At 46.1% G+C, this 72,089-nt stretch overlaps 1 protein-coding gene across 1 annotated transcript; it reads left to right on the forward strand.

The window, feature by feature from the left end:
• Positions 1-4,279: 4,279 nt before the first annotated feature.
• Positions 4,280-35,482, forward strand: LOC115119692 (magnesium transporter protein 1). Its single transcript, XM_065018261.1, is given in 10 exon segments — positions 4,280-4,350; positions 4,353-4,446; positions 5,813-5,930; positions 9,567-9,707; positions 11,497-11,637; positions 11,722-11,811; positions 16,926-16,989; positions 17,094-17,168; positions 35,108-35,198; positions 35,279-35,482. Coding segments are annotated over 10 exon segments (873 nt in total). The 5' UTR covers positions 4,280-4,307; the 3' UTR covers positions 35,295-35,482.
• Positions 35,483-72,089: the final 36,607 nt, after the last annotated feature.

Here is a 72,089-nt window from a genome sequence, read left to right on the forward strand (position 1 = left end):
ATATGAGTCTGGAAGGAGAGTTTACAGTCTAGCCAGACACCTAGGTACTTATAGATGTCCACATATTCTAGGTCGGAACCATCCAGGGTGGTGATGCTAGTCGGGCATGCGGGTGCAGGCAGCAAATGGTTGAAAAGCATGCATTTGGTTTTACTAGCGTTTAAGAGCAGTTGGAGAACATGGAAGGAATTGAAGCTTGTTTGAAGGTTAGATGGCACAGTGTCCAAGGATGGTGTCGTCTGCGTAGAGGTGGATCAGGGAATCGCCCGCAGCAAGAGCAACATCATTGATATATACAGAGAAAAGAGTCGGCCCGAGAATTGAACTCTGTGGCACCCCCATAGAGACTGCCAGAGGACCAGACAACATGCCCTCCGATTTGACACACTGAACTCTATCAGAGAAGTAGTTGGTGAACCAGGCGAGGCAATCATTTGAGAAACCAAGGCTGTCGAGTCTGCCGATGAGGATGTGGTGGTTGACAGAGTCGAAAGCCTTGGCCAGATCAATGAATACGGCTGCACAGTAATGTTTCTTATCGATGGCGGTTAAGATATCGTTGAGGTGGTAAGGGAAATATGAGGGATTTTATAACTTCAGGCTTTTTTGTTTCTTGAGTAGATTTGTGTGATAAAAAAAATGTATTACTATTTTACATATTTTAAGTAGACACTAAAATAATGTAACTTTGTTTTCAGCTTTCACATTTTTATATATATATATATTTATTTAATGTCCAGATTTCACTGAGCTTTTGTCTTGTCTCACACCCAGACTTTTGATATTCTGTTACGGATTACACAATGTTGAGAATTTGAAAATATTTAATGAAAACAATTAGCTATCTAAATGTTATGTACTCTGGCAGACCAGGGGGTTTGGTCAAGACGTTTACACAGATCAGACAAGGACAGAGTAGGATTAGCTCAGTTTCAAGGGTGTTTATTTAAATAATAAATCAAAAAGAAAAGGATAGGTCTCCCCATGAGACCCTCTCCGGGATACCGTCTTCTGGGCTTCGCTGTATCCTGTCGGGCACAAAAACTGAACTCCCTCCTCATACCTCTGCAACCGTCCCCAACTATATGGGAGTCCTTCCTTCCCCCACTCTCCCTGTGTGTTGCCATTCTGGCAGCTTTATGGGCCTTGCACAGCTGGTGAGCAATCAGCCCTAATTAGTTCTGACCGGTGAGGTGAGCCCGTCGAGACCTGGCACGTCCAGCAGATGGAGCCATCGCCTCGATGTATACACCGTCTGTCACCAGGCCACTACGAGTCTCCCCCTGGTGGCTGACCTGCTGTACACCACAGAACATAGCGGGTCAGATTAATAAAGATATATAAACATTATTTACATAGCGGGTCAGATTAATAAAGATATATAAACATTATTTACATAGCGGGTCAGATTAATAAAGATATATAAACATTATTTACATAGCGGGTCAGATTAATAAAGATATATAAACATTATTTACATAGCGGGTCAGATTAATAAAGATATATAAACATTATTTACATAGCAGGTCAGATTAATAAAGATATATAAACATTATTTACATAGCGGGTCAGATTAATAAAGATATATAAACATTATTTACATAGAACGGGTCAGATTAATAAAGATATATAAACATTATTTACATAGCGGGTCAGATTAATAAAGATATATAAACATTATTTACATAGCGGGTCAGATTAATAAAGATATATAAACATTATTTACATAGCAATCAGATTAATAAAGATATATAAACATTATTTACATAGCGGGTCAGATTAATAAAGATATATAAACATTATTTACATAGCGGGTCAGATTAATAAAGATATATAAACATTATTTACATAGCGGGTCAGATTAATAAAGATATATAAACATTATTCACATAGCGGGTCAGATTAATAAAGATATATAAACATTATTTACATAGCGGGTCAGATTAATAAAGATATATAAACATTATTTACATAGCGGGTCAGATTAATAAAGATATATAAACATTATTTACATAGCGGGTCAGATTAATAAAGATATATAAACATTATTTACATAGCGGGTCAGATTAATAAAGATATATAAACATTATTTACATAGCAGGTCAGATTAATAAAGCTATATAAATGTATATAGGACTAAGTACTCTATGGTTGTACACAACAGCTGTCTCACAGTATCGCCTCATTAACATCACACTGAACAACATGACCAATTTTGGAGTTTTACAACATTTTTAGACATCGAGTCACCCAAGAACTGTGAAGTCAGTGTAGAACAAGGGTGTCAAACTCATTCCTCGGAGGGCTTGGTGTCTGCAGGTTTCAAATCTTTCAATTAAGCACTAGACAACCATTTGTGGGGAGTTCCTTACTAATTAGTGACCTTATTTCATCAATCAAATACAAGGAAGGAGCGAAAACCCGCAGACACTCGGCCTTCCCTGTTATGAGTTTGACGCATGCTGTAGAACAGGAAGTGACAATGTAAAAAAGGAAGTGACAGTGGAACAGAATATGACATGAAAGAGGATTTGGTAGGTTCCAAGAGGGTTCCACCTTCAAGAAAAGTCTGTGAATGTGTCAAAATAGGAAAGTGTTTTGTATTCTGGTCATTACCGCAACGGCGATAACTCATTTAGATTGTCCACTAATTGAATAAAGATGGATTGATTTATTACACAATGACACACCAATGCCAATACCACATTCTGATGTTAATTAATTGAATATTTTCAAAGTGACACGGATGTAGAAGAACTGAACATGTGATGTTATAAAACCTGTGTCTTCTCCTTAAACCCTTGTTGGTTTGCTGTTCATTTAACTTGTCTCAAATCTTTTTTAACGTTTCAGAGTGAACTATTTGAAACGTTTAAAAACAGTACTCATTTTGAATGCACCCCAAATCTTACTTCATACACCCAAGACTCATTTTCAAAGATGGTGGATAAATAAGATAGTTTACTCCGGCCGTTTACCATTGAAAATAATTGTGCGCATTTATTTATGTCCTGTGAGCATGTTTTCCCTCATGAGCTCACGGTTCCTTCATTACAGCAGAGGAAGAGAGGCCCAATTTAGCATGAAATCTGTGTGAAATCTCTCCCCTCACCAAGCAAGAAGTTTATGTTTGGAGGTCAATAAAAGTGTTTAATTTGGCCAACAAAAAAATGAATGGCTTATTTGCTACGTGAGTTTTTTTTGATCGAATAGAAGTTTTGTAAGGCTTAAGTTTTTATGATTGTACTAATATAAGTAGGACACGTGACATCCTGGCAACTTTGAGAAAAAAAAACACTTTATATCGGAATTGTCTCGAGATGGCTATGCATATTCATGGTATATGAGGCTAGTAGCATAGCATTTAATACAGGTGGTTGACGTAAACAACCCTCATCAAATACTGAAAACAAGCATTACAATAAGGAGATGCCCCACCCCAATCAGAAAAAATCTGAAGTAGGGTGTCTCGCGTTCTTTACAATCTCTGCCCCTATCACGCCATTGGCTCTTGAGGCGGAAAATCGACCAATCGGAATGTTACAGAGAATCCTTCAATCCGTGGTCAGTCGATTGACGGAAGCGCCTCTGTGAAAGATGATTAAAATGTATCTAAAAGTTTTGTATTCGTTGTTGTTGATGTTGAGTTTCTATGGAATCCCTTCAACCGGACAGAAGAAAAAGGAGGTATTTTATTCTCAGCGCACGGTGTCATTACACTAGCTAGCAGGCTAACGTTAGCTCATGGGTCTAGGAGAGATAGGTTTAGCTAGCTAGCCATGAACTTTTAGGAAGGAACCGGTTACCTAGCTAGTTTGCATCGTCAGTATGCTTCATATATAAGTATCTAGCTCATTGAAATAACTAACACGTCACATATTGCCGTGTCTATGTTCTACTTGGTCTAGAACTTTGACCCTTCCTGCAGCTATAATCCGCATCATTCCTAAACGTTGTTAGCACTTCCGGGTGAGGAAGGTGCCCTCTTTCGTCTCGAGCTAGGTAGATACACTAGAGACTTGTTCTCTGAGAGGGTGGGCCAGTTGATGGACTGGGCTGGTATTAAGACCCTGATCTCTAACCCCTCCTCTCTCCCTCCAGACCCTGCTGTCTGAGTGGGTGGGCCGGTATAACACCCTGACCTGTAACCCCTAACCTCTTTGCCCTCTTCTCTCTCCCTCCAGACCCTGCAGTCTGGAGTAGGTGGGCCAGCTGATGGACCAGGTCGCTATACGACTCTGACCTCTAACCCCTCTTCCCCTTTTCTCCCTCCAGACCCTGCTCTCTGAGTCAAGGTGAGTCAGCTTATGGACTGGACAGGGAAGAGAGCTGTGATCCGTATGAACGGGGAGAGTTTCGTCGCTTTGTGAAGGCTCCTCCAAGGAACTACTCTGTGGTCATCATGTTCACCGCTCTGCAGCCACAGAGACAGTGTGGCGTCTGCAAGTAACTTATCTACAAATTGTTACACCAGATAATGTGATTTAATCAAAGGTGTTTGGTATCCATTACTGGGAGTTACAGGGTGGGTACAGTTTGGTGTAGTGGAGGGAATTTTCTACCAACCTTGGCGATACTGTATTTGTCCACGATTCGTGCAAACTTGAGTCTCATAAAATGTCTGTCTCCAGTGCAGGGGTTTCATTTGAATTGGGGTGACAGGTGGGTGTCACATGTCATGATACTCACCTGTCTCGATCAATGAGAGAAGACTTGAAATAGACAAGATGACAGCGTACACATTGTTGGATTACTTTATGGAGCCAAAAAATAATTGATTCAAACAAACCGTCTGCCAGTCAGTAACAGAGACTGTGTGTAGTCTGCCAGTCAGTAACAGAGACTGTGTGTAGTCTGCCAGTCAGTAACAGAGACTGTGTGTAGTCTGCCAGTCAGTAACAGAGACTGTGTCTAGTCTGCCAGTCAGTAACAGAGACTGTGTGTAGTCTGCCAGTCAGTAACAGAGACTGTGTCTAGTCTGCCAGTCAGTAACAGAGACTGTGTCTGCCAGTCAGTAACAGAGACTGTGTCTAGTCTGCCAGTCAGTAACAGAGACTGTGTCTAGTCTGCCAGTCAGTAACAGAGACTGTGTGTAGTCTGCCAGTCAGTAACAGAGACTGTGTCTAGTCTGCCAGTCAGTAACAGAGACTGTGTCTAGTCTGCCAGTCAGTAACAGAGACTGTGTCTGGTCTGCCAGTCAGTAACAGAGACTGTGTCTGGTCTGCCAGTCAGTAACAGAGACTGTGTCTGGTCTGCCAGTCAGTAACAGAGACTGTGTCTGGTCTGCCAGTCAGTAACAGAGACTGTGTCTGGTCTGCCAGTCAGTAACAGAGACTGTGTCTAGTCTGCCAGTCAGTAACAGAGACTGTGTGTAGTCTGCCAGTCAGTAACAGAGACTGTGTGTAGTCTGCCAGTCAGTAACAGAGACTGTGTGTAGTCTGCCAGTCAGTAACAGAGACTGTGTGTAGTCTGCCAGTCAGTAACAGAGACTGTGTGTAGTCTGCCAGTCAGTAACAGAGACTGTGTGTAGTCTGCCAGTCAGTAACAGAGACTGTGTCTAGTCTGCCAGTCAGTAACAGAGAATGTGTCTAGTCTGCCAGTCAGTAACAGAGACTGTGTGTAGTCTGCCAGTAAGGGGTCACATGTTAGTTTTACACATGGATGGGGCAAATGCATGTCCTAATATGCCTTTGTGGTACGCCAGACTTTTGTGACTAGTCTATTAGTTCCATTGTTCTGGACACACTAAATCAATCGTATCTCAAATATTGAAAGGTATTTGACATACTGTGTGTGTCCACCCCCTCTACAGACAGGCTGACGAGGAGTACCAGATCCTAGCTAATTCCTGGCGTTACTCCAGTGCCTTCACCAACAAGGTCTTCTTCGCTACCGTCGACTTTGATGAAGGATCTGACGTCTTTCAGATGGTATAACTATTCTATCTCTTCTAGTTGATTTCACCCTTCATGTGTTATTTAGAGCCAGGCTTTAAGCTGTCCATTAGAGCCTAACGGTTGGCATCGGTAAACCAGCCTGATCTCGACGGCTCACATTCTTTAAGTGAAACGACACTTGACAGCAGCCAGTCTGGTGACTCTACCTGATCTACTGGATCATTACAACATGAACCTTCTGGAACACTGCTTTAACTGGTGCATATCAACTCAGTAGTGTGTATGAATATAGTAGTAGTTATATAATAATATAGTCGTAGTATATATGAATATAGTAGTAGTTATATAATAATATAGTAGTAGTTATATAATAATATAGTAGTAGTTATATATGAATATAGTAGTAGTTATATAATAATATAGTAGTAGTTATATAATAATATAGTCGTAGTATATATGAATATAGTAGTAGTTATATATGAATATAGTAGTAGTTATATATGAATATAGTAGTAGTTATATAATAATATAGTAGTAGTTATATAATAATATAGTAGTAGTATATATGAATATAGTAGTAGTTATACAGTGGGGCAAAACAGTATTTAGTCAGCCACCAATTGTGCAAGTTCTCCCACTTAAAAAGATGAGGCCTGTAATTTTCATCATAGGTACACTTCAACTATGACAGACAAAATGAGAAAAAAAATCCATAAAATCACATTGTAGGATTTTTTTATTTTTAATTTGCAAATAATGGTGGAAAAATTATGATGATGAAAATTACAGGCCTCTCTCATCTTTTTAAGTGGGAGAACTTGCACAATTGGTGGCTGACTAAGTACTTTTTAGCCGCACTGTATAACTACTACTATATTCATATATACTACGACTATATTATTATATAACTACTACTATATTCATATATACTACGACTATATTATTATATAACTACTACTATATTCATATATACTACGACTATATTATTATATAACTACTACTATATTCATATATACTACTACTATATTATTATATAACTACTACTATATTCATATATACTACTACTATATTATTATATAACTACTACTATATTCATATATACTACGACTATATTATTATATAACTACTACTATATTATTATATAACTACTACTATATTCATATATACTACAAATATACACTACTACTATATTCATATATACTACAAATATACACTACCACTATATTCATATATACTACAAATATACACTACCACTATATTCATATATACTACAAATATACACTACTACTATATTCTTATATAACTACTACTATATTCATATACACTATATATACTCACTACTACTACATTTCATTTACTACTACTATTATTATAACTACTACTATATTCATATACACTATATATATAACTACTACTATATTCATATATACTACAGATTTAACTACTACTATATTCATATACACTACATATATAACTACTACTATATTCATATATACTACAGATTTAAATACTACTATATTCATATATACTACATATTTAACTACTACTATATTCACATATACTACATTAATATACACTACTAGTATATTCATATGTAGTATGTATTCAAATACACTACAGATAGTAACTAGTTATATTCATACACTGCTCAAAAAAATAAAGGGAACACTGAAACAGACTCCATAAGGGTGGTATGAGGGCCCGACGTCCACAGGTGGGGGTTGTGCTTACAGCCCAACACCGTACTATACATTACACTTTTGCCAGAGAACACCAAGATTGGCAAATTCGCCACTGGTGCCCTGTGCTCTTCACAGATGAACTACAGAAGCAGGTTCACACTGAGCACATGTGACAGATTCGTGACAGAGTCTGGAGACGCTACTATGGAGAACGTTCTGCTGCCTGCAACATCCTCCAGCATGACCGGTTTGGTGGTGGGTCAGTCACGGTGTGGGGTGGCATTTTTTGGGGTGGCCGCACAGCCCTCCATTTGCTCGCCAGAGGTAGCCTGACTGCCATTAGGTACCGAGATGAGATCCTCAGACCCCTTGTGAGACCATATGCTGGTGCGGTTGGCCCTGGGTTCCTCCTAATGCAAGACAATGCTAAACCTCATGTGGCTGGAGTGTGTCAGCAGTTCCTGCAAGAGGAAGGCATTGATGCTATGGACTGGCCCGCCCGTTTTCCAGACCTGAATCTAATTGAGCACATCTGGGACATCATGTCTCGCTCCATCCACCAACGCCACGTTGCACCACAGACTGTCCAGGAGTTGGCGGATGCTCTAGTCCAGGTCTGGGAGGAGATCCCTCAGGAGACCATCCGCCACCTCATCAGGAGCATGCCCAGGCGTTGTAGGGAGGTCATACAGGCACGTGGAGGCCACACACACTACTGAGACTCATTTTGACTTGTTTTAAGGACATTACATCAAAGTTGGATCAGCCTGTAGTGTGGTTTTCCACTTTAATTTTGAATGTGACTCCAAATCCAGACCTCCATGGGTTGATAAATTTGATTTCCATTGATAATTTTTGTGTGATTTTGTTGTCAGCACGTTCAACTATGTAAAGAAAAAGTATTTAATAAGAATATTTCATTCATTCAGATCTAGGATGTTATTTTAGTGTTCCCTTTATTTTTTTGAGCAGTGTATGTCGTGTATATGAATATAGTAGTAGTTATATATGTAGTGTATATGAATATAGTAGTAGTGTGTATATATAGTGTATATGAATATAGTAGTAGTTATATATGTAGTGTATATGAATATAGTAGTAGTTAAATATGTAGTGTATATAAATATAGTAGTAGTTACATCAAAGTTGTATAATATAGTAGTAGTATATATAATTTTTGTATATGAATATAGTAGTAGTTATATATATAGTGTATATGAATATAGTAGTAGTGTGTATATATAGTAGTATATGAATATAGTAGTAGTGTGTATATATAGTGTATATGAATATAGTAGTAGTGTGTATATATAGTGTATATGAATATAGTAGTAGTGTGTATATATAGTGTATATGAATATAGTAGTAGTTATATATGTAGTGTATATGAATATAGTAGTAGTGTGTATATATAGTGTATATGAATATAGTAGTAGTTATATATGTAGTGTATATGAATATAGTAGTAGTTAAATATGTAGTGTATATGAATATAGTAGTAGTTATATATGTAGTATATATGATTATAGTAGTAGTTATATATCTGTTATTTGTGTATATAGTTGTAGTTACATATCTTATTTGTGTATATAGTAGTATTTGTGTATATGGTAGTATTTATATATTTGTTATTTGTCTATATAGTAGTATTTGTGTATATGGTAGTATTTATATATTTGTTATTTGTGTATATAGTAGTAGTTAAGTAGTATTTGTGTATATAGTAGTATTTATATATCTGTGTTATTTGTCTATATAGTAGTATTTGTGTATATGGTAGTTTGTTATTTGTATATTTTTATAGTATATAGTAGTAGTTAAGTAGTATTTGTGTATATAGTAGTATTTATATATCTGTGTTATTTGTCTATATAGTAGTATTTGTGTATATGGTAGTATTTATATATTTGTTATTTGTGTATATAGTAGTAGTTAAGTAGTATTTGTGTATATAGTAGTATTTATATATCTGTCTTTGTCTCCCCAGTTGAATATGAACTCGGCTCCCTCCTTCATCCATTTTCCTGCTAAAGGGAAGCCTAAGAAGTCTGACTCCTATGAGCTGCAGGTCAGAGGCTTCGCTGCAGAACAGCTGGCCCGCTGGGTCGGGGACCGCACTGACGTACAGGTAGCCCCTCCTGACCTCTCACCTCTTCACCTTTCACCTCTCACGCTAGGTATTTGCGTAATGTATTAGTCTGTGTTTATCTGAGTAGATGTGGGTGATCAGGTGTGTATTTTTTAAATTTAATTAACCAGGTTGGCCAGTTGAGAACAAGTTCTCATTTACAACTGCGATCTGGCCAAGGTAAAGCAAAGCAGTGCGACAAAAACAACAACGCAGAGTTACACATTGGATAAACAAAGTCAATAACACAATAGAAAATAAATCTATATACAGTGTGTGCAAATGTAGTGTCGTGTCTTTGGCTATGATTAAGTGATTTGACATGCTATACTATAAAATAATTTCTCCGTAATTAATATTACCTGATTGAGCTAATTATGTAAATGTAATTAACTAGAGAGTCGGGGCACCACAAAATAATATTTATAGAGCTGTTATCTTCCGAATAAACTCTTAAAGACCTAGTAATATTTTACATCAATAGCAGTCAATATTAATCGTCATCTTAATTCAGTCTCATCTGAAAGTTGTAAATTCTTAGTTATCTGCACGAACCCTGGCTAACAAGTTGAATCAGCAATGCAAAATTGGGTTTAATTATTTATTTACTAAATACCTAACTAATCACACAGAATTACACATACACATAATTAATCATAACTTGATTACAAATTACGTCATAAAGGAAAAAGTCCCTAGCGGGCGGAACAGATATGACAGCTTGTTCCACAAAAGAAAAGGAGCTGGGTGAAAGTAAAAGAGCGGAAAGACTGAGAAACAAAGGGTGAAGCTGTGCTAACGTAAATACAGTATCTTATGCATTCTAAATTACCGCCAATTTGGAAAAGGAAAATGCGATAAGTATTTACTCAGTAGGTTGGTGGTAGGTGGAAGGCCGTGTTGCCAAACCGAGTCCTTTGTCCTTTGAAGAATGTCTCTGGTGGTCAATTGGATACGTTGTAGTAACGTCGTTGTGTGATAGACGGGATACTCTGTCTGTTCCTTCCTCGTTTGCAGCGGCTGTTGCTAACTCAACGGCTAGGAGGTATCACTTCTGTAGTGAATAAGAGTTCAAAGTTCATACCATCCGCAACCAAAGCTCACGCTGATGTTGGCTTCGTTCTGTAGTTATTATCTGAACCATTCTGACATCGGACCGTCGTCCTCACGTCCTCGGAACAGGAGGTTATATTGTTGTCAAGGGCTTATATAGGAAGGGAGAGGAGTGCGTGTTTGAAAAGTTTTATAGCCCTTGTCCCTTCCCAGGGGAGGGCCACTGATTGAGCAGAGCCCTATTTTATGAAAACCCAAATCTCACATTTTAGAAGCTTAAATCACATTTCATCCCATCACGAATAATTTCATATTCAAACATTTTAAATTGAACAACAATTCCATGTGAATCCGATAACTCTGATGTGTAGACTTTCCACTGTAGAGTTGATGTCATCTTATCATTGATGAGAATGTCTCAGATGACAACCGAACTGACATCATATTCATTAAGTACCACTGCATATGTTCCATTGGTCGGATTACCAGAATATAGTTCATTTCCTACCCCCAGGCCAACGTCATGACAGTAGTAAGATTAGGAAGGTAAGGCAATACAATATGTATGTGTGTGTGTCAATCTGTTTGTGTGTGTGTCTCTCTCTGTGTAGATGTGGGTGATCAGGCTGACTCTGTGTCTCTCTCTGTGTAGATGTGGGTGATCAGGCTGACTGTGTGTCTCTCTCTCTGTGTAGATGTGGGTGATCAGGCTGACTGTGTGTCTCTCTCTGTGTAGATCCGTGTGATCCGTCCTCCTAACTATGCGGGGCCGTTGATGCTGGGATTCCTGCTGGCAGTGATAGGAGGACTGGCTTACCTCCGCAGAAACAACCTGGAATTCCTCTACAACAAGAACGTCTGGGCCTTCTCTGCTCTGGTAGGAACACACTGGTTCATTATGTAACTGACTATCAAGTTATGGATGAATAAGTGTTGAGTCAATGGTTTGCGTTCTCTCTAGTGTTTCTGCCTGATCATGACTTCAGGTCAGATGTGGAACCACATTAGAGGACCTCCCTACGCCCACAAGAACCCCACCACTGGACAAGTGGTACGTCCCTCTCTCTCTATAGATATCTCTTAACCCCACCACTGGACAAGTGGTACGTCCCTCTCTCTTTCTATAGATATCTCTCAACTTCTTATGGCTGGGGGGCAGTATTGAGTAGCTTGGATGAATAAGTTGCTCAAAGTAAACGGCCTGCTCCTCAGTCTCAGTTGCTAATTCGTATTGGATAGAAAACTCTAAAGTTTCTAAACCTGTTTGAATGATGTCTGTGAGTATAACAGAACTCATATGGCAGGCAAAATCCTGAGGAGAAATCAAAACAGGAAGTGAGAAATCTGAGCTTGGTATGTATTCATCACAGTTCCCATTGAAATCCCCTTGAGATATTAATGATGTTGCACTTCCTAGGGCTTCCACTAGATGTCAAATATCTATAGAAATTTGAATGAGACTTCTACTGTGTTGTGGAACTGAATGAGAGCAGAATGTATCAGGTGTCTGGCTGTCAGCCAATTTCTGATCATGCGCATTCCTCATGGTATCCTCTTGTGTTCCATTGCTCATCAAGACGCAAAGGAATACTCCGGTTGGAACTTTATTGAAGCTATATGTTATAAACATCCTAATGATTGATTCTGTACTTAGTTTGAAATGTTTCTTCGACCTGTAATATAACTTTTTTGAAATTTTTGTCCGGCGTAACGCGCTAACAAAAGGAGGTATTTGGACATAAATAACGGACATTATCGAACAAAACAAACATTTATTGTGGGATTCCTGGGAGTGCATTCTGATGAAGATCATCAAAGGTAAGGGAATATTTATCATGTAATTTCTTGTTTATGTTGACGCCAACATGGCGGCTATTTTTACTATTTTTCTGAGTCTCAGATTATTGTATTGTTTGCTTATTCCGTAAGGTTTTTTTGAAATCAGACACAGCGGTTGCATTTAAAAAATATATATATTATTATTTTTTACCTTTTTATTTTACTAGGCAAGTCAGTTAAGAACAAATTATATTATTTTCAATGAGGGCCTAGGAACAGTGGGTTAACTGCCTGTTCAGGGGCAGAACGACAGATTTGTACCTTGTCAACTCGGGGATTCGAACTTGCAACCTTTCGGTTACTAGTCCAACGCTCTAACCACTAGGTTATCCTGCCGCGCTTTAAGGAGAGGTATATCTATAATTCCATGTGTATAACTTGTATTATCATCTACATTTATGATGAGTATTTCTGTTGAAAGATGTGGCTATGCAAAATCACTGGATGTTTTTGGAACTAGTGAATGTAACACGCCAATGTAAACTCATGTTTTGATATAAATATGAACTTTATCAAACAAAACATACATGTATTGTTTGATAAAAAGCGCCCTGCACTTTCACTGGCTGTTGTAATATCATCCCGGTAATGGGATGTCAGCCCAAAGCATAACCCCACCGCTGGACTAGTGGTACGTCCCTCTCTCTCTATAGATATCTCTTAACATAACCCCACTGTTGGACTAGTGGTACCTCCCTCTCTCTCTATAGATATCTCTTAACATAACCCCACTGTTGGACTAGTGGTACCTCCCTCTCTCTCTATAGATATCTCTTAACATAACCCCACTGTTTGACTAGTGGTATGTCCCTCTCTCTCTCTAGATATCTCTTAACATAACCCCACTGTTTGACTAGTGGTACCTCCCTCTCTCTCTAGATATCTCTTAACATAACCCCACTGTTGGACTAGTGGTATGTCCCTCTTTCTCTATTGATATCTCTTAACATAACCCCACTGCTGGACTAGTGGTACCTCTCTCTCTATAGATATCTCTTAACATAACCCCACTGCTGGACTAGTGGTACCTCTCTCTCTATAGATATCTCTTAACATAACCCCACCACTGGACTAGTGGTACGTCCCTCTCTCTATAGATATCTCTTAACATAACCCCACTGTTGGACTAGTGGTACCTCCCTCTCTCTCTATAGATATCTCTTAACATAACCCCACTGTTGGACTAGTGGTACGTCCCTCTCTCTCTCTATAGATATCTCTTAACATAACCCCACTGTTGGACTAGTGGTACCTCCCTCTCTCTCTCTATAGATATCTCTTAACATAACCCCACTGTTGGACTAGTGGTATACTCTATAGTCCTTCTCTCTGTTATAGATATCTTTCTTAACATAACCCCACTGTTGGACTAGTGGTATGTCCCTCTCTCTCTATAGATATCTCTTAACATAACCCCACTGTTGGACTAGTGGTACCTCCCTCTCTCTCTCTATAGATATCTCTTAACATAACCCCACTGTTGGACTAGTGGTATGTCCCTCTTTCTCTATAGATATCTCTTAACATAACCCCACTGCTGGACTAGTGGTACCTCTCTCTCTATAGATATCTCTTAACATAACCCCACTGTTGGACTAGTGGTATGTCCCTCTCTCTCTATAGATATCTCTTAACATAACCCCACTGTTGGACTAGTGGTACCTCCCTCTCTCTCTATAGATATCTCTTAACATAACCCCACCACTGGACTAGTGGTACCTCTCTCTCTCTATAGATATCTCTTAACATAACCCCACTGCTGGACTAGTGGTACCTCCCTCTCTCTCTATAGATATCTCTTAACATAACCCCACTGTTGGACTAGTGGTACGTCCCTCTCTCTCTATAGATATCTCTTAACATAACCCCACTGCTGGACTAGTGGTACATCCCTCTCTCTTTCTCTCTCAATTCAATTTCAATTAAATTTAAGGACTTTATTGGGAACTTTGCCAAAGCAAGTGAAATAAAAAATAGAAAATGAACAGTCTCTCTATCAAATCCCAACTTTATTTTTCACATGCGCAGGTCTACAGGTGTAGACCTTACCGTGAAATGCCCTTATTTATTAAATAGACAAATAGACAAAAGTAAAAATCAGAATATAATGTAACACAATAAGAATAACAATAAGGCAGGGGGTTCCGAGTCAGTTCCAAGTCAGTGTGCAGGGATATAGGTTAGTACATTTGTTCATGTAGGTAGGGGTGAAGTGACTATGCATAGATAATAAATAGTGAGTAGCAGCAGTGAAAATCTCATAATTAAAATTCCTCAAACATATAATTATTTTACACCATTTTAAAGATTAACTTGTTGTTAATCCCACCACAGTGTCCGATTTAAAAAGGCCAGAGACTAGTCACAAAAACACACATAGCCATTTTTCACAAAAAGCACAAAAAGCAGAAATATAGATAAAATGAATCACTAACCTTTGATGATCTTCATCAGATGACACTCATAGGACTTGTTTTGTTTGATAAAGTTCATATTTATATACAAAAATCTGAGTTTACATTGGCACGTTATGTTTAGTAGTTCCAAAACATCAGGGGATATTGCAGAGAGCCACATAAATTTACAGAAATACTCATAATAAACATTGATCATGCATGGAATTAGAGATACACTTTTCCTTAATGCAACCGCTGTGTCAGATTTTTTTTTTTTATTACGGAAAAAGCAAACCATGCAATAATCAGGGTACGGCGCTCAGACAACAAATCAAGCCATACAGATATCCGCCACGTTGGAGTCAACAGAAGTCAGAAATAGCGTTATAAATATTCACTTACCTTTGATGATCTTCATCAGAATGCACTCCCAGGAATCCCAGTTCCACAATAAATGTTTGAATTGTTTGGTAAAGTCCATCATTTATGTCCAAATACCTCCTTTTTGTTTGCGCGTTTAAGCCCATTAATCCAAATGCGCAATGCGCGATCGCTTAGTTCAGACGAAAAGTCAAAAAAGTTATATTACAGTTCTGGGAAACATGTCAAACGATGTATAGAATCAATCTTTAGGATGTTTTTATCATAACTTTTCAATAATGTTCTACCCGGAGTCTTCCTTTGTCTTCAGAAATGCAAAGGAACTCAAGCTAACTCTCACGTGAATGCGCGTGATCAGCTAATGCCTCTCTGCCAGACCACTGACTCACTCCCCTCCCATTCCCCCTCCTTTTACAGTAGAAGCGTCAAACACGGTTCTAAAGATTGTTGACATCTAGTGGAAGCCTTAGGAAGTGCAATTTGAACCCATAGACACTGTGTATTCGATAGCCAAAGAGTTGAAAAACTACAATTCTCAAATTTCCCACTTCCTGGTTGGATTTTTTTTGCCTGGCATATGAGTTCTGTTATACTCACAGTCATTATTCAAACAAATTTTGAAACTTCAGAGTGTTTTCTATCCAAAATGTACTAATAATATGCATATATTAGCAACTGGGCCTGAGTAGCAGGCAGTTTACTCTGGGCACCTTATTCATTCAAGCTACTCAATACTGCCACCAGCCATAACAAGTTAAGAACAAATTCTTATTTTCAATGACGGCCTAGGGTTAACTGTCTTGTTCAGGGGCCGAAAGACCGATTTTTTTACGTTGTCAGCTCTGTGATTCGATCTTGCAACCTTCCAGTTGCTAGTTCAATGCTCTAACCACTAGGCTACCTGCCACCCCGGTAGAAGAGAAAACAGTCTATGACTTGGGTGACTGGAGTCTCCGACAATTTTATGGGCTTTCCTCTGACACAGCCTATTATATACAGTGGGGAGAACAAGTATTTGATACACTGCTGATTTTGTAGGTTTTCCTACTTACAAAGCATGTAGAGGTCTGTCATTTTTATCATAGGTACACTTCAACTGTGAGAGACGGAATCTAAAACAAAAATCCAGAAAATCACATTGTATGATTTTTAAGTAATTAATTAGCATTAATAATTTTTTGGGATGGTTTGTCCTCGGGATTTTGCCTGCCATATCAGTTCTGTTATATTCACAGACATTATTTTAACAGTTTTAGAAACTAGACTGTTTAGAGTGTTTTCTATCCAAATCTACAAATTATATGCATATCCTAGCTTCTGGGCCTGAGTAACAGGCAGTTTACTTTGGGCACGCTTTTCATCTGGACGTGAAAATACTGCCCACTACCCAAGACAGGTTAATAACTGTGTGTGTTAACTGTGTGTGTGTGTGTGTGTGTGTTAATCACTGTGTGTGTTAACTGTGTGTGTGTGTGTGTGTTAATAACTGTGTGTGTTAACTGTGTGTGTGTGTGTGTGTGTGTTAATCACTGTGTGTGTGTTGTTTCAGAGTTACATCCACGGCAGCAGTCAGGCCCAGTTTGTAGCAGAAACTCACATCGTGCTGCTCTTCAGTATCCTTTACACACCTCAGTCTGACCCCCTGACTTCTAACCCTGTATGAGAGCCTGCTCATTGGCTACAGCTTCTCTCTATGACCCTTAACCTCCTGCTCCAGACTCTGCTGTTACCATGGGGATGGTGTTGTTGCACGAGGCGGCCACGTCAGATATGGACATTGGCAAGAGGAAAAGTATGTATCTAGATATCTCTGTCTCTCTCTCTCTGTCTCTGTCTCTGTCTGTCTCTCTCTCTCTTCTCTCCTCTCTCTCTCTCTTCTCTCCTCTCTCTCTCTCCTCTCTGCCTATATTTCTCTCTCTCTCTGTCTATATCCATCTTTCTGTCTCTCTCTTTTAATTGAATTCAAAGTGCTTAATTGGCATGGGAAACACACTACATCACCAAAAGTATGTGGACACCTTTTCAAATGAGTGGATTCGACTATTTCAGCCACACCCGTTGCTGACAGGTGTATAAAATCGAGCACACATTCATGCAATCTCCATAGACAAACATTGGCAGTAGAATGGCCTTACTGAAGAGCTCAGTGACTTTCAAGGTGGCACCGTCATAGGATGCCACCTTTCCAACAAGTCAGTTGGTAAAATTTCTGCCCTACAATGGTCAACTGGTCAACTGTAAGTGCTGTTATTGTGAAGTGGAAATGTCTAGACCAGTGGTTCCCAAACGTTTTATAGTCCCGTACCCCCTCTAGCACCAGGGTCAGCTGTACCCCCTCTAGCACCAGGGTCAGCTTTACCCCCTCTAGCACCAGGGTCAGCTGTACCCCCTCTAGCACCAGGGTCAGCTGTACCCCCTCTAGCACCAGGGTCAGCTGTACCCCCTCTAGCACCAGGGTCAGCGCACTCTCAAATGTTGTTGTTTGCCATCATTGTAAGCCTGCCACACACACACACACACACACACACACACACACACACACACACACACACACACACGCTATACGATACATTTATTAAACATAAGAAGAGTGTGAGTTTGTCACAACCCGGCTCGTGGGAAGTGACAACGAGCTCTTATAGGACCAGGGCACAAATAATAATATCATAATAATCATTTTGCTCTTTATTTAACCATCTTACATATAAAACCTGATTTGTTTATCAACAATTGTGAATAACTCACCACAGGTTAATGAGAAGGGTGTGCTTGAAAGGATGCACATAACTTGTATTGGAGAGAGTCTCAGTCTTAAATCACTTTCCACACACAGTCTGTGCCTGTATTTATTTGTCATGAGGGCCGAGAATCCACTCTCACATAGGTACGTGGTTGCAAAGGGCATCAGTGTCTTAACAGTGTGATTGGCCAAGGCAAGAAACTCTGAGCGCAGCCCCATCCAGAAACCTGGCTGTGGCTTCTGATTAAATTCAGTTTTCACAGAACCGCTTATTTCAATTTTGTTGAGTCTCTCTTGTTCCCATATTGGTAAGTGTACTGGGGGCAGGGCATGAAAGGGATAACGAATCCAGTTGTTTCTGTTTCGGGAAAGTACATGCGCAACCAACTCACTCAGGTGCTTTGCTATATCACATTTGACTGTAAGCTTGAGTTCATTTACAGTGATGGAAAGACCTGTGTGTTGTCCGTGTTAATGCAGACAGAGAAGAGCTCCAACCTGTGTGTTGTCCGTGTTAATGCAGACAGAGAAGAGCTCCAACCTGTGTGTTGTCCGTGTTAATGCAGACAGAGAAGAGCTCCAACCTGTGTGTTGTCCGTGTTAATGCAGACAGAGAAGAGCTCCAACCTGTGTGTTGTCCGTGTTAATGCAGACAGAGAAGAGCTCCAACCTGTGTGTTGTCCGTGTTAATGCAGACAGAGAGGGGCTCCAACCTGTGTGTTGTCCTTGTTAATGCAGACAGAGAAGGGCTCCAACCTGTGTGTTGTCCTTGTTAATGCAGACAGAGAAGAGCTCCAACCTGTGTGTTGTCCTTGTTAATGCAGACAGAGAAGAGCTCCAACTTCTTAATCATAGCTTAAATTGTGTCCCTCACATTGAATATAGTTGCAGGGAGTCCCTGTAATCCTAGATTCAGATCATTCAGGAAAAATCGTCTCCCAGACAGGCCAGTCGTGTGAGAAACTCAAGCGGTCAGACAAGTGAAAATGATGGTCAGTAAAGAAAACTTTAAGCTCGTCTCTCAATTCAAAAAAAAAATTGTCAATACTTTTCCCCTTGATAACCAGCGCACTTCTGTATGTTGTAAAAGTGTTACATGGTCGCTGTCCATATCAGTGCATAGTACAGAAAATACACGAGAGTTCAGAGGTCTTTGTTTAACAAAGTTAACTATTTTCACTGTGGTGTCCAAAACGTCTTTCAAGCTGTCAGGCATTCCCTTGGCAGCAAGAGCCTCTCGCTGGATACTGCAGTGTACCAAGAGCCTCTAGGTTGATACTGCAGTGCACCCAAGAGCCTCTAGGTGGATGCTGCAGTGTACCAAGAGCCTCTAGGTGGATGCTGCAGTGTACCAAGAGCCTCTAGGTGGATGCTGCAGTGTACCAAGAGCCTCTAGGTGGATGCTGCAGTGTACCAAGAGCCTCTAGGTCACATATGTCAGAGTCAAGGCCCGCGGGCCACATCCGGCCCGCAAGAAGGTTTTTTACGGCCCCTGGGATGATCTTGATTTATTATTAGAACCGGCCCGCAGCAAGCCGGCAGCCCGCAGATCTTTTACACGCACCAATACTACATTTCCCACAATGCAAAGGTGACGCACCGAGCAGTAGGCTGCTTCATTTCAATATTTATTGGCACAGCAGTCGTCAGCATCACAGTAAAATTAACTTTCAGATACCCATCAAAAATGGCAAAACGGAAGGTGGATACTGAGAACCGGGGTTTCAAACAAGGTGGGAGTCGGAGTATATGTTCACGAAGGTAGCTGGAAAACCTGTGTGTCTTCTGTGTGGAGAAAGTGTGGCGGTACTGAAAGAGTATAATCTGAGACGACATTATGAAACGAAACACGCGGACAAAAACAAGAATATGGACATGGAACAAAGGCTACAAAAGGCAGAGGAATTAAAACGAGGCCTCAAATCTCGACAGGCTCTGTTCAAAAAAGCCAAATCACAAGGCCAGGCTGCTGTCAAGGCCAGTTTTATTTTGGCAGAAGAGATCGCTAAATCAGCCCGGCCATTTACGGAGGGGGATTTCATCAAAAACTGCATGATTAAAGTTTGTGACGAAGTTTGCCCAGAAAAAAGGCAACTCTTTTTAAATGTGAGTCTGAGCAGAAACACCATTGCCGAGAGAGTAGACCAGTTGTCCATCAATCTAAAAGAGCAGCTTGTGAAAAAGGGAAAAGATTTTATTGCATATTCCTTGGCTGTGGATGAGAGCACCGACATTTCTGACATTGCCCAGTTGTCAATTTTCATCCGCGGAGTGGACTCCAACCTAAGCGTGACAGAGGAGTTTTTGGCTTTACGTCCTATGCATGGCACAACTACGGGGCATGATTTGTATGAAGAGGTGTCAAGATGTGTAAATGAGATGGAGCTGCCTTGGGAAAAACTCGTGGGTTTGACAACCGACGGAGCACCTGCGATGTGTGGACACAGGAGCGGACTGGTGGCGAAGATACGGGGAAAAGATGCAAGAGGAAAACGCGACAGGTGAGCTGACAGCTTATCATTGTATCATACACCAGGAAGCGTTGTGCGGTAAAGCCTTGAAAATGGAGCATGTAATGAGCATCATCACGCGCACAGTTAACTTTATCAGAGCCAAAGGTTTGAATCACCGCCAGTTCAAGGCATTTCTGACGGAGTTAGAAACGGAGCATGGTGATTTGCCTTATCACACAGAGGTGCGATGGCTAAGCCAGGGAAAGGTGCTTCAAAGATGTTTCGAGCTTCGTGAGGAGATTTGTCTGTTCTTGGACAGCAAAGGGAAAGACACAACACAACTCCGAGACGAAATGTTTCTGTGTGAAATGGCTTTTCTGTGTGACATTACGAGTCATCTGAATGCAATAAACTTGCAGCTGCAGGGTCGGGATCGTGTCATCTCTGATATGTACAGTACAGTGAAGGCATTTAAAACCAAACTGACTCTGTGGGAGACGCAGATGCGGAAAGAAAATTTGAGCCACTTTCCCAGCTGCCAGACCATGAAAGAGAAGCTCTCTACCAGTGCGTTCCCGAGCACACAGTTGGCTGATAAAATAGGTATGCTTGCCGCTGACTTTCGACGCCGATTTGCTGACTTTGAAGCACAAAAAAGCAGGTTGGAACTGCTCGGTAACCCATTTGCTGTTGACGTGGAAAGCTCACCACCAAACCTCCAAATGGAGTTGATTGACCTCCAATGCAATGATGCACTGAGGGCAAAATATGCGGCAGTGGGTGCTGCGGAGTTCGCCCGTTTCCTCCCCGGCACAATGCCCCAGCTGCGCATCCAGGCTGCTCAAACGTTGTCTATGTTTGGCAGCACATACCTGTGTGAACAACTGTTTTCTTTGATGAACCTGAACAAAACATCACACAGAAGTCGACTTACTGCTGAACACCTCCACTCAATTCTGAGGATTTCTTCAGCTCAGAGCCTTACCCCGAACATTGATGAACTTGTGGAAAAGATGGGACACCACCAAGTATCACCCTCAACCTCAAACAAGTGAACATTACTGTGCAATCACATATTTAGAGTTTTTACTCAGTTCAAGTTTAAAAGTTAAAATTTAATATTTGTTTTCACTGCATGTTACTTCTCCTTAAACAAAGTGTTGTTTTTGATTAATAGATTTTTGCACTTTATTTTTTTTTGTATTTCAATCCAATTATATTTTAAAAATATTTCAGTTGAGTGGATGATAGAAAATTGCTATTATTGTTTTTCTTTGAAGTAAATTTAGCCCACTTTTGCTAAAATAGAAAATATAGTCTACTGATGGTGCCTTGAATACCGGTTTCTTTCATTTAATGTTCATGTTATGGGGATATTTATATAAAGGAAATTTGTCTTTTGTGTCTGTTGAAAATTAAAGATTACTGACAGAGCCATAAGAAAATATTGCTTTATTTATCTGATCATATTGTAATATATTTGTTAGGTTTTCAGTAGGTTCAATTAGGTTCACTAGACTATATGCGTCATTTAAAAAATTTTCAATGAACATTCGAACAGTCCGGCCCTCGTCTTGTAGCTGATTTTTTTATTTGGCCCTCCGTCCATTTGACTTTGACACCCCTGCTCTAGGTGGATGCTGCAGTGTACCAAGAGCCTCTAGGTGGATGCTGCAGTGTACCAAGAGCCTCTAGGTGGATGCTGCAGTGTACCAAGAGCCTCTAGGTGGATGCTGCAGTGTACCAAGAGCCTCTAGGTGGATGCTGCAGTGCACCCAAGAGCCTCTAGGTGGATGCTGCAGTGCACCCAAGAGCCTCTAGGTGGATGCTGCAGTGTACCCAAGAGCCTCTAGGTGGATACTGCGGTGTACCCAAGAGCCTCTAGGTGGATACTGCGGTGTACCCAAGAGCCTCTAGGTGGATACTGCGGTGTACCCAAGAGCCTCTAGGTGGATGCTGCGGTGTACCAAGAGCCTCTAGGTGGATGCTGCAGTGTACCAAGAGCCTCTCGGTGGATGCTGCAGTGTACCAAGAGCCTCTAGGTGGATGCTGCAGTGTACCAAGAGCCTCTAGGTTGATGCTGCAGTATACCAAGAGCCTCTAGGTGGATGCTGCAGTGACCCAAGAGCCTCTAGGTGGATGCTGCAGTGTACCAAGAGCCTCTAGGTTGATGCTGCAGTGTACCAAGAGCCTCTCGGACCCAAATGGCGTCGGGAGCAACTGTTGCAGGCATGTTACCACTCCACTATGTCTCCCTGTTATGGCTTTGGTGCCGTCAGTACAGATACCAACATGAGCAGCAGCTACGTTTGGCTACATACGGACCGTTAGTGGAATTCCCGCGAGAGAGTAACGGTTAATGTGATTGGATGTTCATTATTTGACTAGGCTTCCTGTATTTGACATTGTGTTTTTATTTCAATGAACACTGGATGGTTTCATTGTATTTTTGGCAGGGAAACGAGGCTACTCAGGCGAGAAAAAACCTCACCCAAATGGGTAGCCTCGTTGGAAAATATAAATGGACTGTTTGAAGATGTGAAGAAGAAAAAAAATGGTGTTTTATGTGAATCACATTTCACTTTGGCGGAACACCTGGTGGCCACAGAACGCGACCGCCGACTGCTGAACCAGGGAAAAATCCAATGTCCTCGTTTGTAACACCCATAACCGAGTTCCAAACTGCATCTGCAAGCAACGTCAACACAATAACTGTTCGTTGGGAGCTTTGTGAAATGGGTTTCCATGGCTGAACAGCCGCACACAAGCCTGAGATCACCGTGCCCAATGCCAAACATCGGCTGGAGTGGTGTAAAGCTCGCCGCCATTGGACTAATGGCGTTCTCTGGAGTGAAGAATCACGTTTCACCCTCTGGCAGTCCAACGGACAAATCTGGGTGTGGGAGATGCCAGGAGAATGCTACTTGCCCCAATGCATGGTGCCAACTGTAAAGTTTGGTGGAGGAGGATAATGTGCATAATCCATCTTTGTAGCAACAGTTTGGGGAAGGCCCTTTCCTGTTTCAGCATGGCAATGCCCCCGTGCACAAAGCAAGGTCCATACAAAATGGTATGTCGAGATCAGTGTGAAAGAACTTGACTGGGCTGCACAGAGCCCTGACCTTAACCCCATCGATCACCTTTGGGATGAACTGGAACACCAACTGTGAGCCAGGCCTAATCGCCCCCAACATCACTGTCCGACCTCACTAATGCTCTTGTAGCTGATGGAAGCAAGTCCCCACAGCAATGTTCCAACATCTAGTGGAAAGCCTTCCCAGAAGAGTGGAGGCTGTTATAGCAGCAATGTTCCAACATCTAGTGGAAAGCCTTCCCAGAAGAGTGGAGGCTGTTATAGCAGTAATGTACCAACATCTAGTGGAAAGCCTTCCCAGAAGAGTGGAGGCTGTTATAGCAGCAATGTTTCAACATCTAGTGGAAAGCCTTCCCAGAAGAGTAGAGGCTGTTATAGCAGTAATGTTCCAACATCTAGTGGAAAGCCTTCCCAGAAGAGTGGAGGCTGTTATAGCAGTAATGTTCCAACATCTAGTGGAAAGCCTTCCCAGAAGAGTGGAGGCTGTTATAGCAGCAATGCACTTGATTTTGTAAGGAGATGTTTGATGAGTAGGTGTCCGCGTACTGAGATGTTTGATGAGTAGGTGTCCGCGTACTGAGATGTTTGATGAGTAGGTGTCCGCGTACTGAGATGTTTGATGAGTAGGTGTCCGCGTACTGAGATGTTTGATGAGTAGGTGTCCGCGTACTGAGATGTTTGATGAGTAGGTGTCCTCGTACTGAGATGTTTGATGAGTAGGTGTCCGCGTACTGAGATTTTTGTCGTACTTCTGGTCATGTAGTGTATTCGTGTTTTTTTCTCCATTAATAAAAACATATTGTAAGAATTATTCTTCCACTTTGACAGAATATGTTGTGTAGATCTGACACAAAAAATGACATCCATTTTAATCACTTTGTATTACAACAAAATGTGGAAGGGTTGGGGTGTCAAGGGTTCTGAATACTCTCTGAAGGCACTGTATATTTCTAAATCTCTTTTTATTTCTCTACCTCTTTTGAAGTAGCTGGTCCCACTAGGCTTGATGAGTATGTGTCACAGGTGTGCTGGAACTAACTGTCTCCCCCCTCTCTCTCCTCTGTCGCTCCTTCCCCCCTCTCTCTCTGCCTCTCTCTCTCTCTCTCTCTCTGTCTCTCTCCGTCTCTCTCCGTCTCTCTCTGTCTCTCTCCGTCTCTCTCTCTCTCTCTCTCTCTGTCTCTCTCTCTCTCTCTCTCTCTCTGTCGCTCTCTCTCTCTCCTCTGTCCTTCCCCCTCTCTCTCTCTCTCTTCTCTCTCTCTCTCTCTCTCTCTCTCTCCTCTCTCTCTCTCTCTCTCTCTCTCTCTCTCTCTCTCTCTCTCTCTCTCTCTCTCTCTCTCTCTCTCTCTCTCTCTCTCTCTCTCTCTCTCTCTCTCTCTCGGCATGGGAAACATGTGTTAACATTGCCAAAGCAAGTGAGGTAGATAATATATAAAGTGAAGTAAACAATAAAAATGAACAGTAAACATTACACATGCAGAAGTTTCAAAACAATAAAGACATTACAAATGTCATATTATATATATACAGTGTTTTAACAATGTACAAATGGTTAAAGGACACAAGATAAAATAAATAAGCATAAATATGGGTTGTATTTACAATGGTGTTTGTTCTTCACTGGTTGCCCTTTTCTCGTGGCAACAGGTCACAAATCTTGCTGCTGTGATGGCACACTGTGGAATTTCACCCAGTAGATATGGGATTTTATCAAAATTGGATTTGTTTTCGAATTCTTTGTGGATCTGTGTAATCTGAGGGAAACATGTCTCTCTAATATGGTCATACATTGGGCAGGAGGTTAGGAAGTGCAGCTCAGTTTCCACCTCATTTTGTGGGCAGTGAGCACATAGCCTGTCTTTTCTTGAGAGCCATGTCTGCCTACGGCGGCCTTTCTCAATAGCAAGGCTATGCTCACTGAGTCTGTACATAGTCAAAGCTTTCCTTAATTTTGGGTCAGTCACAGTGGTCAGGTATTCTGCCGCTGTGTACTCTCTGTGTAGGGCCAAATAGCATTATAGTTTGCTCTGTTTTTTTGTTAATTCTTTCCAATGTGTCAAGTAATTATCTTTTTGTTTTCTCATGATTTGGTTGGGTCTAATTATGCTGCTGTCCTGGGGCTCTGTAGGGTGTGTTTGTGAACAGAGCCCCAGGACCAGCTTGCTTAGGGGACTCTTCTCCAGGTTCATCTCTCTATAGGTGATGGCTTTGTTATGGAAGGTTTGGGAATCGCTTCCTTTTAGGTGGTTATAGATTTTAACGTCTCTTTTCTGGATTTTGATAATTAGTGGGTGTCGGCCTAATTCTGCTCTGCATGCATTATTTGGTGTTCTACGTTGTACACGGAGGATATTTTTGGTGTTTTGTGAAGTCATTGGTTGGTGAGCGGACCCCAGACCTCACAACCATAAAGGGCAATGGGCTCTATGACTGATTCAAGTATTTTTAGCCAAATCCTAATTGGTATGTTGAAATTTATGTTCCTTCTGATGGCATAGAATGCCCTTCTTGCCTTGTATCTCAGATCATTCACAGCTTTGTGGAAGTTACCTGTGGCGCTGATGTTTAGGCCAAGGTATGTATTGTTTTTTGTGTGCTCTAGGGCAACAGTGTCTAGATGGAATTTGTATTTGTGGTCCTGGTGACTGGACCTTTTTGGAACACCATTATTTTGGTCTTACTGAGATTTACTGTCAGGGCCCAGGTCTGACAGAATCTGTGCATAAGATCTAGGTGCTGCTGTAGGCCCTCCTTGGTTGGTGACAGAAGCACCAGATCATCAGCAAACAGCAGACATTTGACTTCGGATTCTAGTAGGGTGAGGCCCGGGTGCTGCAGACTTTTCTAGTGCCCGCGCCAATTCGTTGATATATATGTTGAAGAGGGTGGGGCTTAAGCTGCATCCCTGTCTCACCCCATGACCCTGTGTGAAGAAATGTGTGTGTTTTTTGCCAATTTTAACTGCACACTTGTTGTTTGTGTACATGGATTTTATAATGTCGTATGGTTTACCCCCAACACCACTTTCCATCAGTTTGTATAGCAGACCCTCATGCCAAATTGAGTCGAAGGCTTTTTTGAAATCAACAAAGCATGAGAAGACTTTGCCTTTGTTTTGGTTTGTTTGGTTGTCAATTAGGGTGTGTAGGGTGAATACATGGTCTGTTGTACGGTAATTTGGTAAAAAGCCAATTTGACATTTGGTCAGTACATTGTTTTCATTGAGGAAATGTACGAGTCTGCTGTTAATAATAATGCAGAGGATTTTCCCAAGCTTACTGTTGATGCATATTCCACGGTAGTTATTGGGGTCAAATTTGTCTCCACTTTTGTGGATTGGGGTGATCAGTCCTTGGTTCCAAATATTGGGGAGGATGCCAGAGCTAAGGATGATGTTAAAGAGTTTTAGTATAGCCAATTGTAATTTGTTGTCTGTATATTTGATCATTTCATTGAGGATACCATCAACACCACAGGCCTTTTTGGGTTGGAGGGTTTTTATTTTGTCCTGTAACTCATTCAATGTAATTGGAGAATCCAGTGGGTTCTGGTAGTCTTTAATAGTTGATTCTAAGATCTGTATTTGATCATGTATATGTTTTTGCACTTTGTTATAGAGCCAAAAAGATTGGAGAAGTGGTTTACCCATACATCTCCATTTTGGATAGATAATTATTCGTGTTGTTGTTTGTTTGGTGTTTTCCAATTTTCCCAGAAGTGGTTAGAGTCTATGGATTCTTCAATTACATTGAGCTGATTTCTGACATGCTGTTCACTCTTTTTCCGTAGTGTATTTCTGTATTGTTTTAGTGATTCACCATAGTGAAGGCGTAGACTCGGGTTTTCCATGTCTCTATGTATTTGGTTGGACAGGTTTCTCAATTTCTTTCTTTCTTTCTTAGATTTTTGCATTCTTCATCAAACCATTTGTCATTATTGTTAATTTTCTTCGGTTTTCTATTTGAGATTTTTAGATTTGATAGGGAAGCTGAGAGGTCAAATATACTGTTAAGATTTTCTACTGCCAAGTTTACACCTTCACTATTACAGTGGAACGTTTTACCCAGGAAATTGTCTAAAAGGGATTGAATTTGTTGTTGCCTAATTGTTTTTTGGTAGCTTTCCAAACTGCATTTCTTCCATCTATAGCATTTCTTAATGTTACTCAGTTCCTTTGGCTTTGATGCCTCATGATTGAGTATTGCTCTGTTTAAGTATCTCACCATACCTTCTCTGCTATGCAATCTGGTTTCAGAGCTGGTCATGGGTGCACCTCAGCCACGCTCAAGGTCCTAAACGATAACTTAACCGCCATCGATAAGAAACATTACTGTGAAGCCGTATTCATTGATCTGGCCAAGGCTTTCGACTCTGTCAATCACCACATCCTCATCGGCAGACTCGACAGCCTTGGTTTCTCAAATGATTGCCTCTCCTGGTTCACCAACTACTTCTCTGATAGAGTTCAGTGTGTCAAATCGGAGGGTCTGCTGTCCGGACCTCTGGCAGTCTCTATAGGGGTGCCACAGGGTTCAATTCTTGGACCGACTCTCTTCTCTGTATACATCAATGAGGTCGCTCTTGCTGCTGGTGAGTCTCTGATCCACCTCTACGCAGACGACACCATTCTGTATACTTCTGGCCCTTCTTTGGACACTGTGTTAACAACCCTCCAGGCAAGCTTCAATGCCATACAACTCTCCTTCCGTGGCCTCCAATTGCTCTTAAATACAAGTACAACTAAATACATGCTCTTCAACCGATCGCTACCTGCACCTACCCGCCTGTCCAACATCACTACTCTGGACGGCTCTGACTTAGAATACGTGGACAACTACAAATACTTAGGTGTCTGGTTAGACTGTAAACTCTCCTTCCAGACCCATATCAAACATCTCCAATCCAAAGTTAAATCTAGAATTGGCTTCCTATTTCGCAACAAAGCATCCTTCACTCATGCTGCCAAACATACCCTTGTAAAACTGACCATCCTACCAATCCTCGACTTTGGCGATGTCATTTACAAAATAGCCTCAAATACCCTTCTCAACAAATTGGATGCAGTCTATCACAGTGCAATCCGCTTTGTCACCAAAGCCCCATATACTACCCACCATTGCGACCTGTACGCTCTCGTTGGCTGGCCCTCGCTTCATACTCGTCGCCAAACCCACTGGCTCCATGTCATCTACAAGACCCTGCTAGGTAAAGTCCCCCCTTATCTCAGCTCGCTGGTCACCATAGCATCTCCCACGTGTAGCACACGCTCCAGCAGGTATATCTCTGTAGTCACCCCCAAAACCAATTCTTTCTTTGGCCGCCTCTCCTTCCAGTTCTCTGCTGCCAATGACTGGAACGAACTACAAACATTTCTGAAACTGGAAACACTTATCTCCCTCACTAGCTTTAAGCACCAACTGTCAGAGCAGCTCACAGTGCACCTGTACATAGCCCACCTATAATTTAGCCCAAACAACTACCTCTTTCCCTACTGTATTTAATTTATTTATTTATTTTGCTCCTTTGCACCCCATTATTTTTATTTCTACTTTGCACATTCTTCCATTGCAAAACTACCATTTGTGTTTTACTTGCTATATTGTATTTACTTTGCCACCATGGCCTTTTTTGCCTTTACCTCCCTTCTCACCTAATTTGCTCACATTGTATATAGACTTGTTTATACTGTATTATTGACTGTATGTTTGTTTTACTCCATGTGTAACTCTGTGTCGTTGTATGTGTCGAACTGCTTTGCTTTTTCTTGGCCAGGTCGCAATTGTAAATGAGAACTTGTTCTCAACTTGCCTACCTGGTTAAATAAAGGTGAAATAAATACAAATAAAAGAGTAGACTGATTTTGCTGTGGTCTGATAGGGGTGTCAGTGGGCTGACTGTGAACGCTCTGAGAGACTCTGGGTTGAGGTCAGTGATAAAATAGTCTACAGTACTACTGCCAAGAGATGAGCTATAGGTGTACCTACCATAGGGGTCCCCTCGAAGCCTACCATTGACTATGTACATACTCAGCGTGCGACAGAGCTGCAGGAGTTGTGACCCGTTTTTGTTGGTTATGTTGTCATAGTTGTGCCTAGGGGGGCATATGTGGGAGGAAATGCTGTCACCTCCAAGCAGGTGCTTGTCCCCGTGTGCTGAGGGTGTCAGGTTCTTGTCCGGTTCTGGTATTTAGGTCGCCACAGACTAGTACATGTCCCTGGGCCTGGAAATGATTGATTTCCCCCTCCAGGATGGAGAAGCTGTCTTCAATAAAGTATGGGGATTCTAGTGGGGGGATATAGGTAGCACACAGGAGGACATTTTTCTCTGTTAGGATAATTTCCTTTTCAATTTCTAGCCAAATGTAGAATGTTCCTGTTTTGATTAATTTAATGGAGTGAGTTAGGTCTGTTCTATACCAAATTAGCATACCCCCTGAGTCCCTTCCCTGTTTCACACCTGGTAGTTTGGTGGATGGGACTACCAGCTCTCTGTAACCTAGAGGGCAACCAGTGGGTCCATCTCCTCTATACCACCCTCCTGGTAGTTTGGTGGATGGGACTACCAGCTCTCTGTAACCTAGAGGGCAACCAGTGGGTCCATCTCCTCTATACCACCCACCTGGTAGTGTGGTGGATGGGACTACCAGCTCTCTGTAACCTAGAGGGCAACCAGTGGGTCCGTCTCCTCTATACCAGGTTTCTTGCAGGATGACAATGTCTGTATTACCGAAGTCCGGGCTCTTTAGGCCAAAGGCAGATGACCTCAGGCCTTGGATATTCCAGGATGATATAGTGTTCCATAGAGTGTCCAATGTTGTTGGTCGTGGTTTGGCCTCAGGCCAGTAAGTGTGAGCAGAGCCTGCTGAGCATCTGGTACATGCCATTGGCTTGGGCGAGTGTGAGAGTGGGGGTTGGGACTGTTTGCCCGCTCACTACCTGGGTGTATGTGTGGCTTCCATGTTGAGGCCCTCTTTGCGGGGGTGGGGTGCATGGGGTGGGCAGGAGTGGCATAGGTCTGATCTGAGGGGGCCTAAATGGGGTGTGGGCATGGTTGACGTGGGGGGGTGTTGATTGGATGGGGTGGGGGTGTGGATGTGTCTGGGGGTGCTGTGGTCTGGATGTAATTCCTCTTGGCATGGATCCTCTATGTGTAGGTCCAGGGGGGGTCCTGCAGGTCTGGGAGGGTGTCTCGCCGGTCTGGGTGGGGTGTCTATTGATCTGTTGCTCCTGTGTGAAGTGTTGGGGATACGTTTGAGAGCGATGTCCTTTCGGGCTAAGGTGGGCACTGCTGCCTTGTAGAGGTGGACCTGGTCATAGAGGCTGTTCAAGTCCAGGGTGGAGTGGTGGACCAGGAAAACATTTGGTTTTGAGGCACAGTCACGGGAAATACTTGCATTTACCCGCTGTATGGTGGCAGGGTGGAAGTCTTTTCGTGGTAGCAGGGTGGAGATAACCACTTGTGCGTTAGGGAAAGTAGAAGAAGCCTTTTCAATCCCTCCCTTCAGTGCTGTGGCCACCCTTTCCTGCTGTGCTCTCAGGTCGTTTGTGCCTCCTGTGTAATATTATGTGGCTGGGTGAGCTTAGTTGGTCCTCAGACAGAAGGTCGAGGGCGCGCTGGGTGTTTGGACACCAGAGTTTAAACACACTGTTTTTGGGGAAAAGTTTTTTTTCTTCTATATATTTCCCATTTGAGTCCATAAGTACATTTACATTTAAGTCATTTAGCAGACGCTCTTATCCAGAGCGACTTACAAATTGGTGCATTCACCTTATGACATCCAGTGGAACAGTAGTGCATCTAAATCTTTTAAGGGGGGGTGAGAGGGATTACTTTATCCTATCCTAGGTATTCCTTAAAGAGGTGGGGTTTCAGGTGTCTCCGGAAGGTGGTGATTGACTCCGCTGTCCTGGCGTCGTGAGGGAGTTTGTTCCACCATTGGGGGGCCAGAGCAGCGAACAGTTTTGACTGGGCTGAGCGGGAACTGTACTTCCTCAGTGGTAGGGAGGCGAGCAGGCCAGAGGTGGATGAACGCAGTGCCCTTGTTTGGGTGTAGGGCCTGATCAGAGCCTGGAGGTACTGAGGTGCCGTTCCCCTCACAGCTCCGTAGGCAAGCACCATGGTCTTGTAGCGGATGCGAGCTTCAACTGGAAGCCAGTGGAGAGAGCGGAGGAGCGGGGTGACGTGAGAGAACTTGGGAAGGTTGAACACCAGACGGGCTGCGGCGTTCTGGATGAGTTGTAGGGGTTTAATGGCACAGGCAGGGAGCCCAGCCAACAGCGAGTTGCAGTAATCCAGACGGGAGATGACGAGTGCCTGGATTAGGACCTGCGCCGCTTCCTGTGTGAGGCAGGGTCGTACTCTGCGGATGTTGTAGAGCATGAACCTACAGGAACGGGCCACCGCCTTGATGTTAGTTGAGAACGACAGGGTGTTGTCCAGGATCACGCCAAGGTTCTTAGCGCTCTGGGAGGAGGACACAATGGAGTTGTCAACCGTGATGGCGAGATCATGGAACGGGCAGTCCTTCCCGGGAGGAAGAGCAGCTCCGTCTTGCCGAGGTTCAGCTTGAGGTGGTGATCCGTCATCCACACTGATATGTCTGCCAGACATGCAGAGATGCGATTCGCCACCTGATCATCAGAAGGGGGAAAGGAGAAGATTAATTGTGTGTCGTCTGCATAGCAATGATAGGAGAGACCATGTGAGGTTATGACAGAGCCAAGTGACTTGGTGTATAGCGAGAATAGGAGAGGGCCTAGAACAGAGCCCTGGGGGACACCAGTGGTGAGAGCACGTGGTGTGGAGACGGATTCTCGCCACGCCACCTGGTAGGAGCGACCTGTCAGGTAGGACGCAATCCAAGCGTGGGCCGCGCCGGAGATGCCCAACTCGGAGAGGGTGGAGAGGAGGATCTGATGGTTCACAGTATCGAAGGCAGCCGATAGGTCTAGAAGGATGAGAGCAGAGGAGAGAGAGTTAGCTTTAGCAGTGCGGAGCGCCTCCGTGATACAGAGAAGAGCAGTCTCAGTTGAATGACTAGTCTTGAAACCTGACTGATTTGGATCAAGAAGGTCATTCTGAGAGAGATAGCGGGAGAGCTGGCCAAGGACGGCACGTTCAAGAGTTTTGGAGAGAAAAGAAAGAAGGGATACTGGTCTGTAGTTGTTGACATCGGAGGGATCGAGTGTAGGTTTTTTCAGAAGGGGTGCAACTCTCGCTCTCTTGAAGACGGAAGGGACGTAGCCAGCGGTCAGGGATGAGTTGATGAGCGAGGTGAGGTAAGGGAGAAGGTCTCCGGAAATGGTCTGGAGAAGAGAGAGGGGATAGGGTCAAGCGGGCAGGTTGTTGGGCGGCCGGCCGTCACAAGACGCGAGATTTCATCTGGAGAGAGGGGGAGAAAGAGGTCAGAGCATAGGGTAGGGCAGTGTGAGCAGAACCAGCGGTGTCGTTTGACTTAGCAAACGAGGATCGGATGTCGTCGACCCTCTTGTCAAAATGGTTGACGAAGTCATCTGCAGAGAGGGGGAGGGGGGGAGGAGGATTCAGGAGGGAGGAGAAGGTTGCAAAGAGCTTCCTAGGGTTAGAGGCAGATGCTTGGAATTTAGAGTGGTAGAAAGTGGCTTTAGCAGCAGAGAGAGAAGAGGAAAATGTAGAGAGGAGGGAGTGAAAGGATGTCAGGTCCGCAGGGAGGCGAGTTTTCCTCCATTTCCGCTCGGCTGCCCGGAGCCCTGTTCTGTGAGCTCGCAATGAGTCGTTGAGCCACGGAGCGGGAGGGGAGGACCGAGCCGGCCTGGAGGATAGGGGACATAGAGAGTCGAAGGATGCAGAAAGGGAGGAGAGGAGGGTTGAGGAGGCAGAATCAGGAGATAGGTTGGAGAAGGTTTGAGCAGAGGGAAGAGATGATAGGATGGAAGAGGAGAGAGTAGCGGGGAGAGAGAGCGAAGGTTGGGACGGCGCGATACCATCCGAGTAGGGGCAGTGTGGGAAGTGTTGGATGAGAGCGAGAGGGAGAAGGATACAAGGTAGTGGTCGGAGACTTGGAGGGGAGTTGCAATGAGGTTAGTGGAAGAACAGCATCTAGTAAAGATGAGGTCGGCGTATTTCCTGCCTTGTGAGTAGGGGGAAGGTGAGAGGGTGAGGTCAAAAGAGGAGAGGAGTGGAAAGAAGGAGGCAGAGAGGAATGAGTCAAAGGTAGACGTGGGGAGGTTAAAGTCGCCCAGAACTGTGAGAGGTGAGCCGTCCTCAGGAAAGGAGCTTATCAAGGCATCAAGCTCATTGATGAACTCTCCGAGGGAACCTGGAGGGCGATAAATGATAAGGATGTTAAGCTTGAAAGGGCTGGTAACTGTGACAGCATGGAATTCAAAGGAGGCGATAGACAGATGGGTAAGGGGAGAAAGAGAGAATGACCACTTGGGAGAGATGAGGATCCCGGTGCCACCACCCCGCTGACCAGAAGCTCTCGGGGTGTGCGAGAACACGTGGGCAGACGAAGAGAGAGCAGTAGGAGTAGCAGTGTTGTCTGTGGTGATCCATGTTTCCGTCAGTGCCAAGAAGTCGAGGGACTGGAGGGAGGCATAGGCTGAGATGAACTCTGCCTTGTTGGCCGCAGATCGGCAGTTCCAGAGGCTACCGGAGACCTGGAACTCCACGTGGGTCGTGCGCGCTGGGACCACCAGATTAGGGTGGCCGCGGCCACGCGGTGTGGAGCGTTTGTATGGTCTGTGCAGAGAGGAGAGAACAGGGATAGACAGACACATAGTTGACAGGCTACACAAGAGGCTACGCTAATGCAAAGGAGATTGGAATAACAAGTGGACTACACGTCTCGAGTGTTCAGGAAGTTAAGCTTACGTAGCAAGAATCTTATTGACTAAAATGATTAAAATGATACAGTACTGCTGAAGTAGGCTAGCTGGCAGAGGCTGCGTTGTTGACTATGTAGGCTAGCTGGCAGTGTCTGCGTTGTTGACACTACACTAATCAAGTCGTTCCGTAGTACAATCTATGTCTTGTGTATGTCCTCAGTGGGTGTGGGGGGGTTGTCAGAAGGGCTATCAGGCAGGCTGACAGGGGGGGTGCTCAGAGGGGGTGAGAGCCGCTTGTCTGTTTTGCTGTGATGTCGACTCTATGGTCAGGGTCTGGTGTGGACTGTTCTGCTGTGGTGTCGAGACTTTTGTCGGGTGCTGAGGTGGGCTGTTCTGCTGGCTTCTCTTTGGGGGTGGCCACCTCTCTAGTGGGTTGTTCTCTGTCACACACCGTCCCCCTCACCCTCTCCTCCGCCCCCCTCACCCTCTCCTCCGTCCCCCTCACCCTCTCCTCCATCCGAACCAAATAAAAGTTTATCTAACTCTAAGAAAATGCTGAAAAATGCAGGAGCTCATCTGATCGTGACCTCTGCTCTGCTCTCTCTCTCCTTTCCCCCTCTCTGTCTCCTCTGTCTCTAGTCATGTGTGTAGCAGGGATCGGTCTGGTGATGCTCTTCTTCAGTTGGCTGCTGTCCATCTTTAGAGCTAAATACCATGGATACCCTTACAGGTAATAAACACACACACACAGACACACACACACACACCTACTTTTCACTCCGTTGTCTGACTGACTGTTTGTGTTTCCAGTTTCCTGTTGAGTTAGAGAGCTGGGAGGAAGAAGCCTGGAAGCTCCATAGTGCCTCGGATGCCTCACACACCAGAACACTGTTCATCTGGGGTTATCTCCTCTTCTGTTGCTGGAAACTACCAGGAAGACATTGTTTACATTGACATTCACAAAGTTCACAATGTCTTTTTATTAATAAATACTGTACATGAATATAAACATAATATGATTAAATGTAGATATGAAGGTGACCATTGACAGCAGCAGCAGACGGGTCAGAACAGTTAGTCAGTGTTCAACATGGTGGTGAGATGGAAGGAGGGGAGGGGCATGAGGATGTTCTATCTACAGAGGGGAGGGGCATGAGGATGTTCTATCTACAGAGGGGAGGGGCATGAGGATGTTCTATCTACAGAGGGGAGGGGCATGAGGATGTTCTATCCCCAATGGTGGAACAAACTCCCTCTACAGAGAGGACAGCGGAGTCAATCACCACCTTCCGGAGACACCTGAAACCCCTACCTCTTTAAGGAATACCTAGGATAGGATAAAGTAATCCCTCTCACCCCCCCCCTGAAAAGATTTAGATGCACTACTGTTCCACTGGAGGTCATAAGGTGAATCTACATGGAGATCGCTCTGGGATAAGAGCGTCTGCTAAATGACTTAAATGTTAAATGTACAGAGGGGAGGGGCAAGAGGATGTTCTATCTACAGAGGGGAGGGGCATGAGGATGTTCTATCTACAGAGGGGAGGGGCATGAGGATGTTCTATCTACAGAGGGGGGGGCATGAGGATGTTCTATCTACAGAGGGGAGGGGCATGAGGATGTTCTATCTACAGAGGGGGAGGGGCATGAGGATGTTCTATCTACAGAGGGGAGGGGCATGAGGATGTTCTATCTACATAGAGGGGGAGGGGCATGAGGATGTTCTATCTACAGAGAGGAGGGGGTTAAGGATGTTCTATCTACATGGAGGAGGGGGGTTAATGATGTTCTATCTATATAGAGGGGAGATAAGGATGTTCTATCTACATAGAGGAGGGGAGGGGCATGAGGATGTTCTATCTACATAGAGGAGGGGCATAAGGATGTTCTATCTACATAGGGGAGAGGAGGGGGTTAAGGATGTTCTATCTACATAGAGTAGGGGGTTAAGGATGTTCTATCTACATAGAGGAGGGGGGGGTATAAGGATGTTCTATCTACAGAGGGGAGGGGCATAAGGATGTTCTATCTATATAGAGGAGGGGAGGGGTATAAGGATGTTCTATCTATATAGAGGAGGGGAGGGGTATAAGGATGTTCTATCTACATAGAGGAGGGGAGGGGCATGAGGATGTTCTATCTACATAGAGGAGGGGAGGGATGTTCATCTACAGGAGGGGCATGAGGATGTTCTATCTATATAGAGGAGGGGAGGGGCATGAGGATGTTCTATCTACATAGAGGAGGGGAGGGGTATAAGGATGTTCTATCTACATAGAGTAGGGGGTTAAGGATGTTCTATCTACATAGAGGAGGGGAGGGGTATAAGGATGTTCTATCTACAGAGGGGAGGGGCATAAGGATGTTCTATCTACAGAGAGGAGGGGAGGGGCATGAGGATGTTCTATCTATATAGAGGAGGGAGGGGCATGAGGATGTTCTATCTACAGAGGGGAGGGGCATAAGGATGTTCTATCTACAGAGAGGAGGGAGGGGCATGAGGATGTTCTATCTATATAGAGGAGGGGAGGGGCATGAGGATGTTCTATCTACATAGAGGAGAGGAGGGGGTTAAGGATGTTCTATCTACATAGTGGAGGGAGGGGTATAAGGATGTTCTATCTACATAGTGGAGGGGAGATAAGGATGTTCTATCTACATAGAGGAGGGGAGGGGTATAAGGATGTTCTATCTATATAGAGGAGGGGAGGGGTATATGGATGTTCTATCTACATAGAGGAGGGGAGGGGTATAAGGATGTTCTATCTACATAGAGTAGGGGGTTAAGGATGTTCTATCTACATAGAGGAGGGGTTAAGGATGTTCTATCTACATAGAGGAGGGGGTTAAGGATGTTCTATCTACATAGAGGAGGGGGTTAAGGATGTTCTATCTACATAGAGGAGGGGGTTAAGGATGTTCTATCTACATAGAGGAGGGGGATAAGGATGTTCTATCTACATGGAGGAGGGGGTTAAGGATGTTCTATCTACATGGAGGAGGGGGTTAAGGATGTTCTATCTACATGGAGGGGAGGGGTATAAGGATGTTCTATCTACAGAGGGGAGGGGCATAAGGATGTTCTATCTATATAGAGGAGGGGAGGGGTATAAGGATGTTCTATCTATATAGAGGAGGGGAGGGGTATAAGGATGTTCTATCTACATAGAGGAGGGGAGGGGCATGAGGATGTTCTATCTACATAGAGGAGGGGAGGGCATCTACAGAGGGGAGGGGCATAAGGAGGGGCATGAGGATGTTCTATCTATATAGAGGAGGGGAGGGGCATGAGGATGTTCTATCTACATAGAGGAGGGGAGGGGCATGAGGATGTTCTATCTACATAGTGGAGGGGAGATAAGGATGTTCTATCTACATAGAGGAGGGAGGGGTATAAGGATGTTCTATCTATATAGAGGAGGGGGGGGTATAAGGATGTTCTATCTACATAGAGGAGGGAGGGGTATAAGGATGTTCTATCTACATAGAGTAGGGGTTAAGGATGTTCTATCTACATAGAGGAGGGGAGGGGTATAAGGATGTTCTATCTACAGAGGGGATGCATAAGGATGTTCTATCTACAGAGAGGAGGGGAGGGGCATGAGGATGTTCTATCTATATAGAGGAGGGAGGGGCATGAGGATGTTCTATCTACAGAGGGGAGGGGCATAAGGATGTTCTATCTACAGAGAGGAGGGGAGGGGCATGAGGATGTTCTATCTATATAGAGGAGGGGGGGCATGAGGATGTTCTATCTACAGAGGGAGAGGGCATGAGGATGTTCTATCTACAGAGAGGAGGGGAGGGGCATGAGGATGTTCTATCTACATAGAGGAGGGGAGGGGCATGAGGATGTTCTATCTACATAGAGGAGAGGAGGGGGTTAAGGATGTTCTATCTACATAGTGGAGGGAGGGGTATAAGGATGTTCTATCTACATAGTGGAGGGGAGATAAGGATGTTCTATCTACATAGAGGAGGGGGGGGTATAAGGATGTTCTATCTATATAGAGGAGGGGAGGGGTATATGGATGTTCTATCTACATAGAGGAGGGAGGGGTATAAGGATGTTCTATCTACATAGAGTAGGGGGTTAAGGATGTTCTATCTACATAGAGGAGGGGGTTAAGGATGTTCTATCTACATAGAGGAGGGGGTTAAGGATGTTCTATCTACATAGAGGAGGGGAGATAAGGATGTTCTATCTACATGGAGGAGGGGGTTAAGGATGTTCTATCTACATGGAGGAGGGGGTTAAGGATGTTCTATCTACATGGAGGGAGGGGTATAAGGATGTTCTATCTACAGAGGGGAGGGGCATAAGGATGTTCTATCTATATAGAGGAGGGGAGGGGTATAAGGATGTTCTATCTATATAGAGGAGGGAGGGGTATAAGGATGTTCTATCTACATAGAGGAGGGGAGGGGCATGAGGATGTTCTATCTACATAGAGGAGGGGAGGGGCATCTACAGAGGGGAGGGGCATAAGGAGGGGCATGAGGATGTTCTATCTATATAGAGGAGGGGAGGGGCATGAGGATGTTCTATCTACATAGAGGAGGGGAGGGGCATGAGGATGTTCTATCTACATAGTGGAGGGGGATAAGGATGTTCTATCTACATAGAGGAGGGGAGGGGTATAAGGATGTTCTATCTATATAGAGGAGGGGAGGGGTATAAGGATGTTCTATCTACATAGAGGAGGGGAGGGGTATAAGGATGTTCTATCTACAGAGAGGGAGGGGAGGGGCATGAGGATGTTCTATCTATATAGAGGAGGGGAGGGGCATGAGGATGTTCTATCTACAGAGGGGAGGGGCATGAGGATGTTCTATCTACAGAGAGGAGGGGAGGGCATGAGGATGTTCTATCTACATAGAGGAGGGGAGGGGCATGAGGATGTTCTATCTACATAGAGGAGAGGAGGGGGTTAAGGATGTTCTATCTACATAGTGGAGGGAGGGGTATAAGGATGTTCTATCTACATAGTGGAGGGGAGATAAGGATGTTCTATCTACATAGAGGAGGGGAGGGGTATAAGGATGTTCTATCTATATAGAGGAGGGAGGGGTATATGGATGTTCTATCTACATAGAGGAGGGAGGGGTATAAGGATGTTCTATCTACATAGAGTAGGGGGTTAAGGATGTTCTATCTACATAGAGGAGGGGGGTTAAGGATGTTCTATCTACATAGAGGAGGGGGTTAAGGATGTTCTATCTACATAGAGGAGGGGTTAAGGATGTTCTATCTACATAGAGGAGGGGGTTAAGGATGTTCTATCTACATAGAGGAGGGAGATAAGGATGTTCTATCTACATGGAGGAGGGGGTTAAGGATGTTCTATCTACATGGAGGAGGGGGTTAAGGATGTTCTATCTACATGGAGGGGAGGGGTATAAGGATGTTCTATCTACAGAGGGGAGGGGCATAAGGATGTTCTATCTATATAGAGGAGGAGGGGTATAAGGATGTTCTATCTATATAGAGGAGGAGGGAGGGGGTATAAGGATGTTCTATCTACATAGAGGAGGGGAGGGGCATGAGGATGTTCTATCTACATAGAGGAGGGGAGGGGCATCTACAGAGGGGAGGGGCATAAGGAGGGGCATGAGGATGTTCTATCTATATAGAGGAGGGGAGGGGCATGAGGATGTTCTATCTACATAGAGGAGGGGAGGGGCATGAGGATGTTCTATCTACATAGTGGAGGGAGATAAGGATGTTCTATCTACATAGAGGAGGGGAGGGGTATAAGGATGTTCTATCTATATAGAGGAGGGGAGGGGTATAAGGATGTTCTATCTACATAGAGGAGGGGAGGGGTATAAGGATGTTCTATCTACAGAGAGGAGGGGAGGGGCATGAGGATGTTCTATCTATATAGAGGAGGGGAGGGGCATGAGGATGTTCTATCTACAGAGGGAGGGGCATGAGGATGTTCTATCTACAGAGAGGAGGGGAGGGGCATGAGGATGTTCTATCTACATAGAGGAGGGGAGGGGCATGAGGATGTTCTATCTACATAGAGGAGAGGAGGGGGTTAAGGATGTTCTATCTACATAGTGGAGGGGAGGGGTATAAGGATGTTCTATCTACATAGTGGAGGGGAGATAAGGATGTTCTATCTACATAGAGGAGGGAGGGGTATAAGGATGTTCTATCTATATAGAGGAGGGAGGGGTATATGGATGTTCTATCTACATAGAGGAGGGAGGGGTATAAGGATGTTCTATCTACATAGAGTAGGGGTTAAGGATGTTCTATCTACATAGAGGAGGGGGTTAAGGATGTTCTATCTACATAGAGGAGGGGTTAAGGATGTTCTATCTACATAGAGGAGGGGGTTAAGGATGTTCTATCTACATAGAGGAGGGGGTTAAGGATGTTCTATCTACATAGAGGAGGGGAGATAAGGATGTTCTATCTACATGGAGGAGGGGGTTAAGGATGTTCTATCTACATGGAGGGGAGGGGTATAAGGATGTTCTATCTACAGAGGGGAGGGGCATAAGGATGTTCTATCTATATAGAGGAGGGGAGGGGTATAAGGATGTTCTATCTATATAGAGGAGGGAGGGGTATAAGGATGTTCTATCTACATAGAGGAGGGGAGGGGCATGAGGATGTTCTATCTACATAGAGGAGGGGGAGGGCATCTACAGAGGGAGGGGCATAAGGAGGGGCATGAGGATGTTCTATCTATATAGAGGAGGGAGGGGCATGAGGATGTTCTATCTACATAGAGGAGGGAGGGGCATGAGGATGTTCTATCTACATAGTGGAGGGGAGATAAGGATGTTCTATCTACATAGAGGAGGGGAGGGGTATAAGGATGTTCTATCTATATAGAGGAGGGAGGGGTATAAGGATGTTCTATCTACATAGAGGAGGGGAGGGGTATAAGGATGTTCTATCTACAGAGAGGAGGGGAGGGGCATGAGGATGTTCTATCTATATAGAGGAGGGAGGGGCATGAGGATGTTCTATCTACAGAGGGGAGGGGCATGAGGATGTTCTATCTACAGAGAGGAGGGGAGGGGCATGAGGATGTTCTATCTACATAGAGGAGGGGAGGGGCATGAGGATGTTCTATCTACATAGAGGAGAGGAGGGGGTTAAGGATGTTCTATCTACATAGTGGAGGGGAGGGGTATAAGGATGTTCTATCTACATAGTGGAGGGGAGATAAGGATGTTCTATCTACATAGAGGAGGGGAGGGGTATAAGGATGTTCTATCTATATAGAGGAGGGAGGGGTATATGGATGTTCTATCTACATAGAGGAGGGGAGGGGTATAAGGATGTTCTATCTACATAGAGTAGGGGGTTAAGGATGTTCTATCTACATAGAGGAGGGGGTTAAGGATGTTCTATCTACATAGAGGAGGGGGTTAAGGATGTTCTATCTACATAGAGGAGGGGGTTAAGGATGTTATATCTACATAGAGGAGGGGATTAAGGATGTTCTATCTACATGGAGGAGGGGGATAAGGATGTTCTATCTACATGGAGGAGGGGGTTAAGGATGTTCTATCTACATGGAGGAGGGGGGTTAAGGATGTTCTATCTACATGGAGGGGAGGGGGTATAAGGATGTTCTATCTACAGAGGGGAGGGGCATAAGGATGTTCTATCTACATAGAGGAGGAGGGGTATAAGGATGTTCTATCTATATAGAGGGGAGGGGTATAAGGATGTTCTATCTACATAGGGGAGGGGCATGAGGATGTTCTATCTACATAGAGGAGGGAGGATGTATCTACAGAGGGGAGGGGCATAAGGAGGGGCATAGAGGATGTTCTATCTAATATCTACAGAGGGGGAGGGGCATGAGGATGTTCTATCTACATAGAGGAGGGGGGGGCATAGGATGTTCTATCTACATAGTGGAGGGGGAGATAAGGATGTTCTATCTACATAGAGGAGGGGGGATGTATAAGGATGTTCTATCTATATAGAGGGGGGGGGGTATAAGGATGTTCTATCTACATAGAGGAGGGGGGGATAAGGATGTTCTATCTACAGAGAGGAGGGGAGGGGCATAGGATGTTCTATCTACATAGAGGAGGGGCATAAGGATGTTCTATCTACAGAGGGGAGGGGGATAATGATGTAATATCTACATAGGGGGAGGGGATAATGATGTAATATCTACATAGAGGGGATAATGGGGGAGAGGGGGATAATGATGTAATATCTACATAGAGGGGAGGGGATAATGATGTAATATCTACATAGAGGGAGGGGGATAATGATGTAATATCTACATAGAGGGGAGGGGGATAATGATGTAATATCTACATAGAGGGGGATAATGATGTAATATCTACATAGAGGGAGGGGGATAATGATGTAATATCTACATAGGGGAGGGGGATAATGATGTAATATCTACATAGAGGGGAGGGGGGATAATGATGTAATATCTACATAGAGGGGGGGGATAATGATGTAATATCTACATAGAGGGGGATAATGATGTAATATCTACATAGAGGGGAGGGGGATAATGATGTAATATCTACATAGAGGGGAGGGGATAATGATGTAATATCTACATAGGGGAGGGGGATAATGATGTAATATCTACATAGAGGGGGATAATGATGTAATATCTACATAGAGGGAGGGGATAATGATGTAATATCTACATAGAGGGAGGGGATAATGATGTAATATCTACATAGAGGGAGGGGGATAATGATGTAATATCTACATAGAGGGGAGGGGGATAATGATGTAATATCTACATAGAGGGGAGGGGGATAATGATGTAATATCTACATAGAGGGGGGATAATGGGGGATAATGATGTAATATCTACATAGAGGGAGGGGGATAATGATGTAATATCTACATAGAGGGGGGGGGGATAATGATGTAATATCTACATAGATAATGATGGGAGGGGGATAATGATGTAATATCTACATAGAGGGGAGGGGATAATGTTGTAATATCTACATAGAGGGAGGGGGATAATGATGTAATAGCTACATAGAGGGGAGGGGGATAATGTTGTAATATCTACATAGAGGGGGGGATAATGATGTAATATCTACATAGAGGGAGGGGGATAATGATGTAATATCTACATAGAGGGGGGATAATGATGTAATATCTACATAGAGGGAGGGGGATAATGATGTAATATCTACATAGAGGGGAGGGGGATAATGATGTAATATCTACATAGAGGGGGATTAATGATGTAATATCTACATAGAGGGAGGGGGGTTAATGATGTAATAGCTACATAGAGGGGAGGGGGATAATGTTGTAATATCTACATAGAGGGGAGGGGGTTAATGATGTAATATCTACATGGGGGAGGGGCATAAGGATGTTCTATCTACATAGAGGAGGGGGTTAAGGATGTTCTATCTATATAGAGGAGGGGGTTAAGGATGTTCTCTCTACATAGAGGAGGGAGTTAAGGATGTTCTATCTACATGGGGGAGGGAGATAAGGATGTTCTATCTACATGGAGGAGGGGGTTAAGGATGTTCTATCTACATAGAGGAGGGGTTAAGGATGTTCTATCTACATAGAGGAGGGGAGATAAGGATGTTCTATCTACATAGAGGGGAGGGGGGATAATGATGTAATATCTACATAGTGGAGGGGGGATAATGATGTTCTATCTACATAGAGGGGAGGGGGGATAAGGATGTTCTATCTACATAGAGGAGGGGAGATAAGGATGTTCTATCTACATAGAGGAGGGGAGATAAGAATGTTCTATCTACATAGAGGAGGGGAGGGGCATAAGGATGTTCTATCTACATAGAGGAGGGGGATAAGGATGTTCTCTCTACATAGTGGAGGGGAGATAAGGATGTTCTATCTACATAGAGGAGGGGAGATAAGAATGTTCTATCTACATAGAGGAGGGGAGATAAGAATGTTCTATCTACATAGAGGAGGGGAGGGGCATAAGGATGTTCTATCTACATAGTGGAGGGGGGATAAGGATGTTCTATCTACATAGGGGAGGGGCATGAGGATGTTCTATCTACATAGAGGAGGGGGGTTAAGGATGTTCTATCTACATAGTGGAGGGGAGATAAGGATGTTCTATCTACATAGAGGAGGGGAGGGGCATAAGGATGTTCTATCTACATAGAGGAGGGGGGTTAAGGATGTTCTATCTACATAGAGGAGGGGAGATAAGGATGTTCTATCTACATAGAGGAGGGGAGATAAGGATGTTCTATCTACATAGAGGAGGGGAGATAAGGATGTTCTATCTACATAGAGGAGGGGAGATAATGATGTTCTATCTACATAGAGGAGGGGAGATAAGGATGTTCTATCTACATAGAGGAGGGGAGGGGCATAAGGATGTTCTCTCTACGTAGCGGAGGGGATAAAGTTGTTATATCTGCATAGAGGAAATGGGGGAGGGGATATTGATCTGCAGTGTTTGTTCTGCTATATGCATCTAAAGCTCTGTGTTGGTCTATGGTTCTACAGTGTCTTACTGGTCTAGTGTGTTCATGATCAGTACAGACTTGGTTAGAGAACGGAGAGGGTCTGTAACTGGGTGTTGGGGTTAGAGAACAGAGAGGGTCTGTAACTGAGTGTTGGGGTTAGAGAACAGAGAGGGTCTGTAACTGAGTGTTGGGGTTAGAGAACAGAGAGGGTCTGTAACTGAGTGTTGGGGTTAGAGAACGGAGAGGGTCTGTAACTGAGTGTTGGGGTTAGAGAACGGAGAGGGTCTGTAACTGAGTGTTGGGGTTAGAGAACAGAGAGGGTCTGTAACTGAGTGTTGGGGTTAGAGAACGGAGAGGGTCTGTAACTGGGTGCTGGGGTTAGAGAACAGAGAGGGTCTGTAACTCAGTGTTAGGGTTAGAGAACAGAGAGGGTCTGTAACTGAGTGTTGGGGTTAGAGAACAGAGAGGGTCTGTAACTGAGTGTTGGGGTTAGAGAACAGAGAGGGTCTGTAACTGAGTGTTGGGGTTAGAGAACGGAGAGGGTCTGTAACTGAGTGTTGGGGTTAGAGAACAGAGAGGGTCTGTAACTGAGTGTTGGGGTTAGAGAACAGAGAGGGTCTGTAACTGGGTGTTGGGGTTAGAGAACAGAGAGGGTCTGTAACTGAGTGTTTGGGTTAGAGAACGGAGAGGGTCTGTAACTGAGTGTTGGGGTTAGAGAACAGAGAGGGTCTGTAACTGAGTGTTGGGGTTAGAGAACGGAGAGGGTCTGTAACTGAGTGTTGGGGTTAGAGAACGGAGAGGGTCTGTAACTGAGTGTTGGGGTTAGAGAACAGAGAGGGTCTGTAACTGAGTGTTGGGGTATGGAGGGTTATGTGATATCTGACTGAGCTGCTGTATGTCTCTGTCTGTCTCAGGTGGTGATGATGCTGTTGCCATTAAAGTGCCTTAATGACTATTCCGCCTCCTGTGGATGTTTCCAGTGTTCTGTCTCCTCACTACAGTCCTGACAAATTAGTATTGGACCATAAGCCCTGACAGCCCTGACAAATTAGGATTGGACCATAATGACAGCCCTGTCTCCTCACTACAGTCCTGACAAATTAGTATTGGACCATAATGACAGCCCTGTCTCCTCACTACAGTCCTGACAAATTAGGATTGGACCATAATGACAGCCCTGTCTCCTCACTACAGTCCTGACAAATTAGTATTGGACCTCAGCCCTGTCTCCTCACTACAGTCCTGACAAATTAGCATTGGACCATAATGACAGCCCTGTCTCCTCACTACAATCCTGACAAATTAGTATTGGACCATAATGACAGCCCTGTCTCCTCACTACAGTCCTGACAAATTAGTATTGGACCATAATGACAGCCCTGTCTCCTCACTACAGTCCTGACAAATTAGCATTGTACCAGAATGACAGCCCAAACAGCACAACCCGTCATTCTGTTACCTAACTTTGCATCTCCACTGTTCTTCAAGTAAATATGTTTTTGTGAACTGTTCAGTGGAAAGTGTTCAAAGTAGTCGTTGTGCAAACAGTTGTATGGTTTGTTCAATTTTGAAATCATTGATTTAAAGTGAAAAATCTGATTGTGTCATTCTGTTAATGTGGAATATACCATTAACATCTGTGCAATAGACTGGCTGTCATCTGGCCCGGCAGCATTTGGCCACCTTTAACCCCTAGGACTGGCTGTCATCTGGCAGCGTTTAGTCACCTATAACCCCTAGGACTGACTGTCATCTGGCCCTGCAGGGTTTAGTCACCTTTAACCCCTAGGACTGACTGTCATCTGGCAGTGTTTAGTCACCTTTAACCCCTAGGACTGACTGTCATCTGGCCCTGCAGGGTTTAGTCACCTTTAACCCCTAGGACTGGCTGTCATCTGGCCCGGCAGTGTTTAGCCACCTTTAACCCCTAGGACTGGCTGTCATCTGGCCCTGCAGTGTTTAGTCACCTTTAACCCCTAGGACTGGCTGTCATCTGGCCCGGCAGTGTTTAGCCACCTTTAACCCCTAGGACTGGCTGTCATCTGGCCCTGCAGTGTTTAGTCACCTTTAACCCCTAGGACTGGCTGTCATCTGGCCCTGCAGGATTTAGTCACCTTTAACCCCTAGGACTGGCTGTCATCTGGCCCTGCAGGGTTTAGTCACCTTTAACCCCTAGGACTGACTGTCATCTGGCAGTGTTTAGTCACCTATAACCCCTAGGACTGACTGTCATCTGGCCCTGCAGGGTTTAGTCACCTTTAACCCCTAGGACTGGCTGTCATCTGGCCCTGCAGGGTTTAGTCACCTTTAACCCCTAGGACTGGCTGTCATCTGGCAGTGTTTAGTCACCTATAACCCCTAGGACTGACTGTCATCTGGCCCTGCAGGGTTTAGTCACCTTTAACCCCTAGGACTGGCTGTCATCTGGCAGTGTTTAGTCACCTTTAACCCCTAGGACTGACTGTCATCTGGCAGTGTTTAGTCACCTTTAACCCCTAGGACTGGCTGTCATCTGGCAGTGTTTAGTCACCTTTAACCCCTAGGACTGGCTGTCATCTGGCAGTGTTTAGTCACCTTTAACCCCTAGGATTGGCTGTCATCTGGCAGTGTTTAGTCACCTTTAACCCCTAGGACTGGCTGTCATCTGGCAGTGTTTAGTCACCTTTAACCCCTAGGACTGGCTGTCATCTGGCCCTGCAGTGTTTAGTCACCTATAACCCCTAGGACTGACTGTCATCTGGCAGTGTTTAGTCACCTTTAACCCCTAGGACTGGCTGTCATCTGGCCCTGCAGGGTTTAGTCACCTTTAACCCCTAGGACTGGCTGTCATCTGGCCCTGCAGGGTTTAGTCACCTTTAACCCCTAGGACTGGCTGTCATCTGGCAGTGTTTAGTCACCTTTAACCCCTAGGACTGGCTGTCATCTGACAGTGTTTAGTCACCTTTAACCCCTAGGACTGGCTGTCATCTGGCCCTGCAGGGTTTAGTCACCTTTAACCCCTAGGACTGGCTGTCATCTGGCAGTGTTTAGTCACCTATAACCCCTAGTACTGGCTGTCATCTGGCCCTGCAGCGTTTAGTCACCTTTAACCCCTAGGACTGACTGTCATCTTGCCCTGCAGGGTTTAGTCACCTTTAACCCCTAGGACTGACTGTCATCTTGCCCTGCAGGGTTTAGTCACCTTTAACCCCTAGGACTGGCTGTCATCTGGCAGTGTTTAGTCACCTATAACCCCTAGTACTGGCTGTCATCTGGCCCGGCAGCGTTTAGTCACCTTTAACCCCTAGGACTGGCTGTCATCTGGCAGCGTTTAGCCACCTTTAACCCCTAGGACTGGCTGTCATCTGGCCCTGCAGGGTTTAGTAACCTTTAACCCCTAGGACTGGCTGTCATCTGGCAGCGTTTAGTCACCTTTAACCCCTAGGACTGGCTGTCATCTGGCAGCTTTTAGTCACCTTTAACCCCTAGGACTGGCTGTCATCTGGCAGTGTTTTGTCACCTTTAACCCCTAGGACTGGCTGTCATCTGGCCCGGCAGCGTTTAGTCACCTTTAACCCCTAGGACTGGCTGTCATCTGGCCCGGCAGCGTTTAGTCACCTTTAACCCCTTGGACTGGCTGTCATCTGGCAGCGTTTAGTCACCTTTAACCCCTAGGACTGACTGTCATCTGGCCCTGCAGTGTTTAGTCACCTTTAACCCCTAGGACTGACTGTCATCTGGCAGCGTTTAGTCACCTTTAACCCCTAGGACTGGCTGTCATCTGGCCCGGCAGCGTTTAGTCACCTTTAACCCCTTGGACTGGCTGTCATCTGGCAGCTTTTAGTCACCTTTAACCCCTACATCAGTGGAGTTTGATAAGTAAGACACACCCTTCAGAATCTGACCACTAAGATGACTCACCAGTCCCTGAAATGGAACCCCCAAGAAGAGAAGAAACAGACTGACCCAGAACCCCCAGGAGGAGAAGAAACAGACTGACCCAGAACCCCCAGGAGGAGAAGAAACAGACTGACCCAGAACCCCCAGGAGGAGAAGAAACAGACTGACCCAGAACCCCCAGGAGGAGAAGAAACAGACTGACCCAGAACCCCCAGGAGGAGAAGAAACAGACTGACCTAGCACACGTCTCCCCTACTAAACACACCCAGTGGTAACACACCCAGTGGTAACACACCCAGTGGTAACACACGTCTCCCCTACTAAACACACCCAGTGGTAACACACCCAGTGGTAACACACCCAGTGGTAACACACGTCTCCCCTTCTAAACACACCCAGTGGTAACACACGTCTCCCCTACTAAACACACCCAGTGGTAACACACCCAGTGGTAACACACCCAGTGGTAACACACGTCTCCCCTACTAAACACACCCAGTGGTAACACACCCAGTGGTAACACATGTCTCCCCTACTAAACACACCCAGTGGTAACACACGTCTCCCCTACTAAACACACCCAGTGGTAACACACCCAGTGGTAACACACCCAGTGGTAACACACGTCTCCCCTACTAAACACACCCAGTGGTAACACACCCAGTGGTAACACACGTCTCCCCTACTAAACACACCCAGTGGTAACACACGTCTCCCCTACTAAACACACCCAGTGGTAACACACCCAGTGGTAACACACGTCTCCCCTACTAAACACACCCAGTGGTAACACACCCAGTGGTAACACACGTGGTAACACACGTCTCCTACTAAACACACCCAGTGGTAACACACGTCTCCCCTACTAAATACACCCAGTGGTAACACACCCAGTGGTAACACACGTCTCCCCTACTAAACACACCCAGTGGTAACACACCCAGTGGTAACACACGTCTCCCCACACCCAGTGGTAACACACGTCTCCCCTACTAAATACACCCAGTGGTAACACACCCAGTGGTAACACACCCAGTGGTAACACACGTCTCCCCTACTAAACACACCCAGTGGTAACACACGTCTCCCCTACTAAACACACCCAGTGGTAACACACCCAGTGGTAACACACGTCTCCCCTACTAAACACACCCAGTGGTAACACACGTCTCCCCTACTAAACACACCCAGTGGTAACACACGTCTCCTCTACTAAACACACCCAGTGGTAACACACCCAGTGGTAACACACGTCTCCCCTTCTAAACACATCCAGTGGTAACACACCCAGTGGTAACACACCCAGTGGTAACACACGTCTCCCCTACTAAACACACCCAGTGGTAACACACCCAGTGGTAACACACCCAGTGGTAACACACCCAGTGGTAACACACGTCTCCCCTACTAAACACACCCAGTGGTAACACACGTCTCCCCTACTAAACACACCCAGTGGTAACACACGTCTCCCCTACTAAACACACCCAGTGGTAACACACCCAGTGGTAACACACGTCTCCCCTACTAAACACACCCAGTGGTAACACACGTCTCCCCTACTAAACACACCCAGTGGTAACACACCCAGTGGTAACACACCCAGTGGTAACACACATCTCCCCTACTAAACACACCCAGTGGTAACACACCCAGTGGTAACACACGTCTCCCCTACTAAACACACCCAGTGGTAACACACGTCTCCCCTACTAAACACACCCAGTGGTAACACACCCAGTGGTAACACACGTCTCCCCTACTAAACACACCCAGTGGTAACACACGTCTCCCCTACTAAATACACCCAGTGGTAACACACCCAGTGGTAACACACCCAGTGGTAACACACCCAGTGGTAACACACGTCTCCCCTACTAAACACACCCAGTGGTAACACACCCAGTGGTAACACACCCAGTGGTAACACACGTCTCCCCTACTAAACACACCCAGTGGTAACACACCCAGTGGTAACACACGTCTCCCCACACCCAGTGGTAACACACGTCTCCCCTACTAAATACACCCAGTGGTAACACACCCAGTGGTAACACACCCAGTGGTAACACACGTCTCCCCTACTAAACACACCCAGTGGTAACACACCCAGTGGTAACACACGTCTCCCCTACTAAATACACCCAGTGGTAACACACCCAGTGGTAACACACCCAGTGGTAACACACGTCTCCCCTACTAAACACACCCAGTGGTAACACACGTCTCCCCTTCTAAACACACCCAGTGGTAACACACCCAGTGGTAACACACGTCTCCCCTTCTAAACACACCCAGTGGTAACACACGTCTCCCCTTCTAAACACACCCAGTGGTAACACACGTCTCCCCTACTAAACACACCCAGTGGTAACACACGTCTCTCCTACTAAACACACCCAGTGGTAACACACGTCTCCCCTACTAAACACACCCAGTGGTAACACACGTCTCCCCTACTAAACAAACCCAGTGGTAACACACCCAGTGGTCTCCCCTACACACCCAGTGGTAACACACCCAGTCTCTCCCTACTAAACACACCCAGTGGTAACACACCCAGTGGTAACAGTGGTAACACACGTCTCCCCAAACACCCAGTGGTAACACACCCTCCCTACTAAACACACCCAGTGGTAACACACGTCTCCCCTAAACACACCCCAGTGGTAACACACCCAGTGGTAACACACGTCTCCCCTACTAAACACACCCAGTGGTAACACACGTCTCCCCTACTAAACACACCCAGTGGTAACACACACACCCAGTGGTAACACACGTCTCACGTCTCTCCCCTACTAAACACACCCAGTGGTAACACACCCAGTGGTAACACACATCTCCCTACTAAACACACCCAGTGGTAAAACACACCCAGTGGTAACACACCCAGTGGTAACACACGTCTCCCCTACTAAACACACCCAGTGGTAACACACCCAGTGGTAACACACGTCTCCCCTACTAAACACACCCAGTGGTAACACACGTCTCCCCTACTAAACACACCCAGTGGTAACACACAGTGGTAACCACTACTAAACACACCCAGTGGTAACACACGTCTCCCTACTAAACACACCCAGTGGTAACACCCCAGTGGTAACACACCCAGTGGTAACACACCCTACTAAACACACCCAGTGGTAACACACCCAGTGGTAACACACCCAGTGGTAACACACGTCTCCCCTACTAAACACACCCAGTGGTAACACACGTCTCCCCTACTAAACACACCCAGTGGTAACACACCCAGTGGTAACACACGTCTCCCCTACTAAACACACCCAGTGGTAACACACCCAGTGGTAACACACGTCTCCCCTACTAAACACACCCAGTGGTAACACACCCAGTGGTAACACACCCAGTGGTCCCCCTACTAAACACACCCAGTGGTACACACAGTGGTAACACACGTCTCCCACCCAGTGGTAACACACCCAGTGGTAAACACACCCAGTGGTAACACACCCAGTGGTAACACACCCAGTGGTAACACACGTCTCCCCTACTAAATACACCCAGTGGTAACACACCCAGTGGTAACACATGTCTCCCCACACCCAGTGGTAACACACGTCTCCCCTACTAAACACACCCAGTGGTAACACACGTCTCCCCTACTAAACACACCCAGTGGTAACACACGTGGTAAACACACCCAGTGGTAACACACACCAGTGGTAACACACGTCTCCCCTACTAAACACACCCAGTGGTAACACACGTACACCCCAGTGGTAACACACGTCTCCCCTTCTAAACACACCCAGTGGTAACACACCCAGTGGTAACACACGTCTCCCCTACTAAACACACCCAGTGGTAACACACGTCTCCCCTACTAAACACACCCAGTGGTAACACACCCAGTGATAACACACCCAGTGGTAACACACCCAGTGGTAACACACCCAGTGGTAACACACGTCTCCCCACACCCAGTGGTAACACACCCAGTGGTAACACACGTCTCCCCTACTAAACACACCCAGTGGTAACACACGTCTCCCCTACTAAACACACCCAGTGGTAACACACGTCTCCCCACACCCAGTGGTAAACACACCCAGTGGTAACACACCCAGTGGTAACACACGTCTCCCCTACTAAACACACCCAGTGGTAACACACCCTCCCCTACTAAACACACCCAGTGGTAACACACCCAGTGGTAACACACGCTCTCCCCTACTAAACACACCCAGTGGTAACACACGTCTCCCCACACCCAGTGGTAACACACGTCTCCCCACACCCAGTGGTAAACACACCCAGTGGTAACACACCCAGTGGTAACACACGTCTCCCCTACTAAACACACCCAGTGGTAACACACGTGGTAACCCCAGTGGTAAACACACCCAGTGGTAACACACCCAGTGGTAACAGTACTAAAACACACCCAGTGGTAACACACCCAGTGGTAACACACCCAGTGGTAACACACCCAGTGGTAACACACGTCTCCCCTACTAAACACACCCAGTGGTAACACACGTCTCCCCTACTAAACACACCCAGTGGTAACACACCCAGTGGTAACACACCCAGTGGTAACACACGTCTCCCCTACTAAACACACCCAGTGGTAACACACCCAGTGGTAACACACGTCTCCCCTACTAAACACATCCAGTGGTAACACACCCAGTGGTAACACACCCAGTGGTAACACACCCAGTGGTAACACACCCATTGGTAACACACCCAGTGGTAACACACGTCTCCCCTACTAAACACACCCAGTGGTAACACACCCAGTGGTAACACACGTCTCCCCTACTAAACACACCCAGTGGTAACACACGTGGTAACACACGTCTCCCCTACTAAACACACCCAGTGGTAACACACGTCTCCCCTACCAAACACACCCAGTGGTAACACACGTCTCCCCTTCTAAACACACCCAGTGGTAACACACCCAGTGGTAACACACATCTCCCCTACTAAACACACCCAGTGGTAACACACGTCTCCCCACACCCAGTGGTAACACACCCAGTGGTAACACACCCAGTGGTAACACACGTCTCCCCTACTAAACACACCCAGTGGTAACACACGTCTCCCCTACTAAACACACCCAGTGGTAACACACCCAGTGGTAACACACCTCCCTACTAAACACACCCAGTGGTAACACACGTCTCCCCTACTAAACACACCCAGTGGTAACACACCCAGTGGTAACACACGTCTCCCCTACTAAACACACCCAGTGGTAACACACCCAGTGGTAACACACATCTCCCCTACTAAACACACCCAGTGGTAACACACGTCTCTCCTACTAAACACACCCAGTGGTAACACACGTCTCCCCTACTAAACACACCCAGTGGTAACACACGTCTCCCCTACTAAACACACCCAGTGGTAACACACCCAGTGGTAACTGGTAACCACACGTCTCCCTACTAAACACACCCAGTGGTAACACACGTCTCCCCACACCCCAGTGGTAACACACCCAGTGGTAACACACGTCTCCCCTACTAAACACACCCAGTGGTAACACACCCAGTGGTAACACACCCAGTGGTAACACCGTCTAAAACACACCCAGTGGTAACACACCCAGTGGTAACACACGTCTCCCCTACTAAACACACCCAGTGGTAACACACCCAGTGGTAACACACGTCTCCCCTACTAAACACACCCAGTGGTAACACACCCAGTGGTAACACACGTCTCCCCTACTAAACACCCCAGTGGTAACACCCCAGTGGTAACACAAATACCCAGTGGTAACACACCCAGTGGTAACTCCCCTACTAAACACACCCAGTGGTAAACACACCCAGTGGTAACTCCCCTAAACACCCAGTGGTAACACACGTCTCCCCTACTAAACACACCCAGTGGTAACACACGTCTCCCTACTAAACACACCCAGTGGTAACACACGTCTCCCTACTAAACACACCCAGTGGTAACACACCCAGTGGTCCCCCACACCCAGTGGTAAACACACTCCCTGGTAAACACACCCAGTGGTAACACACCCAGTGGTAACACACGTCTCCCCACTAAACACACCCAGTGGTAACACACCCAGTGGTAACACACGTCTCCCCTACTAAACACACCCAGTGGTAACACACGTCTCCCCTACTAAACACACCCAGTGGTAACACACCCAGTGATAACACACCCAGTGGTAACACACCCAGTGGTAACACACCCAGTGGTAACACACGTCTCCCCACACCCAGTGGTAACACACCCAGTGGTAACACACGTCTCCCCTACTAAACACACCCAGTGGTAACACTAAACACACCCAGTGGTAACACACGTCTCCCTACTAAACACACCCAGTGGTAACACACCCAGTGGTAACACACCCAGTGGTAACACACCCAGTGGTAACACCCCAGTGGTAACACACGCCTCCCCTAAACACACCCAGTGGTAACACACCCAGTGGTAACACACGTCTCCCCTACTAAACACACCCAGTGGTAACACACGTCTCCCCTACTAAACACACCCAGTGGTAACACACGTCTCCCCACACCCAGTGGTAACACACCCAGTGGTAACACACCCAGTGGTAACACACGTCTCCCCTACTAAACACACCCAGTGGTAACACACGTGGTCCCCTACTAAACACACCCAGTGGTAACACACCCAGTGGTAACACACGTCTCCCCTACTAAACACACCCAGTGGTAACACACGTGGTAACACACCCAGTGGTAACACACGTCTCCCCACTAAACCACAGTGGTAACACACCCAGTGGTAACACACCCAGTGGTAACACTCCTCCCCTACTAAACACACCCAGTGGTAACACACGTCTCCCTACTAAACACACCCAGTGGTAACACACGTCTCCCCTACTAAACACACCCAGTGGTAACACACCCAGTGGTAACACACCCAGTGGTAACACACGTCTCCCCTACTAAACACACCCAGTGGTAACACACGTCTCCCTACTAAACACACCCAGTGGTAACACACCCAGTGGTAACACACCCAGTGGTAACACACGTCTCCCTACTAAACACACCCAGTGGTAACACACCCAGTGGTAACACACCCAGTGGTCCCCCTACTAAACACATCCAGTGGTAACACACCCAGTGGTAACACACCCAGTGGTAACACACCCAGTGTAACACACCCATTGGTAACACACCCAGTGGTAACACACGTCTCCCCTACTAAACACACCCAGTGGTAACACACCCAGTGGTAACACACGTCTCCCCAGTGGTAAACACACCCAGTGGTAACACACGTCTCCCCTACTAAACACACCCAGTGGTAACACACGTCTCCCCTACCAAACACACCCAGTGGTAACACACGTCTCCCCTTCTAAACACACCCAGTGGTAACACACCCAGTGGTAACACCCTCCCCTACTAACACACCCAGTGGTAACACACGTCTCCCCTACTAAACACACCCAGTGGTAACACACCCAGTGGTAACACACCCAGTGGTAACACACGTCTCCCCTACTAAACACACCCAGTGGTAACACACGTCTCCCCTACTAAACACACCCAGTGGTAACACACCCAGTGGTAACACACGTCTCCCCTACTAAACACACCCAGTGGTAACACACCCAGTGGTAACACACGTCTCCCTACTAAACACACCCAGTGGTAACAGTGGTAACACACCCAGTGGTAACACACGTCTCCCCTACTAAACACACCCAGTGGTAACACACTCCCCGTCTACTAAACACACCCAGTGGTAACCCAGTGGTAACACACGTCTCCCCTACTAAACACACCCAGTGGTAACACACGTCTCCCTACTAAACACACCCAGTGGTAACACACGTCTCCCCTACTAAACACACCCAGTGGTAACACACTCCCCAGTGGTAAACACACCCAGTGGTAACACACCCAGTGGTAACACACCCAGTGGTAACACACGTCTCCCCTACTAAACACACCCAGTGGTAACACACGTCTCCCCTAAACTAAACACACCCAGTGGTAACACACGTCTCCCCTACTAAACACACCCAGTGGTAAGTGGTAACACACGTCCACCCAGTGGTAACACACGTCTCCCTGGTAAACACACCCAGTGGTAACACACCCAGTGGTAACACACGTCTCCCCTACTAAACACACCCAGTGGTAACACACCTCCCTACTAAACACACCCAGTGGTAACACACACACGTCTCCCTACTAAACACACCCAGTGGTAACACACCCAGTGGTAACACACGTCTCCCCTACTAAATACACCCAGTGGTAACACACCCAGTGGTAACACACCCAGTGGTAACACACGTCTCCCCTACTAAATACACCCAGTGGTAACACACCCAGTGGTAACACATGTCTCCCCACACCCAGTGGTAACACACGTCTCCCCTACTAAACACACCCAGTGGTAACACACGTCTCCCCTACTAAACACACCCAGTGGTAACACACGTCTCCCCTACTAAACACACCCAGTGGTAACACACCTCCCCTGGTAACACACCCAGTGGTAACACACGTCTCCCCTACTAAACACACCCAGTGGTAACACACCCAGTGGTAACACACGTCTCCCCTTCTAAACACACCCAGTGGTAACACACCCAGTGGTAACACACGTCTCCCCTACTAAACACACCCAGTGGTAACACACGTCTCCCCTACTAAACACACCCAGTGGTAACACACCCAGTGGTAACACACCCAGTGGTAACACACCCAGTGGTAACACACGTCTCCCCACACCCAGTGGTAACACACCCAGTGGTAACACACGTCTCCCCTACTAAACACACCCAGTGGTAACACACGTCTCCCCTACTAAACACACCCAGTGGTAACACACGTCTCCCCACACCCAGTGGTAACACACCCAGTGGTAACACACCCAGTGGTAACACACGTCTCCCCTACTAAACACACCCAGTGGTAACACACGTCTCCCCTACTAAACACACCCAGTGGTAACACACCCAGTGGTAACACACGTCTCCCTACTAAACAAAGTGGTAACACACCCAGTGGTAACACACGTCTCCCCACACCCAGTGGTAACACACGTCTCCCCACACCCAGTGGTAACACTCCCAGTGGTAACACACCCAGTGGTAACACTCGTCTCCCCTACTAAACACACCCAGTGGTAACACACGTCTCCCCTACTAAACACACCCAGTGGTAACACACGTCTCCCCTACTAAACACACCCAGTGGTAACACACCCAGTGGTAACACACCCAGTGGTAACACACCCAGTGGTAACACACGTCTCCCCTACTAAACACACCCAGTGGTAACACACGTCTCCCTACTAAACACACCCAGTGGTAACACACCCAGTGGTAACACACCCAGTGGTAACACACGTCTCCCTACTAAACACACCCAGTGGTAACACACCCAGTGGTAACACACGTCTCCCCTACTAAACACACCCAGTGGTAACACACCCAGTGGTAACACACCCAGTGGTAACACACCCAGTGGTAACACACCCACTAAACACACCCAGTGGTAACACACCCAGTGGTAACACACGTCTCCCCTACTAAACACACCCAGTGGTAACACACCCAGTGGTAACACACGTCTCCCCTACTAAACACACCCAGTGGTAACACACGTCTCCCCTACTAAACACACCCAGTGGTAACACACGTCTCCCCTACCAAACACACCCAGTGGTAACACACGTCTCCCCTTCTAAACACACCCAGTGGTAACACACCCAGTGGTAACACACGTCTCCCCTACTAAACACACCCAGTGGTAACACACGTCTCCCCTACACACCCAGTGGTAACACACCCAGTGGTAACACACTAAACACAGTGGTAACACACGTCTCCCTCTACTAAACACACCCAGTGGTAACACACGTCCCTCCCCCACACACACCCAGTGGTAACACACCCAGTGGTAACACACGTCTCCCTAACTAAACACACCCAGTGGTAACACACGTCTCCCTACTAAACACACCCAGTGGTAACACACCCAGTGGTAACACACCCCTACTAAACACACCCAGTCCCCTACTAAACACACCCAGTGGTAACACACCCAGTGGTAACACACGTCTCCCCTACTAAACACACCCAGTGGTAACACACGTCTCCCCTACTAAACACACCCAGTGGTAACACACGTCTCCCCTACTAAACACACCCAGTGGTAACACACGTCTCCCCTACTAAACACACCCAGTGGTAACACACCCAGTGGTAACACACCCAGTGGTAACACACGTCTCCCCTACTAAACACACCCAGTGGTAACACACGTCTCCCCTACTAAACACACCCAGTGGTAACACACCCAGTGGTAACACACGTCCCCTACTAAACCACCCAGTGGTAAACACACCCAGTGGTAACACACCCAGTGGTAACACACCCAGTGGTAACACACCCAGTGGTAACACACGTCTCCCCTACTAAACACACCCAGTGGTAACACACCCAGTGGTAACTCCCCTAGTAAACACACCCAGTGGTAAACACACCCAGTGGTAACACACGTCTCCCCTGGTAACACACCCCTAGTGGTAAACACACCAGTGGTAACACACGGTCTCCCGTCTACTAAACACACCCAGTGGTAACACACCCAGTGGTAACACACGTCTCCCCTACTAAACACACCCAGTGGTAACACACCCAGTGGTAACACACCCAGTGGTAACACACGTCTCCCACCCAGTACTAAACACACCCAGTGGTAACACACCCAGTGGTAACACACGTCTCCCCACACCCAGTGGTAACACACGTCTCCCTCCCCTACTAAACACACCCAGTGGTAACACACGTCTCCCCTACTAAACACACCCAGTGGTAACACACGTCTCCCCTACTAAACACACCCAGTGGTAACACACCCAGTGGTAACACACCCAGTGGTAACACACGTGGTAACCTCCCTACTAAACACACCCAGTGGTAACACACCCAGTGGTAACACACGTCTCCCCTACTAAACACACCCAGTGGTAACACACCCAGTGGTAACACACGTCTCCCCTAACTAAACACACCCAGTGGTAACACACGTCTCCCCTACTAAACACACCCAGTGGTAAACACTAAACACACCCAGTGGTAACACACCCAGTGGTAACACAGTGGTAACACACCCAGTGGTAACACACGTCTCCCCACACCCCCAGTGGTAACACACCCAGTGGTAACACACGTCTCCCCTACTAAACACACCCAGTGGTAACACACGTCTCCCCTACTAAACACACCCAGTGGTAACACACGTCTCCCCTACACCCAGTGGTAACACACCCAGTGGTACACGTCTCCCTACACACCCAGTGGTAACACACCCCTGGTAAACACACCCAGTGGTACAAACACACCCAGTGGTAACACACGTCTCTCCCTACTAAACACACCCAGTGGTAACACACGTCTCCCCTACTAAACACACCCAGTGGTAACACACCCAGTGGTAACACACGTCTCCCCTACTAAACACACCCAGTGGTAACACACCCTGGTAACACACCCAGTGGTAACACACGTCTCCCCTACACCCAGTGGTAACACCCCAGTGGTAACACACCCAGTGGTAACACACGTCTCCCTACTAAACACACCCAGTGGTAACACACGTCTCCCCTACTAAACACACCCAGTGGTAACACACGTCCCCCCCTACTAAACACACCCAGTGGTAACACACGTCCAGTGGTAAACACACCCAGTGGTAACACACCCAGTGGTAACACACGTCTCCCCTACTAAACACACCCAGTGGTAACACACCCAGTGGTAACACACCCAGTGGTAACACACGTCTCCCCTACTAAACACACCCAGTGGTAACACACGTCTCCCCTACTAAACACACCCAGTGGTAACACACCCAGTGGTAACACCCAGTGGTAACACACTCCCCTACTAAACACACCCAGTGGTAACACACCCAGTGGTAACAAAACACACCCAGTGGTAACACACGTCTCCCTACTAAACACACCCAGTGGTAACACACCCAGTGGTAACACACGTGGTAACTCCCTACTAAACACACCCAGTGGTAACACACCCCAGTGGTAACACACGTCTCCCCACTAGTGGTAACACACCCAGTGGTAACACACGTCTCCCACACTGGTAACACACCCAGTGGTAAACACACGTGGTAACCACCCAGTACTAAACACACCCAGTGGTAACACACCCAGTGGTAACACACCCAGTGGTAACACACGTCTCCCCTACTAAACACACCCAGTGGTAACACACCCAGTGGTAACACACGTCTCCCACCCCAGTGGTAACACACGTCTCCCCACACCCAGTGGTAACACACGTCTCCCTACTAAACACACCCCAGTGGTAACACACGTGGTAACTCCCCTACTAAACACACCCAGTGGTAACACACGTCTACCCTACTAAACACACCCAGTGGTAACACACGTCTCCCCCCACACCCAGTGGTAACACACGTCTGGTGGTAACACACGTCTCCCTACTAAACACACCCAGTGGTAACACACCCAGTGGTAACACCCCAGTGGTAACACACCCAGTGGTAACACACGTCTCCCCCTACTAAACACACCCAGTGGTAACACACCCAGTAAACACACCCAGTGGTAACACACATCTCCCCTACTAAACACACCCAGTGGTAACACCCAGTGGTAACACCCTCCCCTACTAAACACACCCAGTGGTAACACACGTCTCCCCTACTAAACACACCCAGTGGTAACACACCCAGTGGTAACGTCTCCCTACTAAACACACCCAGTGGTAACACACCCAGTGGTAACACACGTCTCCCCTACTAAACACACCCAGTGGTAACACACCCAGTGGTAACACACCCACTAAACACACCCAGTGGTAACACACGTCTCCCCTACTAAACACACCCAGTGGTAACACACCCAGTGGTAACACACGTCTCCCCTACTAAACACCCAGTGGTAACACACCCAGTCTCCCCACCCAGTGGTACTAAAACACACCCAGTGGTAACACACGTGGTAACTCCCCTACTAAACACACCCAGTGGTAACACACGTGGTAACTCCCCTACTAAACACACCCAGTGGTAACACACCCAGTGGTAAACACACCCAGTGGTAACACACGTCTCCCCTACTAAACACACCCAGTAAACACACCCAGTGGTAACACACGTCTCCCCTACTAAACACACCCAGTGGTAACCACCCAGTGGTAACACACGTCTCCCCTACTAAACACACCCAGTGGTAACACACGTCTCCCCTACTAAACACACCCAGTGGTAACACACCCCCAGTGGTAACACACCCACACCCAGTGGTGGTAACACACCCAGTGGTAACACACGTCTCCCCTAAACACACCCAGTGGTAACACACCCAGTGGTAACACACGTCTCCCCTACTAAACACACCCAGTGGTAACACACGGTAACTCCCACCCAGTACTAAACACACCCAGTGGTAACACACGTCTCCCCACACCCAGTGGTAACACACCCAGTGGTAACACACCCAGTGGTAACACACGTCTCCCACACCCAGTGGTACTAAACACACCCAGTGGTAACACACCCAGTGGTAACACACACGTCTCCCCACACCAGTGGTAACACTCCCAGTGGTAACACACCCAGTGGTAAACACACCCAGTGGTCCCCTACTAAACACACCCAGTGGTAACACACGTACTAAACTGGTAACACACCCAGTAAACACACCCAGTGGTAACACACGGTCTCCCTACTAAACACACCCAGTGGTAACACACCTCCCTAAAACACACCCAGTGGTAACACACCCAGTGGTAACACACGTCTCCCCTACTAAACACACCCAGTGGTAACACACGTCCCCCTACTAAACACACCCAGTGGTAAACACCCAGTGGTAACACACGTCTCCCCTAGTGGTAACACACGTCTCCCCTACTAAACACACCCAGTGGTAACACACCCAGTGGTAACACACGTCTCCCCTACTAAACACACCCAGTGGTAACACACCCAGTGGTAACACACCCAGTGGTAACACACACCAGTGGTAACACACGTCTCCCTACTAAACACACCCAGTGGTAACACACCCAGTGGTAACACACGTCTCCACACCCACTAAACACACCCAGTGGTAACACACGTCTCCCTACTAAACACACCCAGTGGTAACACACGTCTCCCTACCCCACACCCAGTGGTAACACACGTGGTCACCGTCTCCCCTACTAAACACACCCAGTGGTAACACACCCAGTGGTAACACACGTCTCCCTACTAAACACACCCAGTGGTAACACACCCAGTGGTAACACACCCAGTGGTAACACACGTCCCCTACTAAACACACCCAGTGGTAACACACCCAGTGGTAACACACCCAGTGGTAACACACGTCTCCCCTACTAAACACACCCAGTGGTAACACCCCAGTGGTAACACACCCAGTGGTAACACACGTCTCCTAAACACACCCAGTGGTAACACACCTCCCCTGGTAACACACCCAGTGGTAACAGTGGTAACACACGTCTCCCCTACTAAACACACCCAGTGGTAACACACGTCTCCCCTACTAAACACACCCAGTGGTAACACACCCAGTGGTAACACACCCCCTAGGGTAACACACGTCTCCCCCTACTAAACACACCCAGTGGTAACACACCCAGTGGTAACACACGTCTCCCCTACTAAACACACCCAGTGGTAACACAGTGGTAACCCTCCCCACACACCCAGTGGTAACACACATCTCCCCTACTAAACACACCCAGTGGTAACACACGTCTCCCCTACTAAACACACCCAGTGGTAACACACGTCTCCCCTACTAAACACACCCAGTGGTAACACACGTCTCCCCTACTAAACACACCCAGTGGTAACACACCCAGTACTAAACACACCCAGTGGTAACACACGTCTCCCCTACTAAACACACCCAGTGGTAACACACGTCTCCCCTACTAAACACACCCAGTGGTAACACACGTCTCCCCTTCTAAACACACCCAGTGGTAACACACCCAGTGGTAACACACGTCTCCCCTACTAAACACACCCAGTGGTAACACACCCAGTGGTAACACACCCAGTGGTAACACACCCAGTGGTAACTCTCCCCTACTAAACACACCCAGTGGTAACACACGTCTCCCTACTAAACACACCCAGTGGTAAACACACCCAGTGGTAACAACACACCCCCTACTAAACACACCCAGTGGTAACACACGTCTCCCTACTAAACACACCCAGTGGTAACACACCCAGTGGTAACACACGTCTCCCCTACTAAACACACCCAGTGGTAACACACCCAGTGGTAACACACCCAGTGGTAACTCCCCTACTAAACACACCCAGTGGTAACACACGTCTCCCCTACTAAACACACCCAGTGGTAACACACGTCTCCCCCTACTAAACACACCCAGTGGTAACACACGTCTCCCCTACTAAACACACCCAGTGGTAACACACGTGGTAACTGGTAACTAACACCCGTCTCTCCTACTAAACACTAAACACACCCAGTGGTAACACACCCAGTGGTAACACACCCAGTGGTAACACACGTCTCCCTACTAAACACACCCAGTGGTAACACACGTCTCCCCTGGTACTAAACACACGTCTCCAACACACCCAGTGGTAACACACCAGTGGTAACACACGTCTCCCCTACTAAACACACCCAGTGGTAACCCAGTGGTAACACACGTCTCCCTACTAAACACACCCAGTGGTAACACACCCAGTCTCCCCTACTAAACACACCCAGTGGTAACACACCCAGTGGTACTAAACACACCCAGTGGTAACACACCCAGTGGTAACACACCCAGTGGTAAACACACCCAGTGGTAACACACCCAGTGGTAACACACGTCAGTGGTACTAAACACCCAGTGGTAACACACCCAGTGGTAACACACGTCTCCCCACACTAAACACACCCAGTGGTAACACACGTCTCCCCTACTAAACACACCCAGTGGTAACACACAGTCTCCCCTACTAAACACACCCAGTGGTAACACACCCAGTGGTAACTCTCCCTACTAAACACACCCAGTGGTAACACACCCAGTGGTAACACACGTCTCCCCTACTAAACACACCCAGTGGTAACACACACCCAGTGGTCCCCAGTGGTAACACACATCTCCCTACTAAACACACCCAGTGGTAACACACGTCTCCCCTACTAAACACACCCAGTGGTAACACACGTCTGATGGGAGGTGGAAGGTAGTGAGAGAGTAGGAAACACAGAGGTGGAGAGAGGGAGGGAGAAGAGAGGAATAGGGGAGGGAGAGAGGATCTAACTAACAGCTGATGGGGGTAGAAAGAGAGAGGGAGAGAGAGAGGGGCTCTAACTAACAGCTGATGGGGGTTAGGAGACACGTCCCCTGAGGGAGGGAGGGGAGAGGGGGAAGTAGAGATAGAGTGGGAGAGAAAACACTTTATGGGAGGTAGAAAGAGAGTGAGGGAGGGGAAGAGGGGGGTGAGGGAGATGGAAAGGGGGAGGTAGAGAGAGAACGAGGGAGGGTTCAGAGGACCTTAACAGAAAACTCTACCCTCACCCTGGCACTGCTCTGGCAACTCATGAGGTAGAAGTGGGAGAGGAGAGCAAGGAGGAAGGAAGAGGGGTAGGGAGGGAGGAAGAGATGAGAAGGACAGTGGCTTGCGAAAGTATTCACCCCCCTTAGCATTTTTCCTATTTTGTTGCCTTACAATCTTTTGATTTACACAACACACCTACCACTTTGAAACAAACAAGAAATAAGACAAAAAAAAACATAAAACATGAGCTTGCATAACTTTTCACCCCCCCAAAGTCAATTCTTTGTAGAGACACTTTTTTCAGATATTTCAGCTGCAAGTCTCTTGGGGTATGTCTCTAAACACACATCTAGCCTCTGGTATTCCCATTTTCAAGGCAAAACTGTTCTTGCTCCTTCAAACATGGGTTCCCAGTGGTACAGCAATCTTTAAGTCATACCACAGATTCTCAATTGGATTGAGGTCTGGGCTTTGACTAGGACGTTCCAAGACATTTACATGTTCCCCTTAAACCACTCAAGTGTTGCTTTAGCAGTATGCTTAGGGTCGTTGTTCACCTTCCAGCAGGACATCCGTCCCAGTCTCAAATCTCTGTAAGACAAACATGTTTCCCCCAAGAATTTCCCTGTAACAGCGCCATCCTTCAATTCTGACCAGTTTCCCTACCGATGAAAATTATCCCCACAGCACCATGCTTCACTACTAAACATGCTGTCCCGGGTGATGAGACCCAGTTGGTTTGCGCCAGACATAGCGTTTTCCTTGATGGCCAAAAAGCAACATTTTAGTCTCATCCGACCAGAGTACCTTCTTCCATATGATTGGGGTGTCTCCCACATGCCTTTTGGTAACACAAACATGTTTGCTTAACAAGCAATGGCTTTTTTTTCTGGCCACTTTTCCGTAAAGCCCAGCTCTGTGGTAACACACCCCTATGGACAGATACACAATCTCCCCTGTGGAGCTAAACAGCTCCTTCAGTGGTTATCTTTGGTCTCTTTGTTGCCTCTCTGATTAATGCCCTCCTTGCCTGGTCCGTGAGTTTTGGTGGGAAGTCTTCTCTTGGCAGGTTTGTTCTTCCACATTCTTTCAATTTTTTTGTAATGGATTTAATGGTGCTCCAGTGGTTCAAAGTTTTGGATATTTTTTTTTATAACCCAACCCTGATCTGTACTTCTCAAACATTGTCCCTGACCTGTTTGGAGAGTTCACCCTTCATGGTGCCGTTGTTGGTGGAGCCCCTTGCTTAGTGGTGTTGCAGACTCTGTGGGCTTTCAAACAGGTGTACATATACTGAGATCATTTGTGACAGATCATGTGACACTCTCCCCTAGATTGCACACAGGTGGACTTTATTTAACAAATTATCCCTTCTAAAGGTAATTGGTTGCACCAGATCTTATTTAGGGGTTTCATTGCAAAGGCGTGAATACATAAACACACACCACTGGGAGACACAGCGAGAGGGGGTAAGAGGGAGAGCTGGATCGAAGAAGGGATGGATCAGAGGACAGGACCTTAATTAACAACAGAAAGATCTACCCTCACACTGGCACTGGTCTGGCAACTCATGAGGAGGTAGAAGTGGGGAGGGAGGGAAGGAGAGAGGGAGGGAAAAGAGGGGGAGGGGGAGGAAGAGGATCTAACTAAAAGCAGGTAGGAAGATAGAGTGTGGTGGAGAGGAGGCAAGGGCTGATTTCAAGGTTTTACTGCTAACCTACAAAGCATTACATGGGCTTGCTCCTACCTATCTTTCTGATTTGGTCCTGGTACATACATACACGTGGTAACAGTCACAAGATGCAGACCTCACGTACTGTCCCTAAACTAAGCAAACAGCTGGTAGGCAGGGCTTTCTCCTATAAACACACCATTTTTAACAATGGTCTGCCTACCCATGTGAGAGACCCAGTGGTAGACTGGTCTCAACCTTTAAGTCTTTACTGAAGACTCATCTCTTCAGTGGGTCATACATTGAGTGTAGTCTGGCCCAGGAGTAAGGTGACAAACCTCTGGAGCAACAGAACCGCCCGTGGGTCTCTGCTAAACATCCCCTCTCTCCACTGGGATTCTCTGCCTCTAACCCTATTACAGGGGCTGAGTCCCTGGTTACTGGTGCACTTCCATGCCATCCCTAGGAGGTGCGTCACTTGAGTGGGTTGAGTCACTGATGTGATCTTCCTGTCTGGAGTGCCCCTTGGGTTGTGCCGTGAAGCGAGATCTTTGGGGCTATACACGGCCTTGTCTCAGGATGGTAAGTTGGTGGTTGAAGATATCCTCTAGTGGTGTGGGGGCTATGCACACGTTTGGAAAAGTGGGTGGGGTTATATCCTTCCTGTTTGGCCCTGTCCGGGGGTGTCATCGGATGGGGCCACAGTGTCTCCTGACCCCTCCTCTCTCAGCCTCCAGTATTTATGCTGCAGTAGTTTATGTGTCTGGGGCTAGAGTCAGTCTGATATCTGGAGTAGGGGTCCTATCCGGTGTCCTGTGTGAATTTAAGTATGCTCTCTCTAATTCTCTCTTTCTCTCTTTCTTTCTCTCTCTCGGAGGACCTGAGCCCCCCTGCCTCAGGACTACCTGATATGATGACTCCTTGCTGTTCCCAGTCCACCTGGCCGTGCTGCTGCTCCAGTTTCAACTATTCTGCCTGTGATTATTATTATTTGACCAAGCTGGTCATTTATGAACATTTGAACATCTTGGCCATGTTCTGTTATAATCTCCACCCGGCACAGCCAGAAGAGGACTGGGCACCCCACATAGCCTGGTTCCTCTCTAGGTTTCTTCCTAGGTTTTGGCCTTTCTAGGGAGTTTTCCCTAGCCACCGTGCTTCTACACCTGCAATGCTTGCTGTTTGGGGTTTTAGGCTGGGTTTCTGTACAGCACTTTGAGATATCAGCTGATGTAAGAAGGGCTTTATAAATACATTTGATTTGAGAGGAGAGGAGACAGTGAGTGACTGGGAAGAGAGTGAGGGAGCGGGGTGGGGGGGGGCGAGAGGATAGAGAGAGAGGGGGAGGGAGGGAGGGAATGAGTGGGAGGGAGGAATAGGGGAGAGAGAGGGAGGGATCTAACTAACAGCTGATGGGAGTTAGAAAGGAGCGGGGGAGGTAGAGAAAGGAGGGTGGAGGGAGATAGTTAGATCACCCACCCCTTAAACCCTCCATCCCCCTTTCTCTACCTCCCCCGCTCTCTTTTCTACCTCCCCCGCTCTTTCAACTCCCATCAGCTGTTAGTTTGATCCCCTCCTCCCTCCCTAACAGCTGATTTGAAGTAGAAAAAGAGAGGGAGGGAGAGGGGTAGGGGAGGGAGAGATTTAGGGTTTTAACTAAGAGCTGATGGGAGGTCAGAAGATAGAGAGGAGGAAGGGATGGAGAGGGAAAGAGAGTGGGAGGGAGAGGGAGGGAGGGAAGGGATGGGTGGGAGAGGGAGGGAGGAAGGAGAGTGGGTGGGAGAGGGTGGGAGGGAAGGACAGAGGGAGGAAGGGATGGAGAGGGAAAGAGAGTGGGAGGGAGGGAAGGAGAGTCCGAGGGAGGGAAGGAGAGAGGGGAGGAAGAGGGTGGGAGGGAAGGAGAGTGGGTGGGTGGGAGGGAGGGAAGGAGAGTGGGAGGGAGGGAAGGAGAGTGGGAGGGAGGGAAGGAGAGTGGGTGGGAGGGAAGGAATGGGAGGAGGGAAGGAGAGAGGGTGGGAGGGAAGGAGAGTGGGAGGGAGGGAAGGAGAGTGGGTGGGAGGGAAGGAGAGTGGGAGGAAGAGGGTGGGAGGGAAGGAGAGCTGGGTGGGAGGGTTATCTTTTGGGAGGGAAGGAGAGTGGGAGGGAGGGAAGGAGAGTGGGAGGGAGGGAAGGAGAGTGGGTGGGTGGGAAGTCCTCTGGGAGGAAGAGGGTGGGAGGGAGGGAGAGTGGGAGGGAGCAGGAGCGGAGATCTAACTAACAGCTGATGTCCTTTTCAATTACTGTGACTGTTCTGGAGGACCTGGGAGATGGAGAAGCTGCAAATAGATCACCTCCTACTGCTCCTCTTTCAGACCTGACTAATAGATCAACCCCTCCTGCTCCTCTGTCAGACCTGACTAACAGATCAACCCCTCCTGCTCCTCTGTCAGACCTGACTAATAGATCACCTCCTCCTGCTCCTCTGTCAGACCTGACTAATAGATCACCCCCTCCTGCTCCTCTGGCAGACCTGACTAATAGATCAACCCCTCCTGCTCCTCTGTCAGACCTGACTAATAGATCACCCCCTCCTGCTCCTCTGGCAGAACTGACTAATAGATCACCCCCTCCTGCTCCTCTGGCAGACCTGACTAATAGATCACCTTCTCCTGCTCCTCTGTCAGAACTGACTAATAGATCACCTCAGATACACTCTGAATATTCTGGAGGACCTTGAGATGGAGAGGCTGCTAACGATGACTTCATCATCATCACCCAGTGTTTCTCTTTAGCTCTAAACCCAGTGCTTCTCTATAGTTCTAAACTCAATGTTTATATATAGCTCTAAACCCTGTGTTTTCTATAGCTCTAAACCCAGTGCTTCTCTATAGTTCTAAACTCAATGTTTCTATATAGCTCTAAACCCAGTGTTCTCTATAGCTCTAAACCCAGTGCTTCTCTATAGTTCTAAACTCAATGTTTCTATATAGCTCTAAACCCAGTGTTTTCTATAGCTCTAAACCCAGTGCTTCTCTATAGTTCTAAACTCAGTGTTTCTATATAGCTCTAAACCCAGTGTTCTCTATAGCTCTAAACCCAGTGCTTCTCTATAGCTCTAAACCCAGTGTTTCTATATAGCTCTAAACCCAGTGTTCTCTATAGCTCTAAACCCAGTGTTCTCTATATAGCTCTAAACCCAGTGTTCTCTATAGCTCTAAACCCAGTGTTCTCCATAGCTCTAAACCCAGTGTTCTCCTTAGCTCTAAACCCAGTTCTCTATAGCTCTAAACCCAGTGTTCTCTATAGCTCTAAACCCAGTGTTTCTATATAGCTCTAAACCCAGTGTTCTCTATAGCTCTAAACCCAGTGTTCTCTATAGCTCTAAACCCAGTTGTTCTCTATAGCTCTAAACCCAGTTGTTCTCTATAGCTCTAAACCCAGTTTTTATATATAGCTCTAAACCCAGTGATTCTCTATAGCTCTAAACCCAGTGCTTCTCTGTCGCACAAAGCCAGTGGTTCTCTGTCGCACAAAGCCAGTGCTTCTCTATAGCTCTAAACCCAGTCTTCTCTATATAGCTCTAATCCCAGTGTTCTATATAGCTCTAAACCCAGTGGTTCTCTATAGCTCTAAACCCAGTGCTTCTCTATAGCTCTAAACCCAGTGCTTCTCTATAGCTCTTAACCCAGTGGTTCTCTATAGCTCTAAACCCAGTGTTTCTCTTTAGCTCTAAACCCAGTGTTTCTATATAGCTCTAAACCCAGTGTTTCTATATAGCTCTAAACCCAGTGTTTCTATATAGCTCTAAACCGAGTGTTTCTATATAGCTCTAAACCGAGTGTTCTATATAGCTCTAAACCCAGTGTTCTCTATATAGCTCTAAACCCAGTGAAATCTATAGCTCTCAACCCAATGTTCTCTATAGCTCTAAACCCAATGTTCTCTATAGCTCTAAACCCAGTGTTTCTATATAGCTCTAAACCCGGTGTTCTCTATAGCTCTAAACCCAGTGTTCTCTATAGCTCTAAACCCAGTTTTCTCTATATAGCTCTAAACACAGTGTTCTCTATAGCTCTAAACCCAGTGTTCTCTATATAGCTCTAAACCCAGTGTTTCTATATAGCTCTAAACCCAGTGTTCTCCATAGCTCTAAACCCAGTGTTCTCCTTAGCTCTAAACCCAGTTCTCTATAGCTCTAAACCCAGTGTTCTCTATAGCTCTAAACCCAGTGTTTCTATATAGCTCTAAACCCAGTGTTCTCTATAGCTCTAAACCCAGTGTTCTCTATAGCTCTAAACCCAGTTGTTCTCTATAGCTCTAAACCCAGTTGTTCTCTATAGCTCTAAACCCAGTTTTTATATATAGCTCTAAACCCAGTGATTCTCTATAGCTCTAAACCCAGTGCTTCTCTGTCGCACAAAGCCAGTGGTTCTCTGTCGCACAAAGCCAGTGCTTCTCTATAGCTCTAAACCCAGTCTTCTCTATATAGCTCTAATCCCAGTGTTCTATATAGCTCTAAACCCAGTGGTTCTCTATAGCTCTAAACCCAGTGCTTCTCTATAGCTCTAAACCCAGTGCTTCTCTATAGCTCTTAACCCAGTGGTTCTCTATAGCTCTAAACCCAGTGTTTCTCTTTAGCTCTAAACCCAGTGTTTCTATATAGCTCTAAACCCAGTGTTTCTATATAGCTCTAAACCCAGTGTTTCTATATAGCTCTAAACCGAGTGTTTCTATATAGCTCTAAACCGAGTGTTCTATATAGCTCTAAACCCAGTGTTCTCTATATAGCTCTAAACCCAGTGAAATCTATAGCTCTCAACCCAATGTTCTCTATAGCTCTAAACCCAATGTTCTCTATAGCTCTAAACCCAATGTTCTCTATAGCTCTAAACCCAGTGTTCTCTATAGCTCTAAAAACAGTGTTCTATATAGCTCTAAACCCACTGTTCTCTATAGCTCTAAACCCAGTGTTCTCTATAGCTCTCAACCCAATGTTCTATATAGCTCTAAACCCAATGTTCTCTATAGCTCTAAACCCAATGTTCTCTATAGCTCTAAACCCAATGTTCTCTATAGCTCTAAACCCAGTGTTCTC

Source organism: Oncorhynchus nerka, linkage group LG5 (assembly GCF_034236695.1).
Source record: "Oncorhynchus nerka isolate Pitt River linkage group LG5, Oner_Uvic_2.0, whole genome shotgun sequence".
Lineage (NCBI taxonomy): Eukaryota > Metazoa > Chordata > Actinopteri > Salmoniformes > Salmonidae > Oncorhynchus > Oncorhynchus nerka.